Source organism: Pinus tabuliformis, chromosome 8, assembly GCF_031772625.1.
Source record: "Pinus tabuliformis cultivar Carrire ecotype Pingquan chromosome 8, CPIR1, whole genome shotgun sequence".
Taxonomy (NCBI): domain Eukaryota; kingdom Viridiplantae; phylum Streptophyta; class Pinopsida; order Pinales; family Pinaceae; genus Pinus; species Pinus tabuliformis.
The window spans coordinates 1,365,370,624-1,365,442,712 of NC_142294.1; the positions used below are offsets into that span (position 1 = coordinate 1,365,370,624).

The 72,089-nt window shown below is 37.2% G+C and overlaps 2 protein-coding genes across 3 annotated transcripts; one reads left to right on the forward strand and one right to left on the reverse strand.

The window, feature by feature from the left end:
* Positions 1-23,727: 23,727 nt before the first annotated feature.
* On the reverse strand, positions 23,728-24,273 carry LOC149240571 (uncharacterized). Its single transcript, XM_089370224.1, has one exon. It carries the CDS (start codon positions 24,271-24,273, stop codon positions 23,728-23,730), a length of 546 nt encoding a protein of 181 aa, XP_089226350.1.
* A 4,052-nt stretch (positions 24,274-28,325) lies between these two features.
* On the forward strand, positions 28,326-48,041 carry LOC149240572 (UV-B-induced protein At3g17800, chloroplastic-like). 2 transcript variants are annotated; one of them, XM_089373756.1, is made up of 4 exons: positions 28,326-28,600; positions 28,675-28,843; positions 46,448-46,743; positions 46,875-48,041. In XM_089373756.1, the coding sequence occupies exons 2-4, from the start codon at positions 28,688-28,690 to the stop codon at positions 47,746-47,748; spliced, it is 1,326 nt and encodes a 441-aa protein (XP_089229882.1). In that variant the 5' UTR covers positions 28,326-28,600; positions 28,675-28,687; the 3' UTR covers positions 47,749-48,041. The 2 variants fall into 2 exon arrangements, with proteins under 2 accessions (XP_089229882.1, XP_089229881.1); XM_089373755.1 differs by having other exon boundaries at positions 28,328-28,524.
* The last annotated feature ends 24,048 nt before the right edge of the window (positions 48,042-72,089 follow it).

The following is a 72,089-nucleotide window of genomic DNA, read 5'->3' on the forward strand; positions in this document are numbered from 1 at the left end:
CCTTTTTGAGTCTGCATACAAGCTTTGGATCATTTCCAAGGATAAACCCATCTGGTTGCTCAATATACACTTCTTCATCCAAGTCTCCATTTAGAAAAGCAGACTTCACGTCCATTTGAAATACTTTGAACTTCTGAAAGCTAGAAAGAGCAAGGAACATCCTTATGGCCTCAAGTCTGGCAATGGGTGCAAAAGTTTCTTCAAATTATATGCCTTCCTGTTGAGCATACCCTTTACAAACAAGTCTGGCCTTGTTCCTAATCACATCTCCATTTTCATTTAGCTTATTTTTGAATATCCATTTTGTTCCTATGACATTCTTATCTTTTGGTCTAGGAACCAACTCCCAAGTGTTATTCTTTTCAATATGCTCAAGTTCTTCCTCCATGGCCTTTACCCAACATTCATCTTTGCATGCCTCTCTTACATTTTGTGGTTCAGTGGAGGAGAGTAATGCTAGATAACTTGAAGCTTCTGAAATGGTTCTTCTTGTTTGTACACCTGCCTCCTTTTGCCCCAAAATTTGAGTTTCTAGATGATTCTTTTAAACGTACATGTATGGAGCCTTTTCTTCTATCCCTATCTTTTCTTCTAGTGCCTCATGGGTTTCTTCTTCATCATGAGTCTGATTTGTTGTAGAAGGATAGTCCTCATCATCTTCGAACTCTTCAAATTTTACTTGCCTTGGAATGTTTCCTTCTTCATCAACCACTACATCAATACTTTCAACAATTTTTCCAAGTCTTTTATTGTAACACTTATATGCTTTGTTGTGGGGAGAGTAACCAAGGAGAATGCCTTCATCTGCTCTAGGTTCAAACTTGCCAAGGTTTTCATCAGTCTTTTTGATGTAGCATTTGCTCCCAAAAATTTTGAAGTATTTTACCGTGGGAGTCTTACCATACCAAAGTTCGTGAGGAGTCTGAGTGCTGTTTACCCGGACATTTGTCTTGTTGAGAATAGTAACTGCAGCAAATGCAGCTTCACCCTAGAAGGTTGCGGGAGTTCCAGACTCATCAAGCATAGCACGAGCCATTTGTTGAACCGTTATGTTCATCCTTTCCACTACTCCATTTTACTGAGGAGTCCTTGCAGTAGAGAATTCCCTTCTTATTCCATGTTCTTCACAAAAATCGAAAAACTCATTCGAGGTAAATTCCCCACCTCTATCAGACCTGAGGCATTTGATTCTGCGATCTGATTCATTTTCAACTAAGGCTTTGAATGCTTTGAACTTTTCGAAAGCTTCGTCTTTATGCTTCATAAGTCCTAACCAACACATCCTGGAAAAGTCGTCAATGAACAATATAAAGTATTCTTCTCCTCGAGGTGACCTTTTCCTATATGGTCCACATACATCAGTATGGACAAGTTCAAGTGGCCTGCTAGCTGATCCTTCCTTCTCTGGGAAATTAGTCCTGGTTTTCTTACCAAATTGACATGATTTTCATATTGTATTGTCTGGAATTCTGATGTCAAGGAGATCACGAACCGTCTGATATTTACATGCTTTCCTTATCTGAGAGAAGCTTAGATGCCCCAATCTTCTATGCCATAGCCAGTGTTCATCATTCTTGCTAAGATAGAATTGTTGTTGTCCTCCCTTGAGTATGTATAAATTATTTGGAGTTCTTATTCCTTTGATCACTGTTTCTCTTGTATCAAGCTCACGAAAAATACATCCATTTGATCGAAATATTACCTCATTTCCTTGATCACACATTTGACTGACACTTAATAGATTATGCTTTAAGCCATCAACATACATAACATTCCCAACTTTGACCTTTTCTTTCAAAAGAACTGAACCTTTACCTTTTATGAATGCAGGGGTGTCATTTCCAAATGAGACCTTCTTTTCCTTTTCTAAGGCGCTATATGATTGAATTTTTTCTTTATCACCTGTCATATGTTTCGAGCATCCACTGTCGATGTACCACTGATTTCCTGTCCTTCTGCATATAAGGCTATACCACATATTTCTGGTTGCGGTTCTTTCTTCCTCCATGTTTTGGGGCTCAATGAAGCTTGCTCCTTTTGAGTTGTTTGCCGAAACTTACTCTTGCATTCAGAATCTTCATGACCAAAGTTGTTATAGATAGAACATTCTATTTCATTTTCAAGAGCAGAAAAGTTGTTATAGGTCCTTTTCATGATTCCAGTCACACTCCTTTGATTCCGTGCTTCTCTGGTCATGATGGTCTTGTAGGTAACGCATTGAGTTGCTTTATGTCCAAAGTTATGACAAGAGAAACATTGGCCATTGAAGAAATTCCTGCGATCATCAAACCTTCCATTGTAATAGCCATTCATTCTTGAGGTAAATTGAGAATGATTTACCTGTGGTTGGTTGTAGCTTTTGTTCATCCTTGAAGTAGATTGCCCTCGATTTACTTGGTGATTTCTGTTTATTTTTGAAGTAAATTGTCCTTGATTTACCTGGTGATCTCCATTGGGCCTTTGTTGTCGATTGTCAACCTGTTCACTTCTCCTTGCAGCTTCAAGATAACTTTTGGAGGTAGATGGCTTCTGTGCTTGAGATGTTTCTTTAGTATACCCAAGACCTGTCTTGATTAGAGGAGAACGTTGCACTTTGATAATCTCATCTAAAGTTTCAGATCCTTTAGCAAATCTAAGATTAAGAGCTTTCGTTTTCTCAATGTCCTTTCTAAGTCCCACAATTTCACATTCTAACTTTTCATTATGTTTCTCCATTTCAACAAGTTGGAATGTCAGAGTATCTATAATCATATTTTTCTCTTCTAAGCAAATTTTGAGTTTGGAAATGTCTTCATAAAGACTTTCTTCATCTATAGCATCCAAGAAATCATCATCTTCAAAAGCCATCAAAAGTCTATAATCATTACCTTGTTCATATTCATCGCTATTTGAAAGTCCATCACTGTCTTCATGTGTGTAATAGCTCTTCTTACTTACATTCTGTTTTCTGTTCCATCTAACTGGTTCCTTACCTTTGTCAAGCTTATCTTTATGAGGACACTTGGCAGCATAGTGACCAACTCTTCCACAAGCAAAACATTTGAAAGGTAGCTTACCTCTGAATCTTCCAGAACCCCGTTGAAGGTTCTTGACAAAATTTGATTCTTCCTCTTCTTCCGACATATGTCCTGAGTCATTGTAATCTCCTTTTCCTGAGGCTTTGAATGCGGCTTCTCTCTTGTCTGATGGTCCCCCTTTTCTCATTTCGTAAGCGGTTAGGATTCCGTGTAGCTGTGACATGGTAAGGCTCTGTAGATTCTGTTTTTCTTCTATGGCGAAAACTTTTGATTCAAACTTAGAAGACAAAGATCTTAGAACCTTTTCAACCAAAACAACTTCTTTTATTTCTTCACCCAAATTTTTCATACAATTAACAATCTCATATATGCGTAGGAAATAGTTAGCCACACTTTCATCATTGTACATTATGAGATTTTCATATTGAATTCTGAGAGTTTGTAGCTTTGCTCGTTTTACCTGTTCATCTCCTTCATAGCTCAGAACGATCTTGTCCCATATTTCTTTTGCGGTTTTGAGCTGCATAACCTTGATGAATTCTGATTGAGATAGGCTCCCTAATAGAGTATTGACAGCCTTTGCATTTGTTTCATACTGCTTCTTACCAGCCGTATCTGTAGGAGTTGCTGATGGAAAAGTGTATCCTGTTTCCACAATATCCCAAACTTTTGTACCAAGAGATTGAAGATAGGCAGTGATTCTTACCTTCCAATAGATGAAGTTGCTTCCATCAAAAATTGGTGGCCTGATTGATGCTTCTTTTTCGTAGTTGCTCATGATGATAGATCTTCCTTCAAGCGATCAAGCTTCTTCTGAAGGACCTGCTCTGATACCAATTGTTGGAAATAATACTGAGAGGGGGGGTGAATCAGTATTATCAGGTCAATTATTTTTCATTTCACAATCAGATTTGTATACACTACTTCAATTAGTAAATACCGCATATGTACGCAACTTCAGGTAAGGAAACAAGCATATATGAGCAGATTTGTAATTTAAATTATTCTTCAGATGTTGATCATCAATATGTGCATCAAACCATATGAACAGTAACCAGGAACAGTAAAACAAAACAGGCAATCACACATAAGAACACAAGATATAAGGTGGAAACCCAATGTGGGTGAAAACCACCTGCTGCAATTTGTCTCTATCTTCTTTCAATTAGAAACTTCTTTTTACAATGTTTCTGTACTGGTGCAGTCTTATACCAGTACGCAGGCTGCTACTTGTAGAAGGCTACAACCTTATCTCGTTCTCGAGCTTCTCCTGGAAGGGAGCTACAACCCTCTTAGCTCTTGTACTAGCTGAGGTACTAGTACGTAGGTGTTGACCTACAGAAGGCTACAACCTTCTCTTTTCTTCCAGGGACCTCGTTTCATAAATTTTCAGACTGGATCCATGTATATCAATCAAACATCAAGTATATCTGCATTAACCAACCTCCTTTGTACAAACAAATACTGAATCAACCAATAACTTCTCAGAATGTTGTAACCAGAAAACAGTACCAGTAACCAAACACCAATCCTAAACCCATAATACTGCAGCAATAAACAAAAGTAGTTAAAACATATTTCATGAGATATACGCTACTTCAATATATGGAACCTGCGTGCATACACTTCTGTATCAAGGTCATCCAGCGTATATGTTGTTTTACGTTAGCTAACCAGCGTGTATACGCGCCTCTGCTGCGTTGAACCTGCGTACAGATCTATAAAAGATAATTTATCTTTTTACTTATTCAGACATTAGTTATACCCAGATTATCATATTTATAGATCACGTCATGCGTCAAATATAACAGATCAAATATTTCACAAAGATACTTCTCTTCAAACCGCCTTAAGATCTTGACCCATCAATAGAACTTATCCTTCTCCTTGCACTCAGGTTCCTCCTTGATTCAGATCTAGTTATGCACCATAACCCAATGACAGTATTCTCGATCTTGCTCTTCATAAGATATTCAATGCTTCAGTTGATCCCTTGCCAAATGATCTCCTTCCCTTTTTATAGACTTAGGCCTTACTCACACCATGGTCCAAAACCATAGAGATCCAATACTAGGGACTCAATACCTGGGTTCAACACTTTGGATGCAATACCAAGGACCAAAACCATAGGTTCAAATATGACGGACTAAATACCATGGACCAACCATAAGTTTTCCCACATGTACGCGCTTTTCTTTGCATGAAAGTGCGTGCATACGTATACACGCCTTTTGATCGGTACACCCGCGTGTATACGCGATTTTGTTAAGATGAACCTGCGTATACCTCATTTTCTTTCATTCTGAGAGCCTGAACTGTGATCTACCCTTTGAGTGAGTTGCCATCAAGGACAACACCTGTGCCATAGTGCCAAACCTGTGCCATAATGCCAACATACAAGTGTTATTCCCAACAAGATTCTTTAATGGCACGACTCAAGATGGTAGGTGTGGATGCGGGGCATGGCTGATGATTAATCCTCTAATACATTTCCTTCTTTTAAGGCATGTGGGTTCAAGCTCGAACTCCAAGGCTGAGTTATTAACTCTATGGGGTTTGCTGGTTTTTTCCAAGCGCTTACAATTGCAGGAGATTTCTATGTATGGGGATTCTAGTTCTATTATTGATGTTGTGTCTAGGCAGTCCTCCTTCTTGGCCCCCTCCTTGGCTGGTTGGATGGAGCACATACAACTCCTTAAGTGATATTTTGTGCATCTTACTCTTTCACATGTCTACAGGGAGCTCAACATCGTGGCATATGAACTTTCAAAGCAAGGTTTGGTTGCTGCTACAGGTTCAATACAATTCAAATTTTTTGTTGATGACAAGGAGAAATCTTGATATGCTATAAATTGGTTTCTGGGTCGTTTTCGAGGTTTTTTTGTATATTATAGGACGATGTTCTTTTTTACATCCTTCTAGCTATATGCATTGATTCATGTTTGTGGTAGATCCATGAGATTTGGATTGAGTTTTCGTCTTAACATATGAGCATTAGACTCTCTGGATACTTGGGGGGCAATTATGACTTTTCTAGATGATCATATATATTTTTTTGGGAATTCTCTGAATATGTACTAAGACACTCTAAATAGAAAATACCAACATTTTTTCCTTTTAAAAACAAAAGTGATTGATCTTGGTTGATATAACCAAAGTTAAATAATTGCTTTGATATATAGAACCAAATTAACTAAGGCCATACATTAATTTGTTAAAATTAATCATTGACGTGTACACAAATGAGTTGACCCTTACAACTATTTTAATCACTCAATATGTCTTTTACCATCTTCTTACTTACTTATGAATTAAGACTAATATAATATATTATAATTAACCTAATTACAAGAACTATGCTATCAAAAATTTTAACACAATTATTAAGACTAGGATCCTTAAATACTTAATCATCCTTGGCACTTGGCATAATGTTAAAGGTGGTGCTTTTAACACTAGCACAATGTAAAGAGGTTGTGGAGCTATTAATAAGATTGGAAATTAAAAATGAGAAGTTTCGATAACGTTGTAAGTAATTCAATGTGTATAAGCTTTAATTAATTTGATGGCAAATCAACCGAGTTGCGCATGATTCCTACTTCCAAGTCACTTGTAAGGAAAGTAACCACATGGGTAAAATATAAGTCATCTTGAGATATTTACCTAATTTGAATAGTTGGGGTCCCGCTATGTTAAAAAGCATATTTTGGTATATAAGTAATTAATCATGATCTCTGTTAAAAGTTATTTGAAAACCAACCAATGTGAAGACAATAATGAATTATTTCTTTATCAAAAGTTATATACTACATATGTGAAGAGAGTAATAAATGATTTCTCAATCAAAAAGTTATTTGATAACATATACCGAATGAAGTGATTATTAAATAATGTTATTTTATTCATTTATTTGATAAGATGTGAAGGAGTGTTTATTAAATTGTTATTTTATTGAAGGAAAATTGTAGGGGTAAAATTTAGTTAATAGGTTATATTTTTGGGATATTTCCTAAAAATAATATTTATTGATTTGGTTAAAAGTTTATTTAATTTTTTTACATGTATATATGATTAAATAGAAAATATTAACCAAAAATTTATTAATTTTAATATGACTACATTTTATATCTATGATTTACCAAACCAAAATAGTCCATGTTTGAATTCTTAACAAATTCTCTAATAAATTTTAAAAGTGTTGTTTTTTTGTTTTTAAATTATTTAAGTAAAATTCACATTTAATAATAAAAAAGTTAAATTAAAGTAAACCAAAGTTTTATTATCTTTGAATTGAATATAATATATTTTTTTATTCTTAAAGTTTAATAATTTCAATTTAAAATTTATTGGTTTAATTTGTTAGTCATTTGCAAAAGTTATGTTCAAAATTTCTTATATGAATATATTTACACAAATTACTTGTATAATAACAAGATCCACGTGGTAGCAATGTCATTGCTTTTATTTTTTGGACATTGTCATTGCATTTTTTTTAAATAATATATATATATATATATTTAAATTTTTATATATATTATAATTATATTTTGGTAATAATGTATATAGTTATAATAGAATTAGATTTAATGATGTCTTTCACATTGCAGGATAACAAAATTTTCAAATATTACAACTTCCATGTTGAAATATTTGTCTTTAGAGATTTTAATATATCTATAAGATATGGTTTTCCATTTGAATTTATTTTACACGCATTTAATTAAAAGAAATATGAAAATATTTTGGAGCAATATTTTCTATTCTTTTTGTTGAACTAACCCTTTTACTTTAGTAAAGAGTAAAGATGTTTAAAATTTTACCTAATTTGGGATTTTAATGTGGTAACGTATGAGATCACTATATTGTAGTTTTTTTTGGGTTTTCTCATTTTTGTAATGAGATAATTATATTGTAGTTTTTTATTTATTTATATAGTTATTTTCATTTTGTATTAGGAGGGACAATAATTTTTTGTATTTCTGTTTATTGGATGAACGAACAAACTTACACATCCCGTTCATACTTGGTTGGACAATATTTTTTTGTATTTTTATTTATTGGACAAACGTACAAACTTACACATCCCCTTCATACTTTGTTGTAGAATGCTGACACAATAAATAAAATATGTATATTTCTTATATGAAATATATAGACATATACCTATGAAAAATTATAAAATTTTATTGCAATAATAAATTGTAACTTTTAGTATAAAATGGAAATAAAAATAACTTTAAAGATAAATTTATATTATAAAATAAAAATAAAATAATACATACTATAAAATTTATATTGCAGTAAACAAAGTCTTTCGATAGAAATCACATGAGAAAATTTTTTGGCCAACGGGTTTCGAACCAACAAGTGTGGTTCATTCTCAGGACCAGATGAAGAGGCATACCAAGGGAAATGCTTAAATTGAGAGCAATGTAGAGACATAATTTCAAGTAGCAACTATATTTGAACAATAATGTTTACATTATAATATTAATTTATTAATATATTAAAAACAAATATTATTAAGTAACGACTTTATTAAACGGCTAGTTTTTGAAAAAAATATTTAAATAATGCTATTACTTCATTAATTTATTAAAAATATTAATAGGTAACGACTATATTAAATGGCTAGTTTTTGAAAAATAATATTTAAATTAATTTATTAAAACCAAATATTACTGGTTCTTGAAAAATAATATTTAAATAATGATATTAGTTTATTAAAATATTAATATGTAACAGCTATATTAAACCGCTAGTTTTTTGAAAAAATATTTAAATAATGATATTATTTCATTAATTTATTAAAAATATTAATAGGTAACCGCTATATTAAATGGCTAGTTTTTGAAAAATAATATTTAAATTAATTTATTAAAACCAAATATTACTAGTTCTTGAAAAACAATATTTAAATAATGATATTAGTTTATTAATTTATTAAAATATTAATATGTAACGATTATATTAAACGACTAGTTTTTGAAAACTAATATTTAAATTAATTTATTAAAACCAAATATTACTAGTTTTTGAAAACCAAATATTACAATGTTCACAACATGAACTCTAACAACATCACCTCCAACAGCAATACCATACTCTTAATATTGCCTTCCACATTCTCCTCGCCTTTTAATATTTCCCTCCACATTCTCCTCGCCTTTTAATATTTCCCTCCACATTCTCCCCACTCCTCATACCAGTGTTCCTTTGCACCTCTCGGTGCAATTACTAGTAATATATTATTTTGTACAATGAATTTTATGTATTGAAATAATTGAGAGATTAACACCAACAAGGGTATTGTAATTGATGTTTTTAGAATATTTTAACACATTAATGGCTTCTGTAGGGGTTGTAGGTGTGTGAGGGGTGTGGGGTATGTGAATACGTCCCAGAGGACAAGAGGAAATGCCATTTTTTTAGAGCTTAGGTAGAGTTTCTAATAATCAAGCAGAAGTCTACGTTGTTTACTAAGGAATTAGACAAGTCGTTGTCCTAAATATCAATAATCTTATCATTGCAAGAAATTCAAATTTAATAATCAGGCATCTCCACTATAACACTTTCCTTTCTGAATCTAGACTCAACTCCATCCTTAAGAGAATTTGTCTTGTCTTGACCCAAAACCTAAAAGTTAGGCTCTATAAGTATTGAGACACAAGAGTAAAAGGGCTAATGATCTTGCAAATCAAGTTGTAAATTATGAAGAAGGCACACTCTAAATCCATAGAAGGGGATCCCACTCCCTGATACCTTAATAAATCACCATGAATGATGGTCCCCTTGTAGCAGGTGGCAATGCATAGAGTTATGCATTTTTTTGGCATAATTAATTATCATTTAAACCAAACTAAAAACAATATCTTCGCACCCTTCCTCAACACTTCCAAGTTCGACAAAGTATAGGATGTATCATTCTCATGTGAGCATGGAGTTTGTTATTCTAATCAACATGACAACCCCACCTTCGTGTGTGGACCTTCCTAGTGCAAATGTGACATATCTCTCTGGTTTTATGGACAAAAGGAGGAAATACTTCCATTTTCCCTTGTCTTTGTAGTCGTCATGCCATGTATTATAATATTTCTTTGGCCTTTCCCCTGTGAGCTCCTATTCTTTTGTCTGGTGGATGGTAATTCTCTTTCTTTGGCCCCAATCTCTTAGTGACCTCCTCTCCCTTTTATTTATAATCTAGGTTTCCATCTCTTCTTTTTTAGCCATTTCCTCCTCCATATCACTTATATCCATGTATCCAATGGGTGATTTCGCCCTCCCAGATCTTGTCCTCCGATTTATAATAGTTTTTTATAACCCCATTGTGGTGAAAAGTAATTCCCCCAACTTTTGAGGTAAATATAGCAAGTTGCCTTAATTTCAAATAAAAAGAAATCAATACAGGTACTTAGAGGAAAACATAGAATTGTAGAATGAGATGACTCAACTTCAACTCCAACAAGCATAATGGACATCTAAATGGGTTTCAATGATGGATATTTTGGTCAGTCATAGGCAAGAGTTGCAAAGAATAGAGGATGAAAAACTACCCTTTGACCTTTATAGAAGAACTCAACCTAAAAGACAATTTTGCTGTAAATATGGATTATTGCTACGATCCATATGCATATTTATATTAATCCAATTCTCGATTATTGTTTTAAAAAACACACATCAGTACCTTACATGTATACAATATGTGTTGGGGCTTTTATGTGCATACTAAATATAGACATAGTCTAACTAATAAACATTTTGACCTTTTTCCTCAGAATCTGACAATATAATTTTGGGTGATATTATGATTTCTTGTTTGTTTTAAATGCATTTTTGAATGCATATATGGATTTAACATCTGGGTAAACCCTAAGGTACTCAAATTCTGTAAATTACACAACTCAAGCTTATAATTTTAAAAATTCCCTACTAGATTTTGAGCAAAATTGACAAGAAAAAAATGCCAAATGTCTATTAGTTGAGCTATGCTCTAAGTACATGTACACCAATGCATCTAAATGTATAAAGAAAAAGATATCTATTACAACATTTGATAACCCATAAATTTATTGTTTCAAATGTATCAAGAAAAAATCTTTATTACAACATTTAATCACCCATAAATTTTAGTTATATTAAACATATGCTATATCCTTCACTATAACCTACACTATTAATAATTGAGATTTAGCAAAGTTTGTTTGCTTGTTTGTTTGTTTTTTTTTTTAACAAATATTGTAACATAGAAAAACTTTCACTACATGATTAGTGCTTTTCAGCTTTTCTTATAGTGTGATCTCATTTAATATGGTCTTAGGTGATTGATCTTTGAAACCTTGTGATCTTTGAAGACAGACAGACCACCCAATATCTTCAAAATTTGCTCCAATACTTTGGCTTGGTTGTCAAGGGGGGAGTGGGCATTCTAAACGGGCTGATAACATTTCCAGAACATTATGTCCTCCATTGCAGGTGTTCTTTCCAACAAGATTATTTGATGGTGCGACTCAAGATGGTAGGTGTGGATGCGGGGCATGGCTGATGATTAATCCTCTAATACCTTTCCTTCTTTTAAGGCATGTGGGTTCAAGCTTGAATTCCAAGGCTAAGTTATTAACTCTATGGGGTTTGTTGGTTTTTTCCAAGCGCTTACAATTGCGGGAGATTTCTATGTATGGGGATTCTAGTTCTATTATTGATGTTGTGGCTAGAAAGTCCTCCTTCTCGACCCCCTCCTTGGCTGGTTGGATGGAGCACATACAACTCCTTAAGTGATCTTTTGTGCATGTTACTCTTTCACATGTCTACAGGGAGCTCAACACGGTGGCATATGAACTTTCAAAGCAAAGTTTGGTTGCTGCTACAAGTTCAATACAATTCAAATTTTTTGTTGATGGCAGGGAGAAATCTTGATATGCTATAAATTGGTGTTTGGGTCGTTTTCGAGGTTTTTTGTATATTATAGGATGATGTCCTTTTTTACATCCTTCTAGCTATATGCATTGATTCATGTTTGTGGTAGATCCATGAGATTTACATTGAGTTTTGGTCTTAGCATATGAACATTAGACTCTCTCGATACTTGGGGGGCAATTATGACTTTTCTAGATGATCATATATATTTTTTGGGGAATTCTCTGAATATGTACTGGGACACTCTACTATTAATAGAAAATGCCAACATTTTTTCCTTTTGAAAACAAAAGTAATTGATCTTGGTTGATATAACCAAAGTTAAATAATTGCTTTGATATATAGAACCAAATTAACAAAGCCATGCACTAATTTGTTAAAATTAATCATTGACTTCTACACAAATCAGTTGACCCTTAAAATTATTTTAATCGCTTAATGTGTCTTTTACCATCTTCTCACTTACTTATGAATTAAAACTAATATAATATATTGTATTAACCTAATTACAAGAACTATGCTATCAAAAAATTTAACACAATTATTAGAAGTTTAATGTGACTGGGATCCTTAAACACTTAATCACCATTGGCACTTGGCATAATGTTAAAGGTGGTGCTTTTAACACTAGCGCAATGTAAAGAGGTTGTGGAGCGATCAATAAGATTGGAAATTAAAAATGAGAAGTTTCCATAACGTTGTAAGTAATTCAATGTGTATAAGCTTTAATTAATTTGATGGCAAATCAACCAAGTTGCCCATGATTCCTACTTCCAAGTCACTTGTAAGGAAAGTAACCACATGTGCAAAATATAAGTCAATCTTGAGATATTTACCTAATTTGAATAGTTGGGGATCCCAATATGTTAAAAAGCATGTTTTGGTATATAAGTAATTAATCATGATCTCTATTAAAAGTTATTTGAAATCCAACCTATGTGAAGACAGTGATGAATTATTTCCCTATCAAAAGTTATATACTACATATGTGAAGAGAGTAATAAATGATTTCTCAATCAAAAAGTTATTGATAACATGTACCGAATGAAGTGATTATTAAATAATGTTAATTTATTCATTTATTTGATAACATGTAAAGGGGCGTTTATTAAATTGAGGAAAATTTTAAGGGTAAAATTTGGTTAATGGGTTATATTTTTGGGATATTTTTTAAAAATAATATTTATTGATTGGTTTAGAATGTGTTTAATTTTTTATTATGTATATATGATTAAATAGAAAATATTAACCAAAAATTTATTAATTTTAATATGCCTACATTTTATATCTATGAATTAGCAAACCAAAATAGTCCCCATTCTTAAAAAATTCTCTAACAAATTTTAAAAGTGTTGTTATTTTTCTATGACTTAGCAAACCAAAATAGTCCCCATTCTTAAAAAATTCTCTAACAAATTTTAAAAGTGTTGTTATTTTGTTTTTAAATTATTTAAGTAAAATTCATATTCAATAAAAAAAAATTAAATTAAAGTAAACCAAAGTTTTATTGTCTTTCAATTAAATATGATATATTTTTTTATTCTTAAAATTTAATAATTCAATTTTAAATTTATTAGTTTAATTGATTAGTTATTTGTAAAAGTTATGTTCAAAATTTCTTATATGAATATATTTGCATAAATTGCTTGTATAATAACAAGAGCCACGTGGTAACAATGTCATTGCTTTTGTTTTTTTGGATATTATTATTATATAGCTTTTTTTTTTTAAATAATATATTTTTGGGTTTTTTTTTAATTAAAAATATATATATATATATATTTTTATTTTTTATTTTATATATTATAATTATATTTTGATAATAATGTATATAGGTATAATAGAATTAGATTTAATGATGTTTTTCACATGGCATGATTAACAAAATTTTCAAATATTACAACTTTGATGTTGAAATATTTGTCTTTAGAGATTTTAATATATCTATAGGATATGGTTTTCCTTTTGAATTTATTTTACACGCATTTAATTAAAAGAAATATGAAAATATTTTGGAGCAATATTTTCTATTCTTTTTGTTGAACTAACCCTTTTACTTTAGTAAAGAGTAAAGATGTTTAAAATTTTACCTAATTTGAAATTTTAATGTGGTAACGAATGAGATCACTATATTGTAGTGTTTTTTTTTTGGGGGGTTTTCTCAATTTTGTAATGAGATAATTATATTGTTGTAGTGTTTTTTTTTTGGGGGGTTTTCTCAATTTTGTAATGAGATAATTATATTGTAGTTTATTTATTTATTTATATAGTGATTTTCATTTTGTATTAGGGCGGACAATAATTTTTTGCATTTTTGTATATTGGATGAACAAACACTTACACATCCCTTTCATACTTGGTCGGACAATTTTTTTTTTGTAATTTTATTTATTGGACAAATGGACAAACTTACACATCCCCTTCATACTTGGTTGTAGAATATTGACACAATAAATAAAATATGTATATTTCTTATGTGAAATATATAGACATATACCTACGAAAAATTTTAAAATTTTATTGCAATAATAAATGGTAACTTTTAGTATAAAATGGAAATAATAATAATTTTAAGATAATTTTTTATTATAAAATAAAAATAAAATAATACATAATATAAAATTTATATTAATTTTTTATAGGCAAGGTTTTAATAAGGATCGCTGCGCTGATCGTGGCCGAGTCTGAAAGCGAGATCGTCGAGCTGCCTCGGCCCTCGCAGGCCGCCTCCCTGCGCGATCTGCTCCCCCAGCGGATTGAGCAGATCCAGATCATTTGATATTCGTCTTCCTCTGCTGACCGAGATCATCGATCTCTGCTAGATCTGATAGCAGATCCGGATAGCCGGACTTGGAGGCCTCATCCTCTGTGCGTGCGCCCAACCCTGAGGGCGGATCCGTTTGAATCTGTGGGTGTTTATGGAGTTCTGGGCAGGATCCGATCTCGTTTAATCTTGAGATCATGGAGACTCTGGGCTCCCCCCAGGGTCCATCTGCTCCACCACCCCTTTCGCCTTCAGAGGCCTTCATGCAGCTTCTGGCAGGGCTCCCTAAGAAGAAAGCCCCTGAACCTTCGAAATTTGTGAAAAAATTGGAGGATATCCCAGCGATTTCCCTTCCGCCTGAAACCCCGATGCAAGTTGCTCTGTCGCTGTCCGAACGAGCCCTCGTCGGTCAGTTTACGGGGCTCTGGCCGTCCCCCAAATCCACGGAGAGCTGGGTTTCCAGAAACTGGGCGTCGCTGATCAGAGAAAGCGTCACCTCTTACTTCCTGGGGAGAGGCTACTTCCTCTTCGAATTTACAGCAAAGGAGGACAAAGAACTGATCTTCCGAAATGGCCCCTACTTTATGGGTCCTCGGGGTCTGTACCTTAACAAATGGACCCCGGACTTCGATCCAGCAATCGAAGTTCCTAACGCAGTCCCTGTGTGGGTTAGACTCCTGAACCTCCCGGTCCATTGTTGGAATTGGGACTCTCTGCGTCATATTGGAAATGCTTTGGGGAAATTCATTGATCAAGCGAACAATAAGGACTACTACAACTGCGCCCAGATCTGCGTAGAAGTAGATCTGGAGGTAGGGCTCCCTGAGGCCATCACGATAAATGTTGGAAGCTGGACGCATCTGCAGAAGCTGGACTATGAGCAGTTGCCCTTCAAATGCCGGAAATGCCACAAGTATGGACATTTCGCCAGAGGCTGCCCATCCAACGCCGAGGCCGCGCAGGGAAAGGATGATGGATGGAATCAAATCAAGCGCCACAAACCCAGGAAGACGGGAGGACCTAGTAGCAAAGGACAACCACCTGCTCAACATACTTCACCACCCTCAGGAAATCGGTTTGATCCGCTCAGCTCTCAACAAGAGAAAACTCAGGATGCAGGGATCCAAAAGGAGTCTGAACCCACAGAGGAGATTGGGAAACAAATCCCCGATTCTTCAAGCAAAGGCACTCCTTCAGCCTCCAACAATGACACAAATGAGGAAACTCCCAAAAGCAAGAATGATGAAGACAACGAAGAAGAGCAGACCGCAGATGACTCAGAAGAGGAAAGAGAAATAGGTGAGTCCCAAGCCTCGGTAAGAAGATCCACGAGAGGCCGGAAAATGGATAGGGAAAAAAGAGAGGAGGAGACGTATAAAGAAAAACTACAAGGCAGCCAGCCCACTCTGGAAAAATTGCTAGCCTCAAAGCCCAGAATGCCGAAAAGCCAGCCTCACGGCTCCAAGGGAGCCCATCAAAAACATAAATAATGAAGATCATCTCCTGGAACTGCAGAGCTATGGGGAGCAAGGTCAAGGAAGAAGCCATATGAAGTCTGATAAGAACAGAGACCCCAGACATACTTCTCATCCAGGAGACTAAGCTGGAAGACTCAGTCTTCCTGAATACAAGCAAGAAATTATGGTTCAAAAGTGAAGCAAGAGCAGTCTCTGCTAGGGGAGCCTCGGGAGGTATTGGTACTCTTTGGAATGATAACAAATTTGCAGTCATCAATGAAGCCAGCAACACTCACTGGTTGCTGCTGAAAATACAGAATCTGAACACTAAAGAAACTCATTGCATTTTCAATGTCTACTCTCCAGTCAACGCTGGGGAAAAAAAAGCATGCTGGGATTCGATAAGACTTCAAGCAGACCTCATGAATCTGGAGAATACTATCATTGCCGGAGACCTCAATCTTACTCTCAGCTCGTCTAAAAAAAGAGGTGGTAGCGCTGTTCGTGATCCGGCAAGAGAATGGGCTGAGGACCTCATGCAAGACTGGGATCTGACTGACATCAAACCCTCCTCCGATAAGTACTCCTGGACCAATAAAAGAATAGGCCCAGGGCATATAGCAGCTAGATTAGACAGATTCTTCATGCAAAGTTCTTATTTATTGCTGGGATTAGAACCAAGAATGTACATTCTCCCAACAGTATCTCGGATCATAAACCCATAAAGCTATAATTACTACCTCACCTTGACCTGGGTCCTATTCCCTTTAGATTCAGCTCAAACTGGATCAAGGAACCAGATTTCATGCAGCTTGTTAAGGAATGTTGGAATCAATCTATTAAAGGATCCCCTTTCTACATATGGGAAGAAAATCTCAGAAGGGTAAAAAGAGCTCTAAAACACTGGGCCAAAAGTCTCCCCAAACCGGATACAGAAAGAAAAAATATCAAAGTTGCCCTTGTCAATCATCAATCTCATATGGAAGATACTCCAATCACCAAAGAACTGCTTGACTAAGAAGCCCATCTCCAACAACACTATAATAAAGCCTGTCTTGCAAAAGAGGAATACTGGCGATTAAAATCTAGAAGCCTCTCGCTCAAATCAGGGGACAGAAACACAGCTTTTTTCCATAAGCAAGCGCAGAGCAGAAAATGCCATAACACCATTTCCGAGATCAAGGTGGACAGCGAAACATTCAAGGAGTTTGCAGACATAAAGAAGGCAGCCCACGCCCACTTCCTAAAGTTGTATAGTGAAGAAAAGGTTCAACACCATGCTTCAAATCTTTTAGATACGATCCCAACTACAATTTCCCCAGGTATGAATGAAATCTTGGAGGCCAAAATAACCAAAGATGAAGTCAGAAAAGCATTATATGACATGGATTCGGACAAGGCCCCTGGGCCGGATGGATTCTCTGCCAGATTTCTTCAAACATACTGGTCGATTATTGAAAAAGATCTGATTAAAATGATCCGAAAATCTCAGAACTCCCAAAAAATAGGAGGGAGTACAAACTCTGCCTTCTTAGCCCTCATTCCCAAGGAAAAAGGGGCCAACAAATTCAGCAGATTCCGGCCGATCTCTCTATGTAACATTGGATATAAGCTAATCACAAAAGTCATAGCAAACCGTTTGAAGCACATACTCCCTAAAATAATCCCGGAGAATCAAGGCGGCTTCATCCAAGGGAGGCAGATAGTGGACAACTTCACCCTTGTTCAGGAGGCAATCCACTCAAGTCTCCACCGTAAAGAGCAAGGTATGGTAATTAAACTTGATCTAGCAAATGCATTTGATCGTGTAAATCACAGTTTTTTGTTAAAAGTTATGAACAGGTTTGGGTTTGGATCAAACTTCATTAACTGGATCCGGGCTTGCGTTTCGGAGCCATGGATTGCCCCTCTTGTGAATGGAAGAGCCACGGACTTCTTTAAAGCTTCAAGAGGGCTCAGGCAGGGGTGCCCTCTCTCCCCTCTGCTATTTTTCATTCAAGCATCAGCTCTCAGTTTCCTCCTGGAAAAAAAAAAATGCAAGACCAAGATTTAATGGGACTGCGTATAGCAAGAGGAGTCAAGAACATTAATCACGCTCTGTTCGCGGATGACACCCTGCTTCTGGGCGCTGCCTCCCTCTCCACCGCCTCCAAATTCAAAGCTGCCCTGGAAGAATTCAGCAGGGCCTCTGGCAGCGTTGTTAATAAGAACAAGTCTCACATCTACAGTTGGAATACCCTGCCCAGACTTCTCTCTCCTATCTCCAGGTGCCTTGGATACGCAGCCTCCGCTTCATGGACCTCCTTCAAATATCTGGGCCTCCCGGTTGTTCACAAAAGAATCTCAACCAAAGATTGGCTTCCCCAGCTTGAAAAATTTCAGGCAAAAATTCAGGCCTGGGGCTTTACTTGGCTCAACTATGCTGGCAAATCCGTCCTCATCAAATCAGTACTCACTAGTCTTCCTATTTTTCAATTTGCAGGTATGCTTGCTCCATCAATCATCCTAAAAAAAATGGACGAGCATATTCAGAGATTCTTCTGGAAAGGTGGAAAGCAGAACGAAAGGAAAATCCCCCTCACCAGTTTGGAAGTAATTTCTAAGCCTCTGTGGGAGGGAGGTCTTAATTTTAAAAATTTGGGTCATCTGAATGTAGCAATGGCGGCAAAGGTCATCTAGAGAATTGTCGCGCCCAATTCTGGTTGGGCCCAAACAGCTCTCAGGAAAAAATATCTCCGAGGCCCTCACTCCAGATGCTTAGACCAAGTAACCCGCCTGCCTAACTCGCCTTTCCTCAAACTCTTTGATAAGGTTGCCTCCCTGATCAAAAAACACTGTTATAGGATCCCGGGTAATAGCAAGAAAACAAAAATTTGGACTGACAGAATCCTATCCACAGATCCGATCAGCGACAAAGTGCATTTGGGCGAGCTACGGGAGTGGATGGAAAGAAATAAGTTAAAAATGCTTTGGGATATCTCCCTTTGGAAAGGCAGCGAATGGACAGGCTGGAAGACTGTAGATTTGCCAGATCGCCTGGTCGCTGACTAGGCCACGTTGACCGGACTCCTCCACGGCCTTGAGCCCTTGAACAGGCATACACCGGACGCAATCGGCTGGGGAAATAAATCTAAAGGATATACAGTTGTTGAAGGTTACGCTAAGCACAGAGAGAGACCGCACGTCCCCATAAACCCAGCGCCATGGCAAGCGATCTGGCGAATACAGGCTTGGCCCAAAATAGACACGTTTGCGTGGATGCTGTGTCATGGCAGAATCCTCACCTTTGATCGTTTGCAGAAGCTGGGATACAACGAACCCTCCATCTGCCACCTGTGCAGCAACAGTGAAGAATCTGCTGCGCATCTCTTCCTGGTTTGCAGTTTTTCCAAACAGATATGGAGCGCCCTGTTGTACGCCTTGGATCCCTCCTTCCAACTTCCGCATACAATGGCTGATCTCTTCGCTAGCTGGCCTTCCAATTATCCTGGGCCTCCTCCTCAAAATCAGTTAATCAAATCAGCCTGGGCCATTCTTCCAAAGGTCATTTGCTGGCAGTTGTGGCTGGAACGCAATAGAAGAACCTTCAGAAATGACAGACAGCATCAAAAAATTATTGAAGTCAAGATCAAGTGCGAATTAAAGGAATGTCTGTCCCAAATCAAATATGATGCAAATCTCAGCCACCAAGACAACGTTTGGGGCTCCTTCCTGGGATTACAATTCCTCCCAGCAATCAAAAAAGCACCTCCTCTCAAAGAATGGCAAATTAGGAAAACAGAAGCTGACTTCCAAGACTGGCTCAAAATTCAATCAAGCTACTTCCTTTTTTTCGATGGAGCAGCTAAGGGCAACCCGGGCAGAGCAGGTGCTGGAGGTGTCATACTAAACCCAACAGGAATAAAAATCCACTCATTTGCTTGGGGGCTTGGACACATGACCAGCACACAAGCTGAGGCCTTGGCCCTTCTGCAAGGCCTCAAGACCCTAAAAGAGCTGGAAATAAGGGAAGCAACGGTTATAGGAGATTCTCAAATCATAATAGGTGCAATGATCTCTAATTCCCCTGCAGCAGACCTTAATCTAGCCAGAATGATCTTCAGAATCAAGGCCCTTGAAAGTGATTTCCAGAAGCTGAAATACTATCATGTTTTGAGAGCCCATAATAAAGAAGCTGACAGCGAAGCAAATAAAGCAGCACTCCTATCTGCCGGGGTCAAGTTGAAAGAAGGAAAAGAATCATGGGAAGCCATCCCTTAACTCGTCATGTTTTACTGCTTGATCCAAAAAAAATTGTCTGTATATCCAAGTGGGGGAAAATAGAGGATATAGAAACTAAAGAACTTTATGCTATGGGGAAAATCACAAGTTACAATAACAGCCTCACTTCCATAAGTGAGACTTCTCAGGATCCAGACATCCTCATTGTACTCAGAAATTTGGCATTCAAGCCAGGAGGAATATAAATACAATATAACCGTTTCTGTCAAAAAATATATATATATATATATAAAATTTATATTGCAATTGATTTACATTGATTAAAATGATTATAATGTTATGTGTTTTCTTTTTATTTGCATGGTAATTTTATTGATTAAAATTATTTTAATGTTATTTTTTATTTATAGGGTAATTTTATAATTATATTAGATAAAAGTAAAATGTTATATATGAATTTAGAAATACATGAAAGTTAATATTTGAAATTTTAGTTAATATAAAAAAGAGAATACACATATGTCTAACATGTTTCATTTCTAATTATATGTAATATAGTAAAAATAATGATTATGCATTAAGAAATATGAAAATTATGATATTAAATTTCATAATAAAAAATATTATGCAATTTATGTTTTTTTTTAACTCAATGCTTATGCTAAATAAATATCAATATTAGCTTACTATACTTGTTTCAACGAGAACCTCGTTACTTGCAATCATCCTATTAAACTTGTATCCATGACAACCATGAATAAATCTGGTTCACAAATCAATCTTTATTTGGGTTACAACTCAGAAATTGAAGCATTGGCATTGGATGCCAGAGGAGTGTGTGATGAAGATGAAGCAATGGTTGCAGATGTATGTGATGATCCATGATGTGAAGAGCTAGGATTGTTGGAAGCAGCTACAAAACCCACAAAAGGAGGTTTGTGTGATTTGGTAACATCGTAGCCCTCGTCGAAACTTGTGTAACTTGAAAGCATGAAGTTGACTGTAGACATTGGTGGACAAATAATGGGTTGACTTGTGTACAAAGTAGCGCAAAATGAACACATCTCAAGACTTCTGTCTGATCGCTGCAGGTTTCATTTATTACAATGGCCCCAATATTTTCTTTGTATATATAGTTCTCATACATGCATAATCACATCATATCATGAAATTGAGAAAACATAGGAGTTGTTTATAATGCGACTTTTTGGAGATTCCGGTGACGGAATCCGGCGGAAGAAATTGAGGTTAAATCTTGATTTTTTGCAGTTAAAATGGTTTTTTAACTGCATATTTGGATTCAGCACCCTCGAAAGCCCCTGGGACGCTTTCATTGTGCAGAAACTAGCTATCAAACTTGCGATTCCAATCAATTCCTGCCGGATTTCGACCGGAAAAACCCGCCGAAAAGACTTTCAAAAAGTCGCTTTATAGACAACTGCGAAAACATATACATGGTCAATAAGATCGACCACTAGTTTGTGATGAATTGCAGAAAGTAATAGATGCAAATTATGCATATGTCGGGATGTGACTAGTCATGTCAAAACAGATCAGGATTGTACCAATAATCTTAATTCTCATATGACTTCACTAAACGATCCATGGAGCAACTAAATAACATGGTCAGGATAACGTGGAAGCTGTCAATTGGAAATGTGGTGGAGACGATATTTTACCATTGTAAAAGGACCTGCATTTGAGACTAACGATGATATTCAGTTGGAAGATAATCACCAGCTTCTTTAACCTCAATTAAATCGCATGAAGGACCACTTAAACGACGTTTATAATGTAGTACAGCAGGCCATAAGATCGAAGGGCCCTTCCCACAAAGGTTGTCGTATTCCCTCGAGATTTGTAGCCCTAATGGGGGCGGTGGGAATACGTCAGCTAATTTTTTTTGTATTGAAACTATGAAAGCTAAAGTGAACTTGGTAAAAACATTATTTATTTTTTTAAATTATTTTGCACAGTTGAAATATTGTTCCAGCGTGATTACTATATATCACTGCCTTTAATAAATAAACACAATACATGATTATGTTGGATTGTAGGCTAGGATTGACGACTTATTATCGTTGGTTGGATTATGAATGGAGGATTTTTTCTTTCCAGCTAGCATCTAGACTTCTTTTTCATTTGTTTCGATGGTTTTACTTTTTCTTTTGATACTTCTTGATTTAGATCTAGAGAAATGACAGTTTCCTCATTCACTGAATTCTGTGATTCTACATCTTGCTTATTAGTAGGGATGCCTCTATATTTTGGCTCATTTGTGGACAAGTTCAAGTCATTTGTGTGATTCTTGCAAATCATTTGATGTATTATATTGGTACCAACCCACTAGGTTGACTTATGTTGATACTTTGTAGCTTACCTTGGCCTTTTGGGGAAATGTGCTACCAAATGTCCTATTTCAAGATAGACTTTGTAGCAAAAAAAAACATTTTTGTAATCCAACTTTTGAGATTGAGAAAAACTTTCAACTGTTAATCTTATTTTAGATGGAAATCCTTTACTCAAGTTAATTTTAAAATATGTTCAAGCATATTTAATGATATTGTATTCCTTCGTTTCTTCATTTTTATAGTGGAATTTTTCAAGAGCATTACCAATGTTTGGGAGAGAGGATAAACGATAAAGATTTAGAGGTAGATTTAGAAGTTCAATCCAAACAAAAGCTAAAGATAAAGAATTTGCCAATGGGTTGAAAGATGGGGTCTAGTGTTTCATGTATAATCCAGAATTCCCCCAAAACCAAGGACTTGGTTTTCATATCAAATCCCCATCTTCTTCAATGGGAACACTATAATGAAAAACCCTTAACACATGGGGTCCAATCATGTAGATCAACAACGTGTGACAAAAGACCATTGAATTGACAAACAATTGTAGTTTTCTTGTAAAAGGCTACCACAGAGACAACATTTCCCCCTAATAAATTATAAATTATTAGACCTAAGACTTTTGTGATCCATATTGTAGATAAATGTCTTTCAGAATAATCACATCATTAGGATTTGGTCGACGTTTCGAACCAACCAATGTGGTTCATCCTTTTTTTTTTCAGAGAAAAAAAAAACATCATGGATTTATATTAAGGAAATATAAAGGTCAGCAATACATTACATTTTTTTGGGGGCTATGAGATGCCCAAAACCAGATACTATATAGTGGAACAGATTTATCCAATTCACGGAACCCTGAAGCAAAACCTTACCCATATCTTCTTAACAGATTAGATTCAGTACATTCAGCAGCAGAAGTAAAAAGACACTAAGGAAAACTTGATAAGTCACATTCGTATAGAACTGAAGCTTAGAGAACTTGCTTGCCTTACTATGGAGAGGAGTCACATTCCGTTGATACTGAAATCCTGAATAAGAAAGGAGATTCCATCATGCATGACTGATAAAGAGCATAGACCTGGCGGCATGCCAAGACCATCCTTAGAGAGGAGATCAGCCTGGACGTTCCTGGAACGGGGGATATGCTGAAAAGATATCTGGTTCATTGAGCTCCGAAAAAACATGATTCGGCTTAGCCATCCAAGGAGGTGAGGACTGTTAATGAGGCCCATTCCATTTACATGATCAATGAGCGATTTCGAGTCACCAAAGATTGAAATAAACTGGATGCCTAAAAAGACACAAAAGGCGAGCAGCCCTGAGAGTGCCCGAGCCTCGGCCATAGTGTTAGAGCCGTATCCCCCATGCCAAGATAGTGAATATTGTAGGCTGTCATCTATTACAATGAAGACTCCGCAACCGCAGCTATTGTTTCGTTCAGCTCCATCAAAGAAAGCAGCAGGAGCCTGAAAGGGATAGATATCCTGCATCTTTTTACAAACTTTTTTTGACTGTACATCGCCCCGTTGAAAAGAGTCGTAGCATGCCATAATGCGCTGTAGGATTGAATTGAGAGGCTCCTTTGATTCTTGAAAGATTTGAGCATTTCTCCATTTCCACAAAAACCAACAGGTTATGATAAACAAAGATCTCCAGGATAGACTTTGCTCGCTCCACCATTTAAAACCATCCTGTACAGAAGGAAAGATAAGGTAATGAAAACCAAAAGACAAAGATAGATCATACCAGATATGGAGAGACGAGGCACATTGGAAAAACATATGCAGGTTCGATTCCTCTGCGTTATGGCACATGACACATCTGCTTGGGCCCTGCCAGTTTTTCCTTTGGAGGACTTCCCATGTTAGATTCCTGTTTCTGAATACCAACCATGAAAAAATAATCATTTTAAGAGGACATCCTGCCTTCCAGAGGCAAGGAGGGAAAAGCAGACCAGAACTTGGAGCATGGACAGAGATCATTGTTGCATAAATATCCTTTACACGCACTGGCAGTTTAGCTTTTGGAAGAGACCAGATCAAAAGATCCCTGGATCCCGATCGAAAAATCCCCAGACTGTTAAGCCGCTCTTTTACAGAGATCCAGAGTGGGAGCAACGTTTGCGGCAGGTTCAGGTCCTCCCCATCCTTCCATACTGGGATAGAGTCTGACCATGATTTGATCAATTTGTCCCAAGAAAAGCATCCCGTTCTATGAAGGAAGCATACCAACGGAGGAGGAAAAGAGAAATCCTGTCCATTTAAAATAGAGTCAAAGCCAATTAGCATGCTGGATCCCGAGAATAGGTTCCATCTTAGATTTTCCAAGAAGAAAAGGTGAACTTTCCTGAGACTTAGCCAAATTGTCGAACCCTTTCTTACACCAATGGATCTTCTTCTGTACCAGTATTCTAGGTTCCTGCCTTTCAAGTATTTCATCCTTATAACCTTGCTCCATGGTCCATCTCCAAAAATGCCTCTGTAAAGAGACTTACAAAGGAGCGCATTTCCGAAAGAGCGCATGTCTAAAAGGCCCCAACCACCAGCCTTCCTAGGTTTTGAAATTGAAGCCATCTTAACTAAGTGAATCTTGCTCTGAATTGATTGGCCTCCCCAGAGGAAATTGGCCGCAAGGCTGGTCATTTTGTTAATGATACTAGCAGGGAGAAAGAATATATGAGCCCAATAGACTGCCAGTTGAGATAGGACTGCCTGCACTAAAATGAACCTGCCAGCTAAAGAAAGAAACTTAAACTCCCAGCCTGATATCTTTTTATAGAATCTGTCCAATAACCATTGCCAGTCCCCTTTGGAATTGCCCTTAGCCTTTAAGTTGAATCCCAAATATTTAATCCCTTCCTTGATCGAAATCGGAGCAATGCCCATCAACTCAGAAATCCATAAAATGATTTCCATGTTTGTGTCATTGTGAAACAAAGAAGATTTAGCCTTATTAATAACCAGACCAGTTGCTTTCTGAAAATTTTCAAGGATTTCGTTTAGGCAAGACCAGGAAGCTCTACAGAGCATAGCAAAAATGAGGACATCATCAACGAAGAGGTTGTGAGATAAGGAAATGTTCTTGCATATCTTGACCGGGCGGCATCTCTTTTCCTCAACAGCCTTGTTAATCTGTAGGCTGAGAGAGTTCATTACCAGGATAAAAAGCAGAGGGGAGAGGGGACAACCTTGTCGAAGACCTCTCTCCGCTAAGAAGAAAGACGAGGGTATTCCATTTATGATAACTGAATATCTGACATTCTCGACACATGACATTACCCAGTTGATGCCCTGTGATTTCAGCCCAATTTTTGCCAACAGAATTCTTAAGAAGCCCCAGTCTACGCAATCGTAGGCTTTTTGCAGATCTATCTTAAGAATAGCCGCATCCATTTTGTTTGACAGCATTGAGAACAAACTTTCCTGAGTCATGGCTACTGCATCCAAAATGATACGGCCTTTTAAGAACGCATGTTGGTCCCTTGAGATGAAGGAATTCAGAGTGGGCTTCAGCCTCTCAGCTATGATTTTTGAAATAATTTTAAACATGATATTGCAGAGCGATATAGGCCTAAAATCTTGAAATGAGTCTGACCTTGCCTTTTTAGGAATTAGAGCTATCAGAGTAGAAGAAATAGCACTATGAATACTTCCTGACATCCGGGAAGCCTCCACCATCCGCAGCAGATCCTCTTTAAAAAGGTCATAGAAGTGAGAGAAAAATTCGATGGGCCATCCATCCGGCCCAGGACTTTTATCCCTTTTGAAAGCTTTAATAACACTTAGAAGTTCCTCTTCAGAAATCGGCTTAAGGAAACTTTCATTTGCTGCCTCATCAAACATTTCCGGAACCAGTTCGATTCCCCAGAGAGTATCTTGGATGTTAACCTCGTTTCTTCTGTATTGATTCTGAAAAAATCTCGTTGCTTCTATCGAGATATCGTGCTGAGAGTAGAGAAAGGCTCCCTTATCATTTCTGATCCTCCAAATAGAATTTTTCTCTCTTCTAGCATTTGCAAAATTGTGAAAAAATCTCGTGTTCCTATCTCCCTCCTTGAGCCAGATGGCTCTGCTCTTAAGCCTCCATGTAGACTCCTCCTTTAGCAAAAGCAATTGTTTTCTTTTCTCCAAATTTCTTATTAGGCCTTTGAGGCCAAGAGACAGACTATTCGGATCTGCTGTATTTAATAGGGTATCCAACTCCTTTTGGATGTCATTCAGTTCTTGTTTATCCTTCCTTTTCTTTCGAATTTGCCAGTCCTTTGCCACAGTCCTCAGGCTTGCAATCTTTTCCCGAAATGTCATGAAAGGAGCCATTTCAGATTCCAGTAATTCCTTCCATTTGTTTGAGATGACTTCATTAAATGATAGATCTTCTAAATGGATTCTGTTGAATTTAAATGAATAGCCGAGCCTGTAATCCTTACCACGCCATTCGAGGTAAATAGGTCTATGGTCGGAAGTGAAGTCGTTTCCTATAGACGAAACTGGCATTCCCAGTTTTCCAATGATGCTTGCATGAATAATGAAACGATCAATCCTCTTGGCTATATAAGCCTGCCCAGTCCTGCTGTTATCCCAAGTAGGCTTCATTTAGGACAAGGTCCATTATAAATTATAAATTGTTGGATCCTATTGGTTTATCATTAGAAGAACTTGAGACATTGTACACAATATCTCTAAAAGAAGCCTTACCTAAATTATTGTCGGAGGGGAAAGGGATAGATTTACGATCAAGATTTGATCTAGCTCCCATGAAATTCAAACGAACCATAAGAAAATCAAGGGATCTGACCAACACTACGAAAGCTTATGTCATGTTAGAAACATAGTCACTAGAAAAAGAATCACCACAAAAAACAACTACTATTGCTAGAGTAGTAAAAGACAAATACTCTAAACAAAAAAATCAAACATTATCAAATCAACTTATTAAAAAGACAAATTACCCTACATATACAATGAAGATCAAACCTTAATCAACACTACAGTTACCAACAAATTTCAATTTACATTTTAAAATTTCCTATCAATTAAAAACCTTAAAATTAAAAAACCTATATCACAAAATCATTTAATATAATCCCAACAAATATAATATACCTCATAACATTAAAAATCTCTACATAAATTGAAACTTACCTATTAAAACTTGAGTTAATTAATGGATAAGGATTCAAATTAAAGTATCTAATGTAAAGGACATGACAGGACACCCATCGCTCCACGTAGGCTTACTTATGATGGTCTTCCATTGATGACTAAATTAAAGACCTTACATAACAGGGTAACATTATTATTAAATAAACATATCTTTATGTTTCCACATCACATCGCTGTCACTTCATTATTATATTTTTATTTTAGCAAAAACAAAATCAAAATTATAAAAAATATATAACTTGTTAATTAAGTATCCATTTCCCAAATGAGAAGATTAGAGAAATCTCTATATCTCGCGGATACTTTTCACTCAATGATTCTCTGTGATCATGGCCCGTGAACGAAGACGTGGGGCCATTTCTTTCGGGTTCTATGGTCTGAGAAACCCGGCCGGATTGTATCCATAGAATAGAAAACCTTCAATTTTTTTTTTTTTAAATGCGGCTCATACCTATCCAAACACACAGTTTTCTGCGGTCTTCTAGAAGCATACAGGGGGCAGGAGGCCAATGGGTGCCACGAGATTGTAGATAAGGTGGCGATTTTGGCATCTGGCTCTGATAAATTTCTTTCGCGCCGATTCAGGGGCCTCCTTGCCCCTATCTGCTCGTTCTCCACCGATCCACACCACACCTGAAGGTGAGTGACCATTGTAATTCTTAATTTAGGCACCCGAAGGATTCATTTCTAGGTTCAGTGGCTCTTAAAATAGAAGGTGGGCGTTCTATCATTAAGCGGTAATTGGAATCCCTGTTGTTGATTTTGAATCTGAAATCTGTGGATTTGTAGGTCGGGATATCTTATGTTTTCGGTTGGGAAAATGCAAGGTGCGGGCGTTGTTGGAACCCTAAACCCTGTCTGTAGTTTCAGTACAACAACTGCTTCCGGAACGGTTTCGAATGTTCGATCGATTCCTTCATATGGCCTCATGTTTGGTTTCTGCAAGGGATCCCTGAAGGTGTGTTGGACATAACCGTTTAAAATGTATTATTGGGAAAATTATGCAGTCAATTGTGTTTTAAATAAAATTAGATTAAAATTCTTGTTTTGCTTCGCAATCTGTTCATGGATTGGTTTTTTCTAATTTAAGTCATATACAAGTCTGGTAACACACTAGAGTATTTAGAGTAAATTAACCCTGATACGACGGATTTAATTTTTTATTTACTAGCCCAAGATGTAGTTTTGTGCAGTTTGTGCAAATATATCCTTAGCAGAAATCTACACAGTAATATGTAAAAGTCATTGTGTTTAGACCTTGGTAAATCGGCCTTTGCAAAACAGTTCTAAGATTGACCAGAGTGAAGTCGGTTTTATGCCGCAACTTTGTTGTTTTTTTTCAATTTGGATATATGAGTTTGTAGTCTAATACCAAAGTGGAGAATTTTCAATACACATGTCTCAAGTTCTATCCTTACTAATGATAGAAGGTGCTCTTGCAGCATCCCAGTCATCAATCGCGCTAAAAAGCTGCTTAATTTAATTTATCTACTTGTGCAAAATGACTTATCGCTATCTACTGACACTATAGAGTACTCCAACAAGAGATTTTCGTTTTTACCGCAACATTTTCAGAAATATTGTTAATGGAAAGCCATTACATTGAAATTAAGTTGCATTTACCATTTTTTGGTGGTTAAATATCCTTTGAGTGTATAAACCTTCGTCTTAGGAATCACATGGAAGAGGTAGCCACCAATATTACTCTGGCCTTGCGCCTGGGCTTTGCCTGTTTACCTAGAAGACGCAGGTTAGTCTCAACTAGCAATGGTAATTAGACGATAGCACAACAAATTGGCCGCATTGGAATGGAAGCATGTTCTTGAGGTCATTGAACTTGGGTGTCTGGGAAGAAAACTCATTTGAATTCCCACTTATCCATAAACTACTCGACAACATTTTACCTGCTCTTATAACCCATCCTATCCTATATTATAGCACTGGCCTGTTTTCCACTCGTTGTTTTTTCCCTAATGAATCAGAGAAAAATAGTTGTCACAGGATATATTAAAGTATGCATTTCTAAAAATTTGTGTAAAGAATAGTCAAATTTAACTGACTTGATGTTTATATAGCAGTTTTACAGAATCCGATGCAAAACTAAATGAGCTGAATTTAGAGCTTCCTTATCATTTTATGGGCCTATTCAAAGATGTCGTTGTTTTATTATCCTTGTTGAAAATATCTTATCAGTTATATCTCCGGAGTTACTTCAAGAAATGTTCACCGAAGGGAAGAATTTAATTGATTCAAGCCAAATTAAGCTTGACAAAAATATTGAAATATTTCTGTACAAAGCTCAACTAAATATAGGTAGGTTTTTGTGTAACTGAATTCTAGACACTGCTGCAGTGTTGTCTAGTGGCAACTGGCAATATACTTGTTCATTCATTTAGCAATAAGATAGATGTGAAGGACATGCGATATATGATACATTGATATATGAAAGACGAGAGCCCCAAGATATTATATTAAGGAAGCATTTTTTATGTAATATGGGAGTTAGTGACCTCTTCCATTATTTCCAGAGTAACAATATGCCTGACTTAACAGTTGCATAGAGTTTAATAGCATGCTAACTAGTTGGATTGAATAGGTGTCATTTAACTAGCAATGTTCTGGCTTATCAAGTAGTTTCAAATATTGCAAAGTCGAGTAAAGACTATGCCCTTGCGACTGTGGATTTCATGTATCTATATAGAATTAAACATTTGCATCCAATTATCATTTCATGCCAACCTGTGCCGCATTTCTGTGTTGGGACTCGGGAGAGGTGGTGTTGGTATATACATATATTTCATTTGAGTGTGTCTTGTATGTTTGTTTTTTGGTCCATACCCAGGACTTCCATGTCTTTCCATCAATAAGGTGAATCTCAAATAGAAATATAGGATAGATATGGAGCAAACCTATAGCAGAGTTTTAAAATATGATTTTTTTTTAATATTTCACTCATAAATGTAATATTCCTCATAAGACAGGTCAACAGAATTGATTTTGCACAGTCAAGGAAAATTTTTTTCCAGCAAGAAAAGCGATCTCTTTTTGTTTCGATGTTTTTGTTAGTGTTAAAAAATAGAATGCCATTTAGCATCTTGTTAAACAATAGAATGCCATTTAGCATCTTCTTATAAACTTTTGCTGGTGAAAGAAACATCTTATTTATATTAAAACAATGATGCCTATATTACTGCTCCTGAACCAGAACCATAACAGTCAAGGAAAATAAGTCTCTAGCAAGAAAAGCAATCGTTTTTTGTTTCAATGGTTTTGATAGTGTTAAACAATAGAATGCCATTTGGCATCTTCTTATAAACTTTTGCTGGTGAAAGAACCATCTTCTTATTTATATTATAGCAATGATGCCTATATTACTTCTCCTGAACCAGAACTATACCAGAATAAGCATAAGAGACACTAAATTCAGTAATGCTATGCCTAATTTCACTGAGTGAGTGAAGGCTAAAGAAGCTTCTTTGAGGGGGTAACGTCAAGTTACAAGATATTCAAATTAGAAAATGCACAATGCAAGATGGTTATTCAAATGAGTCTTGTTGATGTATTCAAATGAATCTTCTTAATCTCCTTGATGTATACTTGGGTAATAATTTATCTATTTGTATGGTTGTAGCATTAGAATTACCCAATCACCCACCCCAAAGTGCTTTCTGTTGACTTGCTTGTTTTTCATCACTATAGACAAGTTATCCTTCAATAGTCAGAGGACCACTCACAGTTGGTTGTGAATTGTGCTCCATAACTTGAACCTTTGGTTTTCCTCTTAATGGTGATGCAAAGAATGGAGGTGATACCCGTAGAGTGCCCTAACTGAGAACATTTTCGATAAAGTATGGAAAGAGGTGTTGTACCCCATATATGATAAAGGTAACCACATGTCATGTTGTGGCTTTATATCAGATGTAAAGAAATGGTTATAACCTTCCAGGCAAACATTCAAATCTCAATTTGCCCATTAGACTGGGGTTGTAAGAGGAGTTGTGAGCAAATTGAGTACCCAAACAAGAAACAAGTTAGTCCAAAAATTACTAGTGAAAATTGGATCTTTGTTATTTATAATAACATTGAGTTTGCACCCCACCGGGGGTGGAAGAACATGAAAGACTAGCTAGCAAACCAAATCTTGTATGTCCAATCAATCTAGCCATTCCAAGCACTATTGATATTTCCATGTTCTCCTGATGGTTTCAGTTAATGGTTTTTCTACTCCACTTGGAATTTACTAGTACTGTGGCATAATGAAGTCATGGTCAGTAGATATTTTTGTATGTATCGTGTTAGTATATGGACATTTGGGTTGAAAGACATTAACTTTTGCCGTGGGTCTGTTTTCCAATTTGGCAGATGATAGCAAAAAGATTTTGTTATTATGTAGTTTGGTATCAGTTTAATAGAAAAAAACTTAAAAAGAAACAAAAAAACAAAAAACATAAAACAAAAAACAAAACCTACCTTGAAATTGCCATGTATCTCTGGACCTATTTCAACAAATGTGGTGGTTATTATAATTGCTTTACATGGGTGAAACAATAAGCAAAAATGGGCATGACTTGTTGTTGTGGCTATTATACTTGCTTTACATGGATGAAACAGCAAGCAAAAATGGGCATACCTTGTTAGTTGATTTATGACCACAGCTGCCACCACCATGATTGCATTCTTCCCTTAAGAATTTGGTAGCGTTGTGATAAAAATTCATTGAAACCTCTTGTCAACACTAATTGGGTATGGGCAAGGGTCCTTGAAGTCTTGGGGTCTTGATTGTCTCTCCTTTTTTCTGTGGGAAAACCAAATACTACACCACAAACTTTTGAACATCGGTTGGAAGACCTTCCCAGAAAAAGTGTTGCTTGATATTGTGACAAGTTTCCAGAAATAATAAGTGTGCATCTATAGGAGAAACATGCAAACTAGAAATTTCTGCACCACCGAGTTTGAAATCTTGTCTATATGTTTTTGGTGTAATGCTATATGTCTCATTGAATTTTGATGTGCCAATAAAAAATTATTGCAATTGTGCCCATAGCCACCGCGTTGGCTGGACTTTAGTCATAAAATTTGAAATTCTGCGCATTCAATCAGCAGCAGCACAAATTCATGGTCAGTAGATATTTTTGTATGTATCGTGTTAGTATATGGACATTTGGGTTGAAAAACATTAACTTTTGCCGTTGGTCTGTTTTCCAATTTGGCAGATGATAGCAAAAAGATTTTGTTATTATGTAGTTTGGTATCAGTTTAATAGAAAAAAACTTAAAAAGAAACAAAAAAACAAAAAACATAAAACAAAAAACAAAGCCTACCTTGAAATTGCCATGTATCTCTGGAGCTATTTCAACAAATGTTGTGGTTATTATAATTGCTTTACATGGGTGAAACAATAAGCAAAAATGGGCATGGCTTGTTGTTGTGGCTATTATACTTGCTTTACATGGATGAAACAGCAAGCAAAAATGGGCATACCTTGTTAGTTGATTTATGACCACAGCTGCCACCACCATGATTGCATTCTTCCCTTAAGAATTTGGTAGCGTTGTGATAAAAATTCATTGAAACCTCTTGCCAACACTAATTGGGTATGGGCAAGGGTCCTTGAAGTCTTGGGGTCTTGATTGTCTCTCCTTTTTTCTGTGGGCAAACCAAATACGACACCACAAACTTTTGAACATCGGTTGGAAGACCTTCCCAGAAAAAGTGTTGCTTGATATTGTGACAAGTTTCCAGAAATAGTAAGTGTGCATCTATAGGAGAAACATGCAAACTAGAAATTTCTGCACCACCGAGTTTGAAATCTTGTCTATTTGTTTTTGGTGCAATGCTATATGTCTCATTGAATTTTGATGTGCCAATAAAAAATTATCGCAATTGTGCCCATAGCCACCGCGTTGGCCGGACTTTAGCCATAAAATTTGAAATCCTGCGCATTCAATCAGCAGCAGCACAAATTCGACAAGGTTTGGCCAATTTAGCTTGCCTTTTCAACCGAGTCCTCATTTGGTAATTAATTTTTACAGCCTCTAGGTGCTCTGTATTGTAGGTTGTGTGGTACATTGTTGAAATGGTTTTCACTGCGAACATGCCTCTACACACTAGTGCATGGACGTGTCATGGAATATCTGAAAGTGGTTACTCACGAATGTTTATCTGGCCTGGTTTCATAGTGGTACATGCAAAAATTCTCTGTGATGTGATTTGGGTTGAGGACCGAGTTAATGTGTTCAAAGGAGAGACGGCTCTGATTATTGATGCGAGTCATAATTTTTAGTTATTGTCATAGTTTTGGGTTGATATAATGTGTTCACACGAGACCACAGTGCATAGGTTCAATTTATATCATAGTTTTAAGTAATAAGATAATATTAATGTGAGATAAATTGAAAAGGATTTTTTATATAAGATTTAATTTCATTATTTATTTGTTATTATAAATTTATCATATCTATATATATTTTAATATAAATCTCTATCTCTATATATAAATAAATAATTTAATAATATGTTTACTATATTATATTTAAAAAATGCGAGATTATATTTATATCATAGTTTCAAGTACTAAAATAATGCTAATGTGAAATATGTTGAATATATATATATATATATATATATATATATATATTTTGCTTTGTGTATATGTGGTCTCCTTTTATTTGAGACAGAAACATGTATATTCATTTCTCTGGAATATAATGATTTTTTGAATATATAACTTATCATAATTCAGCCTGTCAGACTAGCAATGAGGGCAATTATGACTGGCCAGTGGCTGCTATCCGTGAATGCAGGCTGACTCATCACCGTTGTTCAAGAAAAAACATGTCACCTGGAATTACCCGCTGGTGGTCTGTAAGTAGGCAGGCTTTCACTCCTACTAGATACCCCTGGGTCCTGGTCCATTGTCCTGTTTCCTTACGTCCAAAGAAGACAAGCTCTTAGCCAAACAGAAGCAGTTTTAGAGCATACTGCAAGCCCAATAAATATATATATACACACACTATATTATATTTAAAAAATTGTGAATTATATACTTAATAATTATGAACTATATAATTAAAAATTTGACACAAATTTAAATTTAATGATGAATTTTATTGGAGATTTTTAATATGACATTTTTTTTTATTGAATTTCATTATTGCTAAATTCAAACATGAACACAAAGCATGTAACTTGGATTGTGCCACAACTTGCTGATATGCTGATATTCATCCTTATCTAGAGAGCAAAGTTTGCTGATACGCTGATATGCACCCTTATCTAGAGAGCAAAGTTTGCTGATACGCTGATATTCACCCTTATCTAGAGAGCAAAGTTTTTATAGATGATAATTTCATCGGTTTTGCGTTGATGGAGTAGATTTTTGGATTTGTAATAGCATGACCTTTTCTCTTTCCAATGGCACGGGTCTCACTTCAATTAAACATTGCAATCTTTAGATATACCCTGTTTAGTGTCCCTTAGTTAAAAAGAATTTAGGCAAGTTTTAGGACTTAATACAAGCATTGAATTGTATGCGCTATATATCTGAAACTCCCATGCTTCTGTTGCTGAAATTTGGACAAGATATATTTCCATTTGTTCTCTTGTCAATCCTTCAAGACTCACTTGATTTAGAGTTCCCTGGAAAAATTACAGAGAAAACTGTGTAGTGTGTTGTTGGAAGGTGCCAAAATCAACAATTGTTTGCTATGATATCAAATGCTATGGACCAAATGACCAAATAGGCATAAGAAACACCTAATTTAGTAATGCTATACTCGAATTAGGTGAATGAGTGAATGAATAAGAAACCTGTTTGAGGGGGCAACCCCTGTTACAAGATATCCAAAATGGACAACACAAGATGATTCAAATGAGTCTCCTTGATATATAAGATATCCAAAATGGACAACACAAGATGATTATTCAAATGAGTCTCCTTGATTTATATTGGAGATAAAAAGTGTTTGAAGGCATCTACTATAATAACCCTACCCGACTATAGTTTATATAATGTTAATTAATGAGGGTCAAGATCATAATCTGTGTGAGAATGTGACGGGTTAACAAGAGGAAAGAGGGGATAAGGTAAGGGCTTACAATCAATGAAAAAAACACAAACGCTAAAATCTCCAATGCAAACCACATGACATCATTTTCCTTTTTTCATTGATTCATTTGCAAAACTGTGAGGGTTTGGGAGCACTAACAACAGGCATTGGAAAAAACACAAACGCTAAAATCTCCAATGCAAACCACATGGCACTGTTTTCTTTTTTCATTGATTCATTTGCAAAACTGTGAGGGGTTGAGAGCGCTAACAACAACAGGCATTAAAATCTCCAATGCAAACCACTTGACACCATTTTCTTTTTTCGTTGATTCTTTTGCCCTAACTGTGAGGGGTCGAGAGTACTAACAACAATAGGCATTTGAAGAGTAGTTGCACATTGACATTAGCTTTTCTAGAGTAGTGGAACAGTTGCAATGAAACAACGAGCATCTGAACAATGGATTCGACATAGAAGCACTCCCATTTGTTGGTATATATTTTTTAAAAACTAGATTCCTCTTATGGTGACGGGGTTAACACGCCTGGATTTAAATCAGCTTTTTTTATTTCTGTGGAGGGTATCTGTTCTGACAAAGTTACCTAGGGCTTGCACCTACCTCGACCACTGTTGCATGCATTGGCACCTATCTACAAATGTGAGTACAAGCACGAGCACACCACTTGGTAGGACTTGAAACCTGGTAGGGGCCATGTTAACTTACCCACTTTCATCAACCAGGCAAGCTACTTTTGACAAATTTGGTGGTTTTTGTGTTTATTAAAATCTTCCATTTTAGACCGAAAACCTTCCTTTTTCCTTTATTCTATTACCTATTCTTTTTGTTTTTCTTCCACTTTTTTGCAATGGCCCCATGTTTGTTAGCTGATGCTTGTATTCATTGTGGGAGAAGTGGAGGGAGAAGGGATGGTGAAGAAAATCAACAGAAATGCCCTGTTGATTCCCCTGTATAGAAGTATGTGACAAAGATAGGGAAGGGAAAAATTCCGGTGAAAGTTGCATGTGGAATTGTAGCAAATGCAAGATGAATTGTACTAGGTTCTCCATGGTTATTAAGCCATAGTGATAAACAGGGAAAGTAGGAAACAATGAAAAGGCAGTCCAGATCAGTGCTACCATTGTTTATGGGGTTTGCTGGGGAAAATTTGGGTTTATTCTTTCCATAATGGAGCCACTAATTAATTTTCTAGAGCTTGCAATACTGATCTTCCTATGTTGGGCAACATTTATGAGAGCACCATTATGTTGGAAAGAATTCATCGAGTTCTTGAAGAGCAGGACCCTCTTTTGAATGGGACTAAAAGGACATAATCATCAATAGATTGAACAAATGCAACAATTATCTGCATTCTATAGCTTACACTTTGACCCAAAGTACAATGATGAAGCATCTTTGGCTAAATTTCGGGGTAAGAGGAGGACCCCACAGGAAGAGAGCGAGGTGGCTGATTAGTTTAGAATAGAATTTTCTAATGTATGTCCTCATCTGATGGTGCTGTTAGAGCAAAAGAACTTGTTTACTTCATAACAGGTGGTGGTCAATTTGGTAATGGAAATTCGCTCACTGATAGGGGTACTATGTAGTATGAAGCCTCTTTTTATGGTGGTCATGTTATGGTGCCCATATCCTATATTTGCAAACCCTTGCATATAGGGTTCTTTCACAAGTTTTCAGCTTTCAGCAGCAGAGAGAAATTGGAGCACTAATGGGTTTGTCACTTTATCCATTCAGTCTAGAGAAATAGACTTCATCGCGAAGGCAGAAGATCTTGTGTGTATTCACTTCTTGGCCTCATCTCTTGATTGAAGGGAGGTTGTAATTGAGGTCCTTCAAAGTTGTAGGATGTGAATCCGGAAGATGCAGACTTGCATTCCCTTGAATGCTTCATGGCTAACCTCTCCTTGGGCTGTTCTTCCAGTGACCCCTTTCATGTTGGGGATGACACATCCATGCCCAAGACTGGGTTGGTTTTAGAAGCTTCTTCATCTTCTCCTGGCCACAGTGCTTGTGCTTCTTATCATTAGTCGGGGAAATTAGCATCTATTCTGTTACAGGATGTGGATGTTGAAGACTATCGGTTTGGTTATTCTTGATTCTCCAGACTTTTGTGCTTCCAGTCTTTCATTTTGGACTCTTGGAACTTTACAAATAATAAGCTCTTTTTTGTAATTTTTCCATTTATACTTTGACATTGGCATTTTCATGTATTAGTGTATTAATTAGCTGCTTGAATCATGATGTCCCTGGAATTCCCAATCTTGATTTGAAATATCTGATATGTGAAATTAGAACTGAGAACTCAGGGTTCCCTCGTGATACATAGAAATATTATGAGCTTTTCAATTCTGATTCCACTGTTCAGATTTCATATTCATGATTCACATGGACACCGATACAATTATACAAAATTCTTTTTCAGGTTCAGATTTGGATTGGGATTCATCATTCAGTGTTCAAACTTTTCATATATCCATACTGACATAAACAAATTTCTGAACGGCTCATAGTCATGCCTTTTTGATGTGCTCAAAATTTTCAGTAAATATACTTAGGAGATTGAATTATCTGTTTTGAAAAATCTGTTGTGTACATACTGATTTAAGGTGCCAAAGTTGTTTCTGCACTATCATGCAAAAGCAACCTGCTGGACGTAGTTCTTATATTGGGCACATAGTGTCTACTATCTGTCAATCTTCAGAATTTTGTTCTCCTGCAAAATGTAAAGAAAAATGGATGTAATTCTTTTATTGGGTTATGGGTAGTTCTTAGTTTCAAATACATTACATAAGCATTTCCAACATTCTAGGTTTTATCGGCTTTCATACAGCAAGGCCTACTCTCTTTTTAGGGCACACACAGGTGATTCTGGGCTTTTACCATTTGTATGCTTCTAGAGGTGATCTGGAGCATCCCCTGGGCTCCCAGAATAGTGCCATGTTACAATCACGGATGGTGCAGGTCTTTTAAGCCAAGGCAAATATGGCACTATTAAAGTGTGAAATCGTGGCAGATACTTGAATCTCACTGAATGAAATTAAATGAAGAAAAGAGAAAGCTTCATCATTGCAGTCATTAAAACTGATTCCTGATATCTAGACTGGAGTACTTCACATCTCATTCACCGTCTGATGATATCTAGACTGGAGTACTTCACATCTCATTCACCGTCTGATGATATGCTGTATGGTTTAGGAGACATTGCAATGATAATAAAGTGTTGTGGATCTAATTTGAACACTGTTGAGGAGATTTTCATAATCGGCAAGTTCTGGTACAGAAGCGACTGTGCCCAGCTCAGATCATGGAAAATTGTTAATTTTAGGTATGTCCTATGCTTAGAGCAATTTATTTCAATTTTCACAATTAGCTCAATATCTTTTCCAGGTTAGCAATCATATCAGCGTAATAGTTAATTGCAGATATAACATAAACATAAATCGCAGAAGACAAGCCAAGACAAGAGGACACAAGATGTGGTGCTAGCCAGGGACAAACCCTAATGTGGGGAAACCCTTGATCAATTCTTCTTATATGTTCTTCAATAGTCCAGCAGAGAAAGAGAGATAGTACATATACAACAGAAGTCAACACTTTGACTTATCTAAATAAGAGCATAGATCATCTCTAAGTAGATGATACATGAGATAGCTGAACTCAGTTGAAGACATGCTGCTTCAGCTGATTCTCCCAGGTGACTCCATCACCATGTTGCGCCTATCATTGTGCTGCTCCTCATCATCATGCTTTACCTCACTGCATTGCACCATGCCACACCTATTATCACTATGCTGCATCTCATCATGCTTCATCAATCATGACTGTACCCATCGCTGTACTGCACCATGTACCATCATGTGCCATTGCTGCACCATGTTTGCCATACTGTCCCATGTGCTTGTTGCACCATGCTTGCCACCATGTGCTTACTGCACCTTGCTTACCATACTGCTATTTCATTGTTAGCATGCCTTTGCTGCTGTCCCATTGTTACATTGCTGTCCCATGCCATCATTGCACCATTGCTGCTGTCATGTTGTCATTGTAACATTGCTGTACCATGCCATCAGTGTTATCACGCTGCTCTGCATCTTGCTTACCGTACTGCTGTTCCAATTGTCTATTGCTGCTGTCCCATCACTACTGCTATCCCAATTGTGCCATGCCATAGCTGCTGTCCCAATTGTATGCTTTCATTGCTGTTTATACTGTGATTGGTTAGGGCATCTGGTCATGTTGCAACAATGCTTACAAACCCATCTAACAGTCCACAAACAACCCTCAAAGACTGCGACACACTTTCATGAGACACCTCACCTAGAACGCTGTTGTTCTGGGCATATTTGAGCCCTCAATTCACCCTACGTGATCCCTAACTGTGATGCTATGGCATGCGGCCTAGCACACAGTACTTCTGTAACTTATGGCCTGTGCCATACAAGTATCCTGTCCACAAAATAGTACCCAAACAGATTTGTAATAGAGATCTCCAACTCGGACTACCCATCAAGTAGCCTCGACCTCCTTCTAACGGCTCGGTGCCTTGTTTAACCCACAAAACAGTCCCTGATCTCCTCGCTCCCTTGGCCTCTTCTTGTTGCGGCTACCACAGAGAATTATCCTTCTTCAACGAGCTCTCTTCCTCCTTTCCAACGCACTGCTCTCCAAGGTATGCGTTGCATTTGATAGGACTGCGGCTAGGGCTTCTTTAGGACTGTGGTTAGGGCTTCTTTAGGTCAGCGTTAGGGCAGCGTAGAGGTTCCTTCCATGGCTTTGTTGGCCTATCTTCTTTGCTGTGGCTAGGGCAGCCTCCTTTCCTCCAACGTCTAGGGCTTCCTCTCTTATATTTCTCTTCCACTAAAACCCAAAGCGAGTGGAGAGAAATTAAGAGAGAAGTGTGTATGAAATGACACTCAAGTCATCTCCTTTTATGCTAAAACGTTGAGCACATGTGGGTGTTATAATTTATTTAGTTGCTGGCATCAAGAGAGAAGGGTGTATGAAATGACACTCAAGTCATCTCCTTTTATACTAAAACGTTGAGCACAGTGGGTGTTATTTAGTTGTTGGCCAACTTTGACGAATTGTCTTATAACACAAATAAATTCATAACTCCATGAATCAGATGATCTTTAGATCAATCTTACACCTCTCGATGAGAGGAGTCCAAGAAAAATATCAGCGACCATAAATAAGATGACCCACATGGAGTTTGGCCCTAGTTGCCAATTTTAACACTCCCTCTCAACTAGGGAGAACTCCATCTGGTGATCCATCTGCCAGACTGTACTATCTCTGCCATCAGTGCCCTGCACTGCTTTGCTTTGGTCTGCTCTGCTGAACCATGAAGAAGAAGAATTGATCGAGAATGTCTCATACCATTCTCTACTGATCTGAAGTTAGTCCCATATGATGAGAGTGTGTCATACCACTCTTACTGATCCCAGATCAGTTCCCAAAGAGAGTGAGTTATATCACTCTTATTGACTCGAAGTCAGTTTCATTGATCCCAGATCAATATCGCAAGAGAGCGTCTCAAACCACTCAAACTGACTTGAAGTCAGTTTCATTGATCCTAGATCAATATCAAAAGAGAGTGTTTTAAACCACTCATATTGACCCGAAGTCAATTTCATTGATCCTAGATAAATATCATCCTAACATAGGGAGTACGGCAGTAACATGATGCGTCCATCGGTACTACTATGGTCCCTATCCTCATTTCCTTGCTCATTGGTCAGATGAGAGGTACTTCCCATGAGTCCCAGACCGCATGGGTAGGATGCCTCGACGGGAGAACCACTCATCCTATCCATAAGTCACCATGGGGTATCACAGGGGAAGGCTAAACCATTCACCCTATACATAGTACACCATTAGAGGAGGGTGAGTCGCCCTATGGTCGCTTGTTGCTCCAAGAAGTACCCCCAAGCCCCCTGGAGCTCCTAGAGCTCAATGCATGCATCATGCAAGACTCTCATAAGAGGGTCTCTCAACAACTCCAAGTCATTCGGGAAAGTCACAAATTTGACCTTTCCCTGGGGCTTCGACAGAATGTCTGCGACCTGTACATCAATCTCAATGCGATGGAGCCTTCTCGCTCATCGATGTACCATATCCCAGATAAGGTAGTATATGATGTCTATATGCTGGAGCAATCATAGAATACAGGATTCCTCAACAATCGAACCCCCCCTTGGTTGACACAGAAGATCACGGTGGTATCCATCATGTGTACAAACAGCTCACTAAAGAGCTTCCACAACCAAGTAGCTTTACACGAGGTCGTTCTCGTAACTATGTTTTCGGTCTCAGCGGTGCTCAAAGCAACCGTCTTTTGCTTCCTGCTCATCCAAGATATTGAGCAGAACCCAAAGAGAACCAGCACCCAGGAGTGCTCTTGCGATCCTTCACACTGCCTGCCCAATCAACATTTGAATAATCATACAGCTTCATATTTCCGGCAGTGTATCTCAATCCATGAGAGATTGTGCCTCGAAGATATCTCAGAAGATTCTTGGCACCAATCTAGTGAGGCTCAACCATATGTGAGCTCATCATGCTAACTGCAAAACATATATCTGGACGGAAGTTCACCAAGAACATCAACGCGAATGAGTTTATGAAACCCAAAGGCATTTCCCAAATCTGGTCCGGCATTACTACCACATAACTTTTGAAAGTTTAAGATCCTCGAGGTAGTCACGGGCTTGCAGTTTACCATTCTAAATCCGGAATCCAACTCCCTCATTACTTTTGCAAATGAGAGGGTCTGCACTTGTCAGAAAGAGTCGTCCTTAGAAGGTGCCAGTATGAGAGGTCTATCATCGACAACCTTCAAGCAATGGTTTGGATCGACTTCACTCCTTGTGAATGTTAGCTTCATTAGACAACTATCAATCCTCTCATATTAAGCCCGAGGTGTTTTGCTTCAAGCCATAGAGGGCTTTCTTTCACCTGCATACATGAGATTCCCGATTACGAATCTCAAACCTCTCGGGTTGTTCCAATCTTGTGGACCTACTACATGAGGGGAATGGTCTTCTTGTAAGATTTTCCTTCGGTACATCTCAGACATGTACTTTCATTCTCTTTTTGAATTCAGGCATCCCTGTCACCATCTGACTCACATTGGGTAGGGTCCCATAATAAGTAGACCTCCGGTGCTATAGATGAGATGTGACAACTGACATGGTCCCCAATGGACCATCCTGCAACTTGATACAAACTGCCAACCCTGAACTCAAAAACATCTTTGAAAATTCCATTTTCAAACACGTACCTTTCCATCGATGAGTGTCACCTTGTAACCTTTTGACTTCCATTGCAGAAATGGACACTAGGTTCTTCTGGCGATCAGGTACATAAAGAACTTCTTGTAAATGAATTGTGTTACCCTCATTCAATTGAGGGGTAACATTCCCTACACCCTTTTTGGGATAGGTGGCATTGACTCCAAGTGTAATCCCCACGATTGTTTCCATCTCTACCAAATTAGAGAGAGCTTCCTTCTATCCGATGAAGTGCCTTGAAGTACTACAATCAATAAGCCAGATTCCCAAAGAGTCTGGAGGAGAGGGTCACTATAAGATAATGCTTCTTTATTTTATCAGAAACAACATTTGATTCTTCATACCTAGGGTTCCTTGCTTTCTTTGAAGAGTTGGCTATTTCTTTGATGCCCTGCATTACCTGTCATTCCTTCGATCTTTGAAGACATCTTCATCAAGTGATGTGTCTCTACCATTCAGACACTCCTTCGCATGATGGCTAAACTTACTACAAACAAGGCATCTGCCTTTCCTTCCACCTTTAGATCTAGACTTGCCAATGAAGTGATCTTTAGGTAGGCCATTAGAAGCTTTCGCTGTGCCATTTTGATAATATTCTTTGCTTCGACTTCACCCTTGGTGAATTTGAAGAGGAATGAGGAATCCACTGATCCTGTTGTCCTTTTTCCAACTGTCTTCGGTGATTGCTCTTTCACTCTTGCTTGGGTTTTGTCTTCACCTCAGCTCTGATACCATGTTAATTTTAGGTATGTTCTATGCTTAGAGAAAATTATTTCAATTTTCATAGTTAGCTCAATAACTTTTCCAGATTAGCAATCATATCAGCGTAATAGTGAATTGAAGATAAAACATAAACATGAATCTCAGAAGACAAGCCAAGACGAGGACACAAGATGTGGCGCTAGCTAAGGACAAACCCCAGTGTGGGGAACCCTTCATCAATTTTTCTTATATGTTCTTCAATAGTTCAGCACACAGAGAGAGAGATAGTACGTATACAACAGAAGTCAACACTTTGACTTATTTAAATAAGAGCATAGATCATCTCTAAGTAGATAATACATGAGGTAGCTGAACTTAGTTGAAGACATGTTGCTTCAACTGATTCTCCCAGGTGACTCTATCACCATGCTGCACCTATCATTGTGCTGCTCCTGATCATAATGCTGTACCTCACTGTGTTGCACCATGATACATCTATCATCACTATGCTGCATCTCATCATGCTTCATCAATCATGACTGTACCCATCGCTGTACTGCATCATGTACCATCATTTGCCATTGCTGCACCATGTTTGCCATACTGTTCCATGTGCTTGCTGCACCATGCTTGCACCATGTGCTTACTGCACCTTGCTTACCATACTGTTGTTTCATTGTTAGCATGCCTTTGCTGCTGCCTCATTGTAACCTTGCTGTACCATGCCATCATTGTAACCTTGCTGTACCATGCCATCATTGCTATCATGCTGTTCATGCATCTTGCTTACCGTACTGCTGTCCCAATTGGCTATTGCTGCTGTCCCATCACAACTGCTATCCCAATTGTGCCATGCCATAGCTGCTGTCCCAATTGTATGCTTTCAATGCTGTTTACAATGTGACTGGTTAGGGCATCTGGTCATGCTGCAACAGCCCTTACAAACCCATCTAATAGTCCACAAACAACCCTCAAAGACTGCGGCACACTTTCATGAGACACCCCCTAGCACGCTGCTCTTCTGGGCATACTTGAGCCCTCAATTCACCCTACGCAAGCCCTAACTGTGTTGCTATGGCCTGTGGCCTAGCACTCAGTACTTCTGTAGCTTACAACCTGCACCATACAAGTATCCTGTCCACAAAACAGTGCCCAAACAGATTTGTAATAGAGGTCTCCAACTCAGACTACCCAGCAACTAACCTTGGCCTCCTTCCAGCAGCTCTGTGCCTTGTTTAACCCACAAAACAGTCCCTGATCTCCTCGCTGCCTTGGCCTCTTCCTGCTGCGGCTACAACAGAGAATTATCCTCCTTCAATGTGCTCTTTTCCTCCTTTCCAACGATCTGCTCTCCAAGTTATGCGTTGCACTTGGTAGGATTGCGTCTAGGGCATCCTTAGGACTGCGGTTAGGGCTTCTTTAGGTCAGCGTTAGGGCAGCATAGAGGTTCCTTCCATGGCTTCGCTAGCCTGTCTTCTGTGCTGCGGCTAGGGCAGCCTCCTTTCCTCCAACATCTAGGGCTTCCTCTCCTATATTTCTCTTCCACTAAAACCCAAAGTGAGTGGAGAGAAATCAAGAGAGAAGTGTGTATGAAATGACACTCAAGTCATCTCCTTTTATACGAAAATGTTGAGCACATGTGGGGGTTATTTAGTTGCTGGCCAACCTTGACAAATTGTCTTATAACAAAAATAGATTCATAACTCCATGAATACTTATCGGAATCAGATGATCTTTAAATCAATCCTACACCTCTTGATGAGAGGAGTCGAAGAAAAATATCAGCTGCCATAAATAAGGTAACCCACTTAGAATTTGGCCCTAGTTGCCAATTTGAACAAAAATGCCAACATATGCTGAAGCATTAAACAAATATTCCCTTCATTGTTTACTTATTGAAGGTGGTACACCCTTTTTAGAATAACAGCTCTTAAGTAATTATGTGCAACTATATTCCAATTAAGTGTGGCTAGTTTCTAGAAAGATTCTCATTAGTTCCATTGGCAATAAAGGAACACTGTTGGAAATAATCATACATAGAGGAAAGGAAATAAATGGCAAAACAGAAGGAGGTTATCCAATGGATACTGAGAGGAGTGTATGCATTAGAGCTGATACCCATACACGTTCTCCATTACTAACTGCAAATAAATCTAGTATTGCTAATATTGAATCAGTGTAAAGGGGAATGAAAGACATCCGGAACATAAAGTTGGCTGCTTCTGTCTTCTTGTTGCAGGTAGGGTTTCTTCTTCTATTTTAAAAATAAAATCTCCTTATTTGAAGGAAATTATTTTGTACTGCATGTGTTCTTTGGTTTGCCTGGGCTGATTCTCCTAGTATCACTTTCTTTGCTACTTTCTCATTTATTGCAGGCCCTGGGTAATGTTTTCATTACTACCAATGTTTCTGCAAATATCTTCGTTTGGTTTCTAATGCTGTTTCAATTTTATTTGTTAAATTCACTGTGCAGCATACTTATGTTAGCCCTATGTTTTCAGGGTTGTCCTTTGGTTTTAACTCACAGAGGAAGGCCAATATATGGAGCAGTTTTTAACACTGGGAAAAGAAATTTGTGTGCTAGAGCTGATGCAAACCAAGAAAAAATCTCTAGTCGTATTGCTCCCCTTGAGTTGGAATCTCCAACTGGTCAATTTTTGTCTCAGATTCTGAAGAGTCATCCTCATCTTCTCCCTGCTGCAATTGATCAGCAGCTAGAGAGGCTTGCCGCTGATCGGGATGCTGAGGCCCAGCAGGAGCAGCCTTCAACAAGCAGCACAGATCTTGTATTATACAGGTTGCAACCATAATTTCAACGTTAGAATGCTAATTTCGAAGCAGATTTTCTTGCCCTTTACCATTATAGCCAATGATTCCTTTATATCTGATTATATTCCTTTTCCCTGACCTAATTCTTGTGATGATTAGGAGAATTGCGGAATTGAAAGCTGAGGAGAGACGTAAGGCGTTAGAAGAAATCATCTATGCTCTTATTGTTCAGAAATTCATGGATGCTGGTGTTTCACTAATCCCAACAATTTCACTGTCTGTTGCTGGTTCTGGGAAGGTAGATACGTGGCCAAATCAGGACACAGAACTTGAAGCTATCCATTCTATAGAGGCTGTTGAGATGATAAAGGAGCATCTGTCTCTTGTTCTGGGAAATCGCAATGCAGTGTCAGACTCTAATACTGTTGCTGAAATTAGTAAGTTGCGAGTGGGGCAAGTCTATGCAGCATCCGTCATGTATGGATACTTCTTGAGAAGAGTTGACAAACACTTCCAACTAGAGAAAAGCATGAAGACGCTTCCTTTCTTCTCAAATGAAGAAGCTGACGCTGAGCAGTTGAATTACACCCACCCAGAATTAGAAGGTGGAAATTGGCAAGATAACTCAGCTGTACAAGGTGGTGCGGCAATTGCGGCAGCTGTTGCTGCAATGGCTGGTGCAGCAGCTCCTGAAGGTCAAGATTTCAATCCTATAGTTTTTGGTCAGATAGGGGCTAAACCATGTAAGTTGAGGGCTTATGTTATGTCCTTTGATCTAGAGACCTTGCAGAGGTATGCTACAATGAGGTCCAAAGAGGGAGTGGATATTATTGAGAGGCATGCAGAGGCTCTGTTTGGGAGGCCCGAAATTCTTATCACCCCTGATGGGTCAATGGCAGTTACAAACGACGAGATATTAAGGATAAGTTTCACAGGTTTGACCAGTTTGGTTTTGGAGGCTGTCACCTTTGGGAGCTTCCTGTGGGATGTTGAGAGTCATGTTGATTCAAGGTATCACTTTGTTAGAAAGTAGTTTGAACAATCACGGTGATACTACGTGTGTAGTCCATGGCTTCTGTTGATATATTAGCTGTGAACTCCAGACACAGGCAATAGTCGGTTTTAAAATGAGGTATATCTTTCTGGAGAATACCCCTTCCGATCTTGTAAATGTATATCGGGAGATATTTTACCTTCTCGCTTATCGCTTTCATGCTGACCAGTGATCCATCGTAACATCCACTCCATTGCAGTTTGGTCCTCCAGAAAACAGTTTTGTAAATATCTTATCAAGTTATAATGAGAATAACCTTGATCTTATGTTCACTGTTAGTTGCCTTTTACACATCACTGTCGGGATGGGTTGTAAAGCTTATCTTATATGGCTGAGCTTTGTATCTGAGACACAATTTTCGTGACGCTAGTCTTCTGTTAAGGTGATCTTGTATATGAAGAAGTCTGTATGCATTCAGCTTTGAAAATTAGTCTCTGATTTTGCTGTTATTCGTCATTTGCAGCACACAGCTGAGTGCTAACAAGAGATCTTGGCACAAGTGAGAAATTCTCAATAATATAGTGTTGTAATGTATGACTTTTCGTTGCAACTATCTCCTATACTTTTATGGTCCTATTACAATTTTTGGTGTATGGTGGTAGGTTTTATTTGATGCCATCTATTGCCGAGGTCAAAATATATGTTGTATGTGCTATACTTAAATTAAAGTATGCAGTGAGCTGTGCCAATAACTGCAACTTTACCATGTAATTTCTTTGAAAAGGTTTGGTGTATTTCTCCGGTCTTGAAGATGATTTACGAAATACTGGCAAAATTGCGTTTAATTTGTCATCCTTTAAGGTGTACGTCAAAATAGTTATTTCATGTAAGCCCATTTTCAAAATAATATGATGGAAAATAAACATATATTCAAGCCTGATCTGAAAGTTGATGAAAGCTGCTTTGAAGAGGACGAAATCTTTATTATTTTGAATTTGTCAGGCTGCTGATTGAGCAGGCTCCACGTGGAATCTCCTCTGAACCAAAACTGAAGTTTAAAATAATCAGTGGTTTTCTTGGCGATTTCAATTGATTCGGCAGATATCTGCTAGGGAATCTGTGGTTAAGATTTTGTATCGAAGTCAAAGAAACTTCATTAGATGCCATTTCTGTAAGTTCATGTCTATTCCTATCATATTTGAACTTTGGGCCTCTCGTAAATTCATGGCTACTGATTTATTTTCATAGACAGATGTGGGAGATTCGGTTAATGGGATTGCAAAGCATGATCGAAGTTCAAAAAGGTTTTAAATAGTAGCAGATATCATGATGATATTTTACAAGAACAAACGTGGCAGAATACTTAGCATTATTCATGGCTACTGATTTATTTTCGTAGACAGATGTGGGAGATTCGGTTAACGGGATTGCAAAGCATGACAAAAGTTCAAAAAGGTTTTAAAAAGTAGCAGATATCGTGATGATATTTTACAAGAACAAACGTGGCAGAATAAGTAGAATTAGTGGACACTATTTGTAACAGTGCAGGAAATGTACTTGCTGGATCAATCTTTGGTACATAGATAAAGTATCATCAATGAGCACCACGATGTTCTTGAGTGGATGAGAAATGAAAAACGCTATTTGGGGCCATGAAGACAAATCTTTGGTGTACGTTATCAATATCTCCGGCAAATGTCTGGAAGGTGGGCCGATTTTATTTTGTTATTTGATACTACGTTGTATGAGTTTTTGCAATGACAATGACTTTATTTTGTTGTTTAATATTTATGTAATATGAGTTTTTGGAAGGTGGAAAAGTTTTTACTGGTTTGGAATGGTTAAGCGTTTTTGCAATGACATTGACTTTGTCATTATTTTGTTGTTTAATATTTATGTTATATGAGTTTTTGGAAGGTGGAAATGTTTTTACTGGTTTGGAATGTCTAAGCGTTTTTTTTCTAAATTGATAGGAAATGTTAAAGTGGGCAGTGACAATACTATACATTAAAAAATAATAATATTTTTTTTATACAATATAAATAATGATTATGGAAAGTCATTAGAGTATCTATATTCTTAATAGCTTAAACACATGTAATATTAAAACTTTAATAATTATAAATGATTAACTAGAAAGTAAGAAAACAAAAAAGAAAGTGAGAAAACAAAAAAAGAACGTGGGAAAACAAGGACATAAAATTGTAAAATTTTAATAATTATAAATGATTAACTAGAAAGTAAGAAAACAAAAAAGAAAGTGAGAAAACAAAAAAAGAAAGTGGGAAAACAAGGACATAAAATTGTAAAATTTTAATAATTATAAATGATTAACTAGAAAGTGAGAAAACAAAGACAAAATTTTAAAATTTTGATAATTATAAATGATTGACTAGAAAGTGAGAAAACAAAGACGTAAAATTTTAAAATTTTAATAATTATAAATGATTAACTAGAAAGTGAGAAAACAATGTTTTTTAAAAACTTGAGTTTAAATTAAGAACTCGACTTTAAATTATTTAATCTGCATAATTCAATTCCCTGGTTTTTCGTGCTGATTCTGTTTATGCTTTTAAAAATGTATTTTAAACAACAAAAAATCTTAAAATTGTATCACTAGATTTTGGTGAATACCAGTGAAAGAAACTATTTCGTCTTATAGATTAAACTACGCTTTATTAAATTAAGTATTGTTATTGGATTAAGGCTCCTGTGATTCATATCAAGTTTTTAAGACATGTTTTCGGCGATAACATAAATTCATTTGTTGACATGTTTCGAACCAAGAAATGTGGTTCATCCATAGTGCAAGATGCAGAATCAGATCATGGCAACAAGTTAAATAGAGAGATTGAGCATTCAAACGGCTAGAATGGTCTAGAAAGAAATAGTGACTTTTGACCAAAAGAAAATGCTACATTTGATTGGGCTTTAGCGACAATTGACTGGACCAAGAGTTAGGGGAAAAGTTTTTTAATTAGTTAATTTTTTTATATATATATATATACACACACAATTGACTCGACTAAGAGTTAGGGGAAAAGTTTATTAATTAGTTAATTTGTTTATTATATATATATATATATATATAAACGAGTTGTTTTTAGTGAGACTTATATATATATAAAATCCGGTCTAATTTCTCTAAAATCCTTCAGGAATTTATTGAAATCATAAATTTGTTAGGTAATCCCTGCACAATTGAAGTGCCCTAGGGGTTTTTCAAGGTGCTGAATCCATATATATAGTGAAAACAACCAATTTAAATAACACAAATCAAGATTTCACCTCAAAAATTTCCACTGGATTCTGACACCTAAAAGTCGCACTAAAAACAGCTCCTATAACTAAATATATATGCTTATAATTAAAAAAATTTCGTTTAACTATGTTTATATATAAACGTATTTATTATTGAGTGGGCCTAATGGTTAAGAGCATGTGTTTCCTCCTAAGAGGTCACAGGTTGAAAACCAGAGGGGTAGAGTATGTATGGCTTCGTAGACTTAGTAGTCAAATCGCTGCGCGGAGGTGGGTCCCTTGTCCCACAAACAAAGGGGGCCTCATACGTCAATTTGGTGTTTGGCTTCGCTGTGACCTTAAAAATAGATATTATTATTATTATTATAAATACCATGTTTAATTAAATAAAAACTAATTAAAAACTTACAAATATATATTAGTTAAATTTTATGTACGTAAGCGAAGAAATTAGGCCCAATAATAATTATTAAAAGAAATTATTATCTTCTTTTCAATTTAAAACTAAATAAAATATATATAAACTTATATTCATAATATTATAGGAATATTATTTGATCAATTAGGATTAAAAATAAATCTTAATAAAAATAATATTGAATAAATAAAGGCAATAAATACTAAATAAATAACAAAAAATGAAAAACAGCAAATAAATTGAAAAGGGAGCACAGAGGAAATTCAAACAATTCATGAGTTGAGGGAATAAAATCAAAGCTGGAAAAGAAAACCGCAAAAGAAAGGAAAAAAATAAAAAACGAAAAAGAAAACTGCAAAAGAAAGGAAAAAAGAAGAATCAAAATCGGAAAAGAAAACCGCAAAAGAAAGGAATAAAAAGAGGGACGGGGAGGCTAAGAGGAAAGGGCAGGTATCCATCAGCTGAAAAATAATCAAAACCGGAAAAGAAAACCATAAAAGAAAGGAAAAAAAAAGACGGGGGAGGCTAAGAGGAAAGGGCAGGGATCCATCCGCTGCTGATTTTCCATCTGTCATCTTCGTTAAGATTACTCAGCCTCTTTTCAATTTCAATGGCCTTCCTAAACTTCCGGTAAAGGAAAGGGCAGGGATCCATCAGCTGCTGATTTTTCATCTGTCATCTTTGTTAAGATTACTCGGCCTCCTTTCAATTTCAATGGCCTCCCTAAACTTTCGGTAATGAAAAGGAGAAATCCTAATAAATCTTTGTTAAGATTACTCAGCTTCCTTTCAATTTCAATGGGCTCCCTAAACTTCTGGTAATGAAAAGGAGCAATCCTAGCAATGACCCGAGCCTCGTCAATGCATGTATGATGCTTAGTCTTCTCTGTGTGTTCTGCCAAAGTTGAAGACCGGGTCCTCCCATTCTTGATGTGTGCGCTCATGAATCTTCTGATTAAAAGTCTCACAAAGACATGAAATAACATAAACACCTTTCATATCCTTAAAGTCAACAAAGTCTTATTATTATTATTATTTTTATAAAAATTTCTATTTAATTTAATTTTTATTTTATAGTAATATTTTTAATAAATATAATAAAAATTAATAAATCAAATATTGGTAATAATCCATAAAAATATGTATTTTAATTTAATAATATTTTAGATTTGAATTAATATTTATTAATATTAAAAACAGTTTTAATTTAAAGTTCTATATCAGAAATTCTTTTTTGGATGTTGGAGTTTTCAAAAAGATTTAGAATTGTGAAAACCATTCCCGATCAATCTGAGACCTTTTGTTTTCATTCCCAAACTCCCAACGTAGAAAAGAGCAATTTCTGTACAACTATGTTTAATATATAATCAACCATAAATAATTAAGTGTTGCAATGAGAAAAATGTATTTCAGATTTGCTATCGAAGGGACAACTCCATTTATATGGTGATAATAATGTTGTATGGAGATACAACTGGGAGGAAAATGAGGAATTGTGCAAAAGGAGTGGTGGATATTAATCTCCTTCCAATGCATATTAACATTATTTAACCAAATCATATTCAACAAATCATATTCAAGAATGAGGGTGGAGAAGAAAATCCATATAATTTCAAGTATTCAAATAAAAAATTATATATATATATATATATATATAATTTTGTTGAAATTAAAATGATGATCAAACTAATAGAAACTTGTGGTTATATCGTATGAGTTTATATAAATAAAAATGAAAAAATAAAACTTAAGATTCAAAATTTTTTAAAAATTTGAAAAAAATATATATATTTAGTGTTTATAGTTTTTTCAATGAAGGTTTTTTTAAACAAAAATGAGTAATATTGAATTAAATTTGTGTCTGTTCGCAGCAAAATACATGGGGGGTTACATCTTTAGAATTCAGTTCAGACTGTATGAACTGACACTAACCTTCTATGCTTATATACCCAAAACTCTGACATGAGGTAGACTCTTCACTCAACTGTAAGATTACATGTTAAAGCCCTGAGACTCAAAACAATAAGTACATAACAATTTCATATTATGACTTTATGATTAACATTCATAAGACCACTTTCAATAAAAGACCAAACAATCTCTTGTCTGCATGATTACAAAAAAAAAAACTCCCCTTATTGACCTAGTGGAAGAAATTAGTCGTTGTCTATAGTTGGCCTATTGAGGTCGATTTTGTGCTTTCTTGAATCCTCTTGATGATTGACTAAATTTGCTTGAGCTTCTCTACTTAGTTTCAGATCCATAACAATACTCAAAGCATCAACTTCATCAGTGAGGCGAGACAACGGGAATTGTAGGGACAAAAGCTTGTCAGTAAGCTCAATCTCAGAATGAGACAACTGGTAGAACTTCTCTTCATGAAAGGACAAGCAGTGAGACCATAGCCTGTGAACAAAAGAGGTTTCAAAATTTGAATCTTTGTTCATTATGCTTTTCAGAGTAGAAACCAGACCCAAAAGGAAGAGAGAAGGCGACGGTGCCAATGTTCTTTTGTTACCTTCCCAATTTATGACAAGGAGAGACAATCGTTCTACCGAGTGCTTTGAAATAGAAATATGAACCAGAGGGCTGACACAGTTTCCAAATACAGAAAAGAAACCCAACATAACTTTAGCACATTTCCATTACTTACCCTGTGGCCAATGAAGGAGCCATATTCTTTGGAGTTGCTATCATGTCCCAATTTTATGCAAACTATGTTAGAAATATGCTATTAGAAACAACAAATGCTTTTAACGTTAAAGCAGTTTCTAATCTTAATGTGACCCGATCTAAGCATTAAAGCATTAAAGCATTAAAGCATTAGATCTTAAGCGTTGAATTGGTATATGATGGACGTACCATATTAGAGTTAAATAATATATAAAGGATTGGGTCCTCTCTCTCCCACACACAAGAGTTGCATTCTTCTCCATCAAGAAGCACATAAAGGAAGTGAGGGCAAGAGGAGAGAAACCGAATTCTGAAGAAGAGGAACAGTCAGGAGTCAGATCAAAGTAGATGGCAGCCATTACATCTTCCGCTGTTAATCAAGGTATGTCATCTATCATATTAAGTTCTGGTTGTGAAATATTCGGTATTGATGATCTTTGGGCTGTTAATGGGAAATTTTACATTTGGTATCAGAGCCACCAATCAATAACTGAATATTTCCTATGATTGCAATTGATCTGTTCTGTGCTTTACTCATGATGTTAATCAAATCCTCCGCATGCCCACAATTTTCTGATCAAGTGTATACTGTGTAAGTCCTGCGCATGTAACTTTTGATCCGTAGATTAAGATTAAGACTCTGTTCGTATTATTGAAAGTCATGGAACCCCACTTATCATTAGAATTTGTTAAGATATTGGGGAGGTTTGTTTTGAACCCAAAATTGGCTCGTCCGATCCTGTTTTCATGAATCTGGAATGTTGCCGCGTATGTATATATGATTGTATTGAATTTCATGGAGACTTCATTTCCCTGTATTGGTTTTTGACTCCCGGCTTGAGGCTATTTTGATCACTATAGGCCAGCGATTGTGCACGTCAACATGACATCGCAATGGATTCATCATCGCCGTGTAATGAATGGCTAGTAGCACGGCTTTTAATAAGCGAGCCGATGCGGTTTAAAACCCCATCATTCTCTTCTCTCGTTAAAATTAGTTTGCCATTGGGCGACTAGTTCAATCCTTTCACCAGTGATTTCTTCGAGTTGTGGAAGATATTTTCGTTGATACTCAATTGCAGACGCAATTGAGAGTATTTGGGCAGGGCAGTATTTCCTTTGCCTTGGTTGACTATAAAATTACTGAATCGATCCTGAGAGTGGATTCTATCTTGCATCTTTACCGAAGCTTTTCAACTTTAAGGATTTTAAATAATGTTAGTGCATTGTAAATATACAAACCATTAAGCCTATTCTATACCAGGAGCACATAGGTGCATGGAGTTCCTATTTGTTGGGAAGCAGTACCGTGAAGAATAAACACGTGAGACAAATGTATAAGCTAGCCGCTTTGAAAACATGATGATATTCATTACGTTAAAAGCCTATTCAACGAACGCATGGAAGAATTTTGGGCAGCCTTGAATCCTATGTTGAATTAACATAAAAGAAGAATGAATAGCACAAGCAAAAGGAATGGCATGAAGTCTAATCAAGTTTCGATCTTTCCGCTGGTTTTAAATTTTGGATTTTAGGGCAAGATTTATGCACTTTTGGCATTGTTTGAAATTTGGGCATAAAAGTAATTGCTCTATGAATGATTGTTTTGCATACATTAATGATTGTTTATGCACATGAGATTTATGATTTTGTTAATCACCAAAGTGGTCAAAATCAGAATGTTGTTTTGCATAAGGTATGTGTTATAAGTTATTTGTGCACATGAGATTTATGATTTTGTTAATCACCAAAGTGGTCAAAATCAGAATAATCATTTAGTGCATAAGTGACATAATGATTATTGATAGAAATTGCCAGTTATAATAATACCAATTAAGAACTGGCGTCACTAATGATAGAACCTGAGAACTTACCCAAAGGAAAGTCTTGTTCTATAACTAGTTGACATGACGAGGTTTAATAGATATTTTGATTAAATAAATATTGATCATCCAAAGATGTCAGTTCTATTTGATTGAATATATTTATTACCTGCTTATGTTTTGGTATTTAATTATGTTAAGTATAAGATAGTATCTACCCAAAGGAGTGCTATATTATACTATTATGTCTACATCTGAATCGCGTTAGTTATGAGCTTATAGTTATTTCATTTTTAATTTGCAGTGGAGGATTCTTTTCTTGTCCAGTTCATCCTGAACTCGCTACCTTATGAATATGGACCTTTTCAGATTAACTATAACACTATAAAGGATAAGTGGAATGTTAATGAATTGGCCAGTAGACTTGTTCAGGAAGAAGGACGTTTGAAAAATCAAGTGAATCACTCAGTAAGTTTTGTGAGTAATAAAGCTGGTAAAGAAAAGAAAGGAAAATCAAGTCATTTCAAGAAGGAAAAGGCACCTGCTAAGAATGGGCAGGATGAGGAAAAGAAGGAACTAAAGGTTGTTCAATGTCGTGTCTGTAAAAAGAGACTTATCGTCTAATTCTAGAAAGTGGATATGTATTAAACTTATACAGTACCCTTTATGTACCTTCATTATCTAGAAACCTTATTTCCGCAAGTAAATTGGATATTTCTGGTTTTAGATGTATGAATGGATCTGGTTGTTTTGATTTATATAAGAATGCTGATAATGTTGGTTCTGGTATTCTAATTGATGGTTTATATAAATTGAAACTGAATGACACTTATGTGAATTCCTTGTTGAATGTAGTAAATAATATTGGATGAAAACGTAGCATGTTGAATGAAAATTTTGCTTTCTTGTGGCATAAACAACTAGGTCATATATCCAAAGAAAGAATGATGAGATTAGTAAGTAATGAAATTTTGTCAAATTTGGACTTTAGTGATCTAGAATTATGTGTGGATTGTATTAAAGGTAAACAAACCAAACATAATAAGAAAGGAGCCACTAGAAGCAGCCAGCTTCTTGAAATAATACACACTGATATTTGCGGACCTATGGACACTCCAGCCTTTAATGGAGAAAAGTATTTCATCACCTTCATTGACGATTTTTCCCGTTATGGTTATGTCTATTTGCTTCATGAAAAATCTCAATCTGTGAATGTCCTTGAGACGTTTGTAAAGGAAGTTGAGAGGCAATTAGATAAAAAGGTGAAAATCATAAGGTCTGATAGAGGTGGTGAATATTATGGTAAATATAATGAGTCAGGCCAGTGTCCAGGTCCATTTGCAAAATTCCTCGAAAGTCATGGCATATGTGCACAATACACAATGCCAGGTACACCACAGCAAAATGGTGTAGCAGAAAGGCGCAATAGGACGTTAATAGATATGATTAGGAGTATGATGTCAGATTCTACACTACCTAAGAATTTGTGGTCGTATGCTCTCAAAACCGCTAATTATTTGTTGAATAGGGTTCCTAGTAAAGCTGTTCAAAAGACTCCTTTTGAGTTATGGACTAACAGGAAACCTAGCTTAAGATACCTGTATGTTTGGGGTTGTCCAGCGGAAGCAAGAATTTATAATCCACATGAAAAGAAATTAGATTCTCGAACGATCAGTGGGTATTTTTTAGGATACCCTGAGAAATCTAAAGGGTACGTGTTTTACTGTCCTAATCATAGTCCAAGAATTGTAGAAACTGGTAATGCAAGATTCATTGAGAATGGTGAAGTCAGTGGGAGTACTAGAAGAGAAATAGTAGAAATAAAGGAAACAAGGGTAAATGTTACATTGCCTAGAATAGTTCCTCCATCTACTATTACTCCAAATGTTGTTCCAGCTGTTGTTGAACAGCATGATGATAATGAACAACATATAAATGAAGAAGTACTTCCTGAAGGAAATGACTTACATAATACTGATGTGCATGAACCACAACAAGTAGCATTAAGAAGACCTCAAAGAAATCGTAGGTCAGCTATTTCTGATGATTATGTGGTTTATATGCAAGAATCAGATTATGATATAGGAATCAATAAGGATCCAGTTTCGTTTTCACATGCTGTAGAAAGTAAAGAGTCAAAGGAATGGATTAATGCCATGAAAGAAGAAATGAAATCCATGCAACATAATAAAGTTTGGGATCTCGTTGAGTTACCACATGGCTGTAAAAGAGTCGGATGCAAATGGGTTTTTAAAACCAAACACGACTCTAGTGGTAATATCGAACGGTATAAAGCTAGACTTGTTGCTAAGGGTTACACTCAGAAAGATGGTGTTGATTACAAGGAGACATTTTCTCCTGTTTCGAAAAAGGACTCACTAAGAATAATAATGGCATTAGTAGCTCATTATGATTTGGAGTTACATCAAATGGATGTGAAAACAACCTTTCTGAATGGAGATCTTGATGAGGATGTTTATATGGATCAACCTGAGGGTTTTTCTGTAGAAAGTAAAGAACAATTGGTGTGTAAACTTAAGAAGTCAATATATGGGCTTAAACAAGCATCCCGGCAGTGGTATATTAAGTTCAATACCATTATTACATCTTTTGGTTTTAAGGAAAATACGGTTGATCACTGTATATACCGAAAGATCAGTTGGAGCAAGTTTATTTATCTGGTCCTTTATGTTGATGACGTCTTGCTTGCTGCAAATAATTTAAGTATATTGCATGAGACTAAGGAATTTCTCTCAACGAAAGATTACATGCTCATCCAATGAATCGGAAGTGATTGGATATAGCGATTCAGATTTTGCTGGATGCATCGATACTAGAAAATCGACTTTTGGTTACCTGTTTATGTTTGCTCAAGGTGCCATATCATGGAAAAGTGCGAAACAGACTATCGTTGCTTCATCATCCACTATGGAGGCAGAATTTGTGGCATGTTTTGAAGCCACAATTCATGCATTATGGTTGCGGAACTTTATTTCAGGACTTGCGGTTGTCGACACCATTAGCAAGCCGCTGAAAATTTATTGTGATCACTCTGCAACAGTATTTTTCTCAAAGAAAGACAAGTACTCTAAAGGTGCCAAACATAAAGAACTGAAGTATCTTGTTGTGAAAGATGAGGTTCAGAAACAAAGAGTGTCAATCATGCACATCAGGACATAACTTATGATTGCAGACCCTTTGACGAAAGGGTTACAACCAAGACAATTTAAGGAACATGTTCAAAGAATGGGTCTTGGTTGTATTAATGATAATTGATGTGTGACATTCTGAGCTCATTTATGTGTTTCTGATATACAATTATGTGTCTCTTGTTTTAATGAAGTAGTATGTATTTTATGTAATTTTAAACAAGAAAGAGTCTTATAAAGATATTATGTTTAATCATTATGATATAAGACATTATGTGGACCATTATGCTATTTTATATAAATTATGAGTATGAATTGATGGATTGCTGGTATTGTAGTATATGGAAGGGAATGCATTGAATTAATAGTGCACAACCGCCATAACTCTCAGCAATTTATCATAGTATGATGTTCAACGCTTAATATTATGAATAGTCGGGTCAAGTGGGAGAATGTTAGAAATCTGCTATTGGAAACAGCAAATGCTTTTAACGTTAAAGCAGTTTCTAATCTTAATGTGACCCGATCTAAGCATTAAAGCATTAAAGCATTAGATCTTAAGCGTTGAATTGGTATATGATGGACGTACCAGATTAGAGTTAAATAATATATAAAGGATTGGGTCCTCTCTCTCCCACACACAAGAGTTGCATTCTTCTCCATCAAGAAGCACATAAAGGAAGTGAGGGCAAGAGGAGAGAAACCGAATTCTGAAGAAGAGGAACAGTCAGGAGTCATATCAAAGTAGATGGCAGCCATTACATCTTCCGCTGTTAATCAAGGTATGTCATCTATCATATTAAGTTCTGGTTGTGAAATATTCGGTATTGATGATCTTTGGGCTGTTAATGGGAAATTTTACAAACTACAAAGCAAGCAACAAAAAAACAGAGGTACCTTCCTTGGAAGAAATTCGTTGCCAAATTAAGATGCGAACAACCAGACTGGCCCAAATCTTTTTCATTGACCTCCAAACCAGTTAGCCTCGAGCGCCAGTATTCCCACAAATAAGAGTGCATAACCCACTCTGACACAATATTGAAGAGCAATTGAAGCATGAATTGGAGTTCTTTGCATAACTTCCAATTGGGAAACCATCTTAATGCCACAATTGAGACAAAGCACCAAACTAGAACCGAATTCATAGATGTCTGGGAGGGAAGCACACTCGGGGTGAGGAGCACAATATGTAATGTCTCTGAAGAGAGACATCTTGCCAATTTAACTCTACCACCTTTGCCGATCCACATGAATTTCATCTCCAAAACATTAAATTTCCCTGTGCCTCTTTCAATGTTGTTTATCATTACACTGGCTTAAGGATATTTCCAAAGCTTGAGCAGGTGAGCTCTGATGTTTTGAGCATACCACGCTGGGGAAAATGAACTTGCATGGCGAGAGCTGATATAACGCGACACGCTTTGATGAAAGAATGCACCAACACTTATCATTCCATACGCCTGAGTGAAGTATAAGGCATCGTTACTTCGAGCGGTGTCGGGGTTTGTGTTGAATTGATAAGGTGGGGAAATTTATTGAAATTAATTATTGCGATTTCCAAATTCTAAGAATAACGATATCTAAGGGTCCTTTTTTTTAATGACATTAGTTTACTTAGGGAATAAAACATTTGGTTCTTTGAGCATTGATCATGAGCTCAGATTCTCCCATCGTGCAAGCTAAGTTTGCCACCATATCAACTTTTGAATTATTGGCTTTGAGGATATGATAAGAGTCCCTATAGTGTAAGGATGCCATCAAAATTCTGATTCTCTAGAGAATTCTGGAAAGAGAATTATCTTTTGGATGATTTTCTGAATTTAGATGTTAAATCGTGATTAAAGAGACACCTAAGATGATTAATTCTTCCACACACTTGTCCTTAGTGATGTATAAGCCTTGCAGGAGTCCATACATCTCAGCGTGATTATTCGATCTTGTTCCTAGGCCACATGAAAAATTTGCTTAAGTTATCCCTCAGGATTGATCAAAATCCCCCTCCTTTGCCGCCCCTGGGTTTCTTTTTGAAACCCCATCGAAATATAAGATCCATTTATTCTGTTGCCTCCTCCAAACTGCCATTTCTGGTTGAGAAATTCACAGCTTCTAGCCAGGGCATTTAGACTTAGGGGAGGGTGTTTTAGCAGAGAAGGCATTGGGAGAGAGGGACGTGACCCATTCATCTTCAAGGGAATCTAAGGAAGCTTCTTTGGGAAGATGATTGACCTCAAGGCATAAAGGAAGGGCCTTTAAAACAACCTACTTGGATGACTCGAAGAGATCCTTGAAAGTTACAAAATTTTTGGAAAGCCAAATTTTCCAACAGACAAATTTAGGAAGAGTGAGCTAGAAAATATTGAAGGGTGGTTTGGATTGAAGGGAGACAGAGTAGAGTTTGTGCCAGGCAGAAAATGAATCCTAAATACCTTCCGGCCACTGAGTCTTTGAAAATAAAGGGGGGGGGGAGTTGAATTGATAAGGTGGGAAAATTTATTGAAATTAATTATTGCAATTTCCAAATTCTAAGAATAATGATATCTAAGGGTCCTTTCTTTTAATAACACTAGTTCACTTAGGGAATCAAACATCTGGTTCTTTGATCATTGATCATGACCTCATATTCTCCCATGGTGTAGGCTAGGTTTTCCATCATATCAACTTCCGAATTATTGGTTCTGAGGATATGATAAGAGTCCCTACAGTGTAAGGATGCCATCAAAATTTTGATTCTTTGGAGAATTTTGGCAAGAGAGTTATATTTTGGATGATTTTCTGAATTTAGATGTTGAACCGTGATTAAAGAATCACCTAAGATGATTAATTCTTCCAGATACTTGTCCTTAGCGATGTATAAGCCTTGTAGTAGTCCATACATCTCAACTTGATTATTCGATCTTGTTCCTAGGCCCCATCAAAACTTTGCTTCAGTTATTCCTCGAGATTGATCAAAATCCCTCCCCCTCTTGCCGCCCTGGGTTTATTTTTGAAGCCCCATCGAAATATAAGATCCATTTATTTTGTTGCATCCTCTAGACTACCATTTATGATTGAGAAATTTGCAGTTTCCAGCCAGGGAATTTAGACTTAGAGGAGGTTGTTTTAGAAAAGAAGGCATTGGGAGAGAGGGATATAACCCATTCATCTTCATGGGAATCTAAGGAAGCTTATTTGGGAAGAGGATTGACCTAAAGGCATAAAGAAAGGGCCTTAAAGAAATAGACTTTGATGATTAGGAGAGATCCTTGAAAGTTAAAAAAATTCTGGAAAGCCAAATTTTTCAACAAACAAATTTAGGAAGAGCGAGCTAGAAAGTCTTAAAAGATGGTTTGGATAGAAGGGAGCCCGAGTAGAGTTTGTGCTAGGCGGAAAATAAATCCTGAATACCTTCAGGCCACCGAGTATTTGAAAATAAAGGACCAAGGTAATAGACCAAACATACTTGGTAAAAGAAGTTCATTCAAGAAAAAGGTGGGGGATAGATGCTTCCTCACTTTACAAAAAGGGCATCTCGATGGGCCCTTAATTCCTCTCTTCCTCGGCTTTTCGAAAGTTAATATATTTTTGTGAGCCAATAGCCAACAAAATATATTGACTTTTGGAAGAGAATTTGCATCCCATATTTTGTTCCATATAACATAATTGGGGGGAATTCTAGACTGAAAGAGAAAATATGAGTATCCCTCTTTGACTGAGTACGTAGAGGATTTTTATCCAATCTTGTCCTAAAGATGTCGGTTGACAGGTGCACTGTCTAACAATTTTCTTTTCAGAATTTCCCAAAGGGGCCTAATGTGCTTTGGGTGATCCCCCATATTCTAATTCATCCATAAACCATCCTCATTCCATTGAGAGATGTGGGCTAGGATTGATATTCCAGACATTCACATATAGTCTCTTAATGGTTGCAATTCCTCTAATTGAACTAATGGATCTTGATGCAGATTTGGGTCCTCCAAAATTCAAATAATTTCACCATTTCTTGGGATCCAGTTGAGATGAGAGTTAATCAAAAAATAGGTTGAAGATATAAGCTTCCAGATAGGGGAGCATTGTCTGATTAAACCTGCTTCTGAGGGCTAGAGATATTTAGATTTTAGAATTTGAGCCCACCATGAATTTGGTTGTGTTTGTAGATTCCAATCCAGCTTCACACCAAAGGCAAAACTCAACAAGGGTTCCTGATGCCCAAGCTACCATGGGGTTTGAGAGCCCTGACAATGGCCCATTTAATTAGGTGAAACTTCTTTGTAGAAGATTTTCCTCCTTCCCATAAAAATTTCCTAATGAGGCATCCAAGGTGTAGAAGGATGAACTTGGGAGCCAAAAGAGTGGAGAATTGGAGGGAATCACGGCCATAGCTGCTTTAGAGAGGACAATTCAGCTAGCCAGATTCAACGAACAAGTCTCCCAACTTTCCATTTTATTTTTTATTTTGTCAATGATACTATTCCGTGGACGAGAAGAGGATTTATTAAAGGCTTATAGGAATCCCAAAATATTTGAAATCTGACCAATTATTTAATACTTTGAATCCTAGAGCCTCTTCAATTTTCCTTTGGCGGAGCATACTTATATTCTGGGAAAAAATTTGGGATTTGGCCTCATTTATCAAACCTTTAGAGGCCTCCAGAAATTTATCGAGAATATTTTTGTATCTTTTGGCTATAATTGTTGAGGCTCCACCCAAAAGGACCGTATCATTGGCGAATTGATCATTAATTCTTTTGATGCCATCCTGAAAGCCAATTCCTAGTAATTGACCATTGCTTTTTTCAAATTCCTTTCTTATGCTTTGGGAATAAGCCATAGTGATGTACAAGAATGGAGAAAGGGGACAACCTTGCCTGAGTCCCCTTGTGGCTTTGAAGAAATGGGAGCCCCTGCCATTGATTAAGGGAGCAATCCAGGGCGAGCTGATACACAAGGCCACCCATTGTATGAATTTTCTTTGGAAACCCATCTTTTGCATGACTTTGAAGAGGAAAACGTGCCAGACTCCGTCAAAGGCATTATCCATGTTGAATTTGACCGTCATGTCCTAATCACCCTTCCTCCAACCGGAGTCCACAACTTCTTTAGTCATGATAATATTATTGAAGATATGTTTTCTTGGGATAAATCCTCCTTAGTTCTTAGATATGATGCAAGGAAGAGTTTTCTTAAGCCTTACTACCCTATTGTTTGCGATAATATTATATGATACATTGCATAGGGAGATCGGTCTAAATCTGGCAGAAGAAGAGGGATTCCTTTCTTTTGGGATTAATGCCAAGGAGGAGGAATTAGTGCCACCCCCCACACAATTATTTGAGAGAGTAGCCCAACGTTCTTACTAGATCCTTGTGAATTAGTTCCCAAAACGCTAATAGACGAGAGAAGTGAAGCCATCTGGCCCGGGAGCCTTGTACGGGTGAAAAGAGAAGATTGTTTGACATATTTCTTCAACTGTTGGAGGGACTGTGAGATGGGAATTCATTTATTCTGACACTAGCTCTGGGACATTTTCCAACATGAAGTTTTCCACCTCTTCATTCCACCTATTCATCAAGTTTCTAAAGTATTCGAAAGATGCGTCATGGATAGATCAGTAAAAGTTATCATTTTTTTCCCCTGCATTTGGATCTTTGAAATTGCTATTTTTTCGCTCCCTGTTCTTTGTTTTCGCACCAGAACTCTTCTTCCTGCTTTAATATGGCATGATAAGGCTAGAAGGTTTGTAGTTCTTGTTGCAATAATTCACCTGAGAAAAATTCGGATTCCACTTGAGATTGAATCTTATTTACTCTATTTTCTAAGGAACAAGAGAGATTTGATCTTCAAAATTCCCTTTTTTGAGCCATTGTTTGATGTATTTCTTTAGCCATTTGATTTTATTTTCCCAAATGGATATAAGAATACCTTCCACTCGTAGATTCCTTGAAGCAGTCACCGACTCAGAGAAACCAGGGACTTGTAACCAAAGGGCCAAGAACCTGAAAGGGAGGGGAATGTAATTCCTGTTGGGTTGTGTTATATTCTTTCCACGACTAGCCCACGTAGTTAACTGGGGGGTTAGAGGGGGGCGGAGCCCCCCTTCGTTGCGCCGATTGTGTAGCGGGGGGGTCACAAGGGGTTTGAGGCATACCCGTAACCCAACTTTATGGAGTCTGGGGCAACGCCCCTGAAAATTTTGGTTTTGGACCTTGGGCGGACCCACCTATGGTTTTGTGCATGATTTTCGCACATGGTATTGGACGCGATGGTTTTCGGTCCATGGTATTGGATGCTTCAACATGTATAAATATGTATTATAACATTGAAAGGAACATAATGAAAAATCAAGCTGGTAGTCCCGGTTTTGGGATCCAGGGGAAAATCTCTGTGTATATGTGTTTTATGTGTTATGCTTTCGCATTGTTTATTTTCTGTGTTTTAGAATTCGTATGTAGGTAATTTCTGTACGGGGTTAAAAACTACAATTCCAAGGGAGGCTCATTGTCAACTTGATGGGATGATGATCAGATCCGTTCTAGGGGAGGATGAAAGATTAAAGCGACAAATTTGCTAAGCCTGAAAGAGGTCAGAGATAAAAAACATGTCTAGTATTGAAGCGATATGCTTGGAACCAATTTGTCTATTATTCCATGTGAAGCACATTCTAGAGGGTTTAATATCTAGAAGATGCAAAGAGGTGATAAGATCTTCCATAGAGCCTTGGAAGGGATCCTGAACTAGCGTCCCTTGTCTCCTCTCTTTCCGATGGAGGGTGGTATTAAAATCTCCTCCAATAATACAATTTTCCCCAAATTCCAAGTCTTTTAAATCCATAAGGGATATCCAACACTCTTGCTTATCTCTAAAAAGAAAAGACACGTAAAGATTGATAATTGTGCATACTTGGTTTAAGGCCAAAATTTGGAAAGTAGTGGCGATCCAGTGCTTTGAATTTATATTGTTCAACAACTTGAGCTGATCTAGATCCCAAAAAGTACTTAGACCACCTGATGCTCCTGGAGAAATTTCTGAAACAAGAATACTTTTACTTCAAATTTTATTTTGATGAGATGAGAGCTCATTCTCATCCATTTTAGTCTCTTGGAAGAGGGATATGGATGGATTCTCCTTTACTATTAACGATTTTGCCTCAATTATTATTTTCTTTGAAATGAAGCCTCTGCAATTCCAGGAGATTATAATAATTACTTACCTTTGGGGTGTGATGCCCCTTTCGAGGGGCATGTTGTTGTTCTCTTTTTTCTTTCTTTACTTCCATGGTCTGCTAGTTGACGAGGAGTGGTGCTTTGAAAGTGTAGAAAATCCTGTACATTCACAAGCTCATGCAATGTACTAAAGCACAGGACAAGAATCTACTTCTACTTTCAACCAACAGAAGCCAATAGATCGATGAAAAAAATATGAACAAGAAGAAGATAAATTAGTGGCACATAACAAAAGATGTATTTGGGGAAGCCACTACTCAAAACCCCGCTATTTGTATTGCATATATTTGAAATATGAGTGAAGATACAAAGCTTCTTCTCACTAGAACAATTATGCACAAGTATGCTCAACTCTCTCGGCTCACAAGCTAGCTCTTCACCAACACTTAGCCAATTCTGCAGCTCTCCAACCTCCTGATCTCTTGCGTCATTCCTAGGATGAATAACACGTATTTAAAGGGAAATCATGCTTCCAAAACTGCACAATCCAAACATAGGATCAATTTTTGAGGCATGCATGATATTTACACTCCAGTAAATAATACAAATGATAGTACACTGTCCCTACACTCTAGTATCAACTGGGTCTTTCTTTGAATTGACATGCATGAGTTTCCCATGAGGGAATCTTCAGTTAACTGGAGTAGCACTAGTGGATGCACTAGTGCACCAACTGATTGTTAGTCCTCTATTAGTTCCTCAAACAATTTGGAACTAATTTAACTGAACTTAACTTAGTAAACTAAGTGATCTAATTTCCAACTCAATTTAAACTCATACTAGACCCCTAAAACTTAGGGAGAACATATACATGACTACAAAAAGGCTTCCAACTCGAAATTTATAAGCAAATTAAGTTTATTAGACTTAATTAAGTATTTACAATTTTATGTGAGAATAGAATTCGATTTTAATTCTTAGTTTAATTCAAGGAAAAATTAAACTGGAATTTCTTGTTGCCATTTCTCAACACTCCCTCTCAATAAGAAAGGGATTATTAGCTACCTTGATCCTGTCTCTATGAAACCCGAATTTACATCTTGACAATTCCTTTGTCAAAATGTGAGCATCTTGCTCCTCCGTGGGAATGTAATCTAACAAAATAATCCGCCTCAATACATAATCTTTGAGATGATGATATCGAATATCAATATGCTTGAACCAATCATGAAAAGCTGGATTTTCAGACAGTTTGATACAACTTTGATTATCGCAGTAAATAACAGTTGGATCCATCTGTTGACCAAACAAACCAACCAGGATCTTCCTCATCTAGATGGCCTCACATGCTACCTGACTCGCAACCATGTACTTTGCCTCTGCCGAACTGAGTGCAACTAATATATGTTTCCTGCTGTACCAAGAAACTGCCACTGACCCAATACTGAAGATCCCTCCTGATGTGATTTTTCGGTCGGATGGAATCCCTGCCCAATCTATATTGGTGAAGCCTTGAAGCTTCACTCCCTCTGTCTGTCTGTACCATAATCCATACTGAGAAGTGCCCCTGAGGTATCTCAACACATGCTTTGCCACCTTCCAATATAGCTTGGTAGGCCTAACCATCGCTTGACTAAGCTGGTTAACTGCATAGCACATATTCGGTCGTGTGTTCACCAAGTACATGAGTGAACCCACAAGCTGCCTGTAAACAATAGCTTCCACTACTTCCCCTGAAGTAGAATCCTCCTTCCTCCAGTTACCTGCTAGAGGAGTCTACATGGGTTTGCTTCTCTCTATGCGGAATCTCCTAAGTATCTCGTTGGCATACTTGCCCTGAGACACGAACAAATCCCCATCTCCCTGCCATACCTCCATGCCAAGAATGTAATGCATAAGCCCCATGTCCATCTCAAAATCTCTTGCAAGGTCCTCCTTGCAAGATTTGATCAGCTGATCATCACCTGTCAGTATGATATCATCAACATAAAGTACAATGATCAAAATTTTACCTCCCACCACTATGTGGTATAGGTTCACATCCGCTTCACTCTTTGTGAAGCCTAACTCGGTGAAGTAGCTATCTATCCTGGTGTACCAAGAACGAGGTGCTTGTTTCAGCCCATACAATGCTCTCTTGAGCTGGCACACATGCGACTCACAGTCAAAGGTCTCAAAACTTTCAGGCTGCTCTATGTACACCTCTTCCTCAATCATGCCATTAAGGAAGGATGTCTTCACATCCATCTGATGTATCTTCCAACCCATATGTGCTGATAGTGCCAATATAGATATGATTGACGAGTACCTTGCAATAGGAGCAAAGGTCTCATCATAGTCAATCCCCTCTACCTGTGAAAAGCCACGGGCCACAAATCTAGCCTTATGTTTCTCCACACTACCATCTCCAGCTTGCTTTACCTTGTAAAGCCAACAGGAGTTCACCACTGACTCGTCCTTCGGTCTCGGGACCACATCCCAAACACTGGTACGAATTATGGAGTCATACTCCTCCACCATGGCATCAACCCAAACAGTCTGCTGCACTGCTTCCTCAAGGAAGATGGCTCTATCATGACACATTCGTTCATAAGAGCCATGTATCCAGTGTACCTCTTAGTTGACCACATCTGTCTGCACTGAGAAGTGGGTGCTCCCACATTCTCCCTTGTATCGTCCAACAATCTATCAGCCTCTTTGGTGTGCTGTCTTCCCTCTTAGAAAGACTCTACCTGAGTGGATGTCTCCACTCCTATATCCTCTGCATGTGGCTTACCCACATCAATATGAGGCTCATCAACCTTAGGAGCTAAAAGCTCCTCATCCGCATGTAGTTCAAGCTCCCTCTCAAGGGAAACTCGCATGGCCATTTCCTCATCGAATCTGACATCCATGCGAACCACCATCATCCTGCTGGTCAATAAGTACACCCGATAGTTGTGAGGTGTATCAATGTACCCCACAAATATCCCCAAATCTGTTGTCGGCTCAAGATTCTTCCGTGCATATTTAGTCACATGGAAATATACCAATGACCCAAAATCATGATGTGACCAACATCTAGCCTCTTACAAGAATAAGCCTCCTCCGATGTCTTCATCTCAAGTATCCGATGTGGGCTACGGTTCTAAAAATAAACCACTGCGTTGCATGCCTCAGCCCACAAGTGTAGTGGTATGCCATCATCATGCAACATCGCCCTTGCTACCCCTACTATGCTTTTGTTCTTCCTCTTGGCCACCCCATTCTGCTGAGGGTTATGGGGTGCCGTCAACTCCCGTTTAATCCCTTCCGTTGCACAGAAGTTCCTAAAATCGTTTGAGACATACTCACCACCGTTAGAGTGGATCCCCATGCTCCATATGAAAAGTAATCATGTCCAATCCAGTAACACTATACTTCCCGTCGTCACCCATTTCGATATGCATCTGGAGATATTTCTCTTCCAGGCCACTGAATAAATATTTGTCGCTAGTCATGTGGAATGAAGCTCCATTGTCTAAGTACCATACACTTCCCATCATTGATGATACCATGCATGCAATGAGGAAAAATTCCAATTCGAATTGAGAGGCCAAAGCCTCACCCTGCCGCTCCTCCCGACGACTTCTTCTTGGACTTCTTTAGTGGACAATTTGTACCAAAATAGCCCAGCTCATGACAATGAAAGAACTTAACTTTCATCATGTATTTCTTCTTATCTCCATGATAAGAATCCGATTTGGAATGGGAGGCTTTCCCTTTCCCATTCTTCGCCTTAATCGCTAAGGCACAATTCACTAACATCAGTCTTTGATGAAGAGCATCCCCAATGTTCCTCCTGATCTCCTCCTGCATAAAATCCGACCACAGTTGTTTCCAATCTAGTAACTTATCCCGACCATTTGACAAAGTCCTGATAACTATGCTAACTCTTTGGGGGTCCCAGAAGAGCAAGATTCACCATATCATCCTGACAACCATGATTCCAACACTTCCAAGTTCATCACTACATTGAGAAAACTTGGTCAAGTGTTTTGGAATAGTCTCTCCTTTCTCCATTTTGATTTTTTGAAGTTTGTCCTTCAGTGCCAATTTCCTTTCATCACTTTTGTTCTGATACAAGTCCGTCAATGTTTTCCACATAGCATATGAAGTTTCTTTCCATGGGGACTCGAGACAATGTGGTCTCAAACTCCCTCAAGGATTATCTGCCTTGCCTTCGCCACACACTTCTTCCATTCGACCAGATTTTGTGCATCCGCTGTTGCTGGCTTAGGAATTTCTTGATCAACGAATTCCTTCAAGCTATTATCCTCTAGCACAACCTCCATTCTGTCCCTCCAGGCTATAAAATTCGAGCTGCCTTCCAAGGCATTCTTGAGGCACAAACCATAGAATTCCATCTGCCGATCCTGAAATACGTATTACAAATTCAAATTTCCCCTGTAACCCAAAACTCAAAACTTCAAAATCTCCTCTAGCATACTGTTCTTAGCCTCAATACCATGTATAATATCCTGTAGATTCACAAGCTCATGCAATGTACTAAAGCACAGGACAAGAATCTACTTCTACTTTCAACCAGCAGAAGCCAATAGATCGATGAAAACAATATGAACAAGAAGAAGATTAATCAATGGCGCATAACACAAGATCTATCTGGGGAAAACCACTACTCAAAACCCCACTATATGTATTGCATATATCAGAAATATGAGTGAATATACAAAGCTTGTTCTCACTAGAACAATTCAACACAAGTATGCTCAACTCTCTCAGCTCACAAGCTAGCTCTTGGCCCACACTTATCCAATTCTGCAACTCTCCAAGCTCCTGATCTCTTGCGTCATTCGTAGGATGAATAACCCATATTTAAAGGGAATTCATGCTTCCAAAACTGTGCAATCTGATGAGCCTCATCATTGGGTAATTATATGGGCCTTAATTCACCTCTTAGCTTAGTCAAACCAACTATTCTCACAACTTATTGCATACTTTTGATTATATTTTGTTTATGGGATGAGTTAGAGTTGGATATTTTGCTTTGTGGTCTAATGTGCATGTAATGAAGGAATAAAGGATAAAAGCAAGGAAAAATGCAGGAATAAAGGATAAAAGCAAGGAACTGTGGCAAAGATTGATGTGCCTCATCATTGGGAATAAAGGATAAAATCAAGGAAAAATGCAGGAATAAAGGATAAAAGCAAGGAACTGTGGCAAAGACCTTAGTCAAAACTTGAATGGGACAAGGGAGAGGAATTTTAGGAGGTAAATCCTCCTCATTTACTATCACTCCATTCGAATATTCCTCCATCGGCTCAGAGTGCAAACAACCAAATCATGAGGACTAAAAGACAGACGAGCAAGTGAAAATGACAGAAACCAGTTTATCTTGAGTGGGGAGCCAAGCTTCCCTAATGGGAAGGAAGTCGATGGAGACTTCATATGTATTAGTAGAGAGGCTTAGGACCTCAGTAGGATTCAAATTTTTATTGTAAAACTCTGCTTTATCTCCGAGATGCAAGACTTGTGACAGTTTGTTATGTAATCTATGGTTTTGATAATGAGAATGAGTTTCATTTTGAGCCAGCTCTGATTTAACTCAAAGGGCTGAAGCTCTTGGGTTAGGGCCCAACCCGAGTGATCTGAAAATGGGGCACTTAGGATTCTTGTCTAAGTTACAAGAAACTCTCCCACTTCCAAAGCTTTAAATATTCCCAAGTCTTATTGATTAACCAATGTGGAATTAAATGTGTTTGAAAATATAGGTGTATGCTGGTATTTGTTTTTAAACTGGTTATATGCTTTAAAATCTGCTGTTTGTGCTTATACGTAAATTTTCTTGAACTGATATATAAATACATATAACACTAAATAAAGTAGCAGAGACAATGCAACAATAAAACACACACTGAACAACAATATTAATTAGGAGT

What these genes read in the sequence shown, in the direction of transcription:
- LOC149240571 (XM_089370224.1), bottom strand. Translation starts at nt 24,273, where the DNA reads ATGGCATGCTACGACTCTTTTCAACGGGGCGATGTACAGTCAAAAAAA.
- LOC149240572 (XM_089373756.1), top strand. Translation starts at nt 28,688, where the DNA reads ATGTTTTCGGTTGGGAAAATGCAAGGTGCGGGCGTTGTTGGAACCCTA. An exon ending in TCTGCAAGGGATCCCTGAAG is followed by an intron (nt 28,844 to 46,447) that starts GTGTGTTGGACA and finishes CTATGTTTTCAG; the next exon opens with GGTTGTCCTTTGGTTTTAAC. An exon ending in ACAGATCTTGTATTATACAG is followed by an intron (nt 46,744 to 46,874) that starts GTTGCAACCATA and finishes TGTGATGATTAG; the next exon opens with GAGAATTGCGGAATTGAAAG.